The sequence below is a fragment of the Cryptomeria japonica genome, chromosome 5 (genome assembly GCF_030272615.1).
Source record: "Cryptomeria japonica chromosome 5, Sugi_1.0, whole genome shotgun sequence".
NCBI lineage: Eukaryota > Viridiplantae > Streptophyta > Pinopsida > Cupressales > Cupressaceae > Cryptomeria > Cryptomeria japonica.
This window is the reverse complement of record NC_081409.1, coordinates 918,606,179-918,678,267: the sequence shown is the minus strand read 5'-3', so window position 1 is coordinate 918,678,267 and position 72,089 is coordinate 918,606,179.

Genomic DNA, 72,089 nt, shown 5'->3' with positions numbered 1-72,089 from the left:
AGGGATTGCTGCTACAAAATTGAATGCTCACTCCTCAATCACAGTTCTATGGTTTTACAAGATTAAACTAGGATAATTAACCACCACATGTATATTTTTTGCAACATGAAATTAAAAAATAGGGCAATTTGAATCTACCTCCTATGTGGGATTGCCTTCGACATGGGTTTGATGTTCTTGGGGGTTGAAGTCACCATGGACACCTACGTGGGATTACAATTCACAAATGAATTCCCCACCTCTTTTTTTATTTTGTAATGGTTGTTGTCATTGGAATTACGACGAACTCAAGAACTTTTTTGTAAAAAAGAAAATTCTCATTGCTAATGCCTTCTTCATCGAAACCAAATGGGAAATTTCCATCGGAATTACAACGAATGCGGGCATTTTTTCAAAAAAAATCAAATTTGGCCACAATATACCTTCTCCATCGGAAACCTCAGTTGAAAATCTAGTCCAAATGTATTAGTGTGGACCTAATTTGGGTCCACCAAGCCAAAGTGATGTCTCCAATCAGTTGAGGCACGATCAAGGATCACTTTCTGCATCCTGAATTCCATTTAGAAACCACACCAACACCACTTATGCATCATGTCAAAGATTCTCAGTAAATGATTTGCCGATTAAACCTTAAACCCTTACTGGTAACACTAGTTCTTCTACTGGTAACCAAAACCTGTCTGTCGGTAACCAACCATAACAGCTAGAGTTGACATCAATGACAAAACATCAATGTAACACATAATCAATTCCTCCATATTGCCAACAACTAGAGAAGCATTAACTGTAAATTCATTCATTCTTGGAAGGATAAAATTTATTAGATTTATTTTCATGTTCAAACTCCTTAGACTAGATTTTATGTTTTTGGAAGAATAAAATTGATGTAGGAGCATCCCCGATTCACAACAATCTTGCATCAACCAAAACATTTTCCTTCATGTTTTATTTTCAGTTTGCAGTTTCATTTTTCCTTTCTGTGTGTCCCAATTTTGGATCACCGAATCCCATGGAGCTAGATTCTACTTGAAGAGTTTATAATCTATCTTTCTTTTAGATGAAATCTCAATTGGATCACTTACCGAAAAGATATCACTACCGGATTCCATGACAGTTTCTTGCTACCGGTTGTTCTTTTATTACCGGTTGCCTAAGACCTATTCTGGTGATCTAACAAAACCCATTCTGAAGCTTGTAGAGCCTTGAGCACTGATTTTGATGTTCCTTGGAGTGTGGCCAACCTTTTCCTATGATCTATGTTTCATCCTTTTTATTTTCCAGAGGAATCTCTTGGCGGAGGCCGACCTTGTTTATTTTGCTTGTAAGGTCTTGTTCTTTGGGTTTTGATCCCTTTTGGGCCAACTGGATCCTTTGGACCAATATAGATATTTGTAATCATGTTTTAAAATGCAATCAATTAGAATCAATCAAAGTATCAGATAGATAGTCTGTGCATAGAAGATAGATCTTTCAATTCAAGGTCTCGATTGTGACCTATTCTACCAAGCCCGTGTGTCAGTATGTTGTAACCTAGTTGTTACCGGTTGGATGTAATCAAATTTCATTCAATAAAACTATATGTTCTGCATTGCCTCCGTCATATCTATGTGTTTCTATTGTGTTTACTCTTGTTGACCTATCTATATTGATCTCCTTGAGGTCCCTCCTCACCGGTGACTACTTCAAGTGGTATCAGAGCGAAGTTTTGTTTTGGAGGTTGCCTGTCCTGGATTTGTTGTAGGGTGGCAGATTGTGGATCTAACCTATAATTGCAGAGGACTAGCATGAATTGATGGTGTGAAGAGAACTAGGAATGGTGGAGTGTGTGGGAATGGAGACCCTGTTGTGATGGAGATTTTGCAAGGAATAGCAATTTGGTTAGAAGTCGTGGAGACAACCCAAAGAAGAGGCTGACATATTGAAGATGTAAGTGAAGATGGAGAAAAAGCCCCAACAGAACAAGTAAACCTACCAACATTTGATCTGGATGAAGAAAGGTTTTTAAGGGTTGAGTAGGACGAACACTAAACCTCATTTTACCCCACTGGAATATGATGGGAAGTTAGATTTAGATGAATTGATGGATTGTATCTCGGAGGTGGAGAAGTATTTCAATTTTCAAAACACTACAAAAGAGAGGAAGGGGAAATATGCCTGTACCCAGTTGAAGGGTCATGCATCTCTTTGGTAGGAGCATTTGCAAGTTGATAGGCAAAGGAGAGGTAAAGAAAAGATTAAGACATGGGATAGGATAATTGCTAAGTTAAAATCAAAGTCTGTCCCAGCAAATTATCAAGTAGACTTGTTCCGAAAGTTGCAGAATTTGAGATAGAAGGAATCTAGTGTGAAGGAGTACATCAAAGCATTTTTCAAGTTGAACATCAGATCTGGACATGTTGATGATGAAGTTGAACAAATTGCAAGATATTTGAATGGATTACAGATGTCTATACAAGATGAACTCAGTATGATCAAATTGGAGAGTGTTGAAGAGGCTTACCAGTATACACTAAAGGCTGAAGAGAAATTGAACAAAAGACATGAGCAGACATAGAGAGATAGAGGTGGAAGGTTTACCGAAGACATATTTCAAGGAGGAAGAGGATATACCAGAGGAAGAGGAACTACTATAGATTAGAACAAGGACAAGGAAGTTAGAAAAGAAGGTAATTCATACCAGAAGAATGATAGAAATTTCTATCGGAGGAGAGAATCGGATGGTTACAAGAATGAGAACTTTGGAAGACAAGACAAGAGGACATTTAGAGGAACCTGCTTTAAGTGTGGAGTAGAAGGACACCATGCATTTGACAGTAAGAAGATAGAGGCTACCGGAAGAACAATAGTGATCGAAGAAAAACCCATAGGATCAGACAATAAACCGGAAGATGGAGAACTATTGATGATTAGGAGAGCTTTGTGTCATACCAGAGGAGATGAAGAGCCGTTGCAGAGGAAGAATTTGTTCAAGACCAGATTTAAGGTATCTGGTAAGTGTTGTAAAGTTGTTATTGATAGTGGTAGTTCAGATAATCTTGTTTTAGAAGAGATGGTGAATAAGTTGAAATTGGAGAGATTGAAACACCCTAAGCCTTATCAGATAGCATGGATTCGGGATGAACATAAGTTGTTAGTAAGTGAAAAATGTTTGGTGAAATTAAAAACTGGGAATTATCATGATGAAGTTTTGTGTGATATTATGCCTATGGATATTTGTCATCTTTTATTTGGAAGACCTTGGCAGTTTGATAGATAGGCAATACATGATGGAAGGAAGAATACATACACTATTGTGGCTAATGGGATGAAGAAAACCTTTTTACCTTTGGAGGAACCTTTAAAAAATCAAGTCTACATGAATGCTAGAATCTATTTAGTGGATGGAAGGAAATTCATGGATGGATTGAGACATGAGAGTGTGTGTTTTGCCTTAATTCCTAAGAAGACTAAGAGACCGGAACTAGAAGGAGAGCACCTGGAAGAGATAAGAGATTTGTTGATAGAATATGAGGACACAATTTCAGATAATGTACCTGATGGGTTGCCACATGTTAGAACTATTAGTCATTGCATGGACTTGGTTCCCGAAGCTAGTTTTCCTAACAAAGCTGCACACTGGTTGACACCGGTAGAGAATGAAGAACTGAATAAACAAGTGCAGTAGTTGTTGAAGAAAGGCTTGATCAGGGAGAGTCTAAGCCCTTGTGCAGTACTAGCAATATTAGCACCTAAGAAGAATGGAGAGTGGAGAATGTGTACCGATTCAAGAGCAATAAACAAGATCATAGTGAAATACTGGTTTCCTTTGCCTAGGATGGATGACATAATGGACTGTTTAAGTGGAGAAAAATACTTTACAAAGATAGATTTGAAGAGTGGATATCATCAGATTAGGATCAAAGAAGGTGATGAGTGGAAGACAACATTTTAGACAAACGAAGGACTATATGAATGGTTGGTGATACCTTTTGGATTGACTAATGCACTGAGTACTTTCTGTTGGTATTATGGATGACTTTGTCATGTGTTGCATTGGTTTTGTCATTGATATCAACACTTATCTTCTTGGAAATCTACATTATTTTGGCACTATGGTTATATTGATTTATTGTTGAACCAGCACATTGTGGTCCTGACATGGTTAGTGGTTTATGCACAGTCATCGGTATATGCTTCACCGGCAGGATATATTGTTCACCGACAGTGATGATAACTTGTTATTATCTGGAGATCATTTGGTTATGTCGAAGACATGGATTGGATGTTTAGATTTGGTGTTTTGCTTATTGGTCTAATCGGGTTGACAGATTTGCCTTTACCGATAGATAGGTCTAGGTTATGGATCGATACATGATATCTATTCCAGATTAGCATGCCACATTCTAGAAATGGTTTATTGATTGGATATTGTATTGAGCCAACATATTGTATCACATCAAGACTTATTTGTAATTAATTTAATTGTTATATCTTTAGTGAGCCAACCTCATGTATAGGTCTTAGGCTTTGTATAAATGATTGTAAGATCTTATTGAAGATTGGATATGGATATGGTATGAGTGTGTTCGAATATTGAAGACCAAAAATAAGCAGATCCTTGTGCGAATCACGTAGACATTATTTGAAGGTTGAAGGAAGGTTATGAAGGTGTTTGGCACTCATGTTCAGAGCTTAAACCGGTACTGAATCTAGCATTGCAGATGTTATTTTGAAGCAGCACATTGTTATTGGATTTAACCATCCAATTGTAGTCAGTATGACTCACATTTTGTGATTGAGAAGTGAGCTCTAGGCAGTTGGCCTTTTTGCATGTGCAAACCCCATTTGTATACACTTACTATTTGCAGTAGTATCATCTGATTGTGGGTAAGGTTTCCCACCATGGTTTTTCCCCTTATAGGGTTTCCATGTCAAAATCTCTATGTCATGTGTTGTAGATGTTGTTTCTCTTTTTGTTTCATGCATTAAATTATACCAATACTGCTATAAACAGTTAATCTCTTTTACCAGAATTTAAGTTCGGTTTACCGACACTAAGTTTAAGTTGGAATAATTTGCATTTAGATTATAATTTATATACAATTGGTCGATGACTGATTCACCCCCCCCCTCTCAGTTGTCCTTCCTGGTTCCTAACACTTTCATGAGGCTGATGAATGAGGTATTGAAGAAATTCTTGGGTAAGTTTGTTATTGTGTATTTGGATTACATTCTGATTTTTAGTAAAACGAGAGAGGAGCATTTGTTGCAATTAAGACAAGTTTTGCAGAGGTTGAGAGAAGAAAATTTGTTGATCAATATCAAGAAATGTACTTTCATGAAGGATTAGTTAGTGTATTTAGGATTTGTGATATCTGAGGATGGTTTGAAGATGGATCCTGAGAAAGTGAAAGTCATTGTTGAGTGGCATACACTAGAAAGCATTGGAGAGGTAAGATCATTTCATGGATTGGGTAGTTTTTATTGGAATTTTATAAGAAATTTCAGTTCACTTTGTAATGAGTGAGACCATGAGAGGAGATTGAAAGGAATTCAAGTGGACCACCGAAGCAAACAAAATTTTTGAATTGTTGAAGTAGAAAGTGACTAAGCAGCCTACATTAGCTTTACAATAGAAGCAGTTTTAAGTCAAGAAGGGAGAGCAGTAGCCAATTTCAATGAGAAATTAAATGATGCCCAAAAGAGATATTCAGTGTATGATCAAGAATTTTATGCCATAAACTTGAAGAATTCGAGACACTACTTGTTGCCTAAGGAGTTTGTGTTGTATACAGATCATTAAGATTTGTAGTATTTGAACAGTTAGAGTAAGTTGAATCAGAGACATATGAGATGGGTATAATTCTTGCAGAGTTACACCTTTGTGTTGAACAATAGAAGTGGGAAATATAACAAATTTGTTGATACATTGAGTAGGAGAAGGAATTTGTTGATAGAGATGAGAGTCACAGTATTAGGTTTTGAAGATTTGAAGACCTTGTACGATGAAGACCCAGATTTTGCATAACCTTGGAAAGCATTTAGAGAACCGGTTATGGTTGATAAGAGCAAATGGTTGGATTATTTCATTCAGGATGGGATGTTATTCAGAGGAGTTTAGTTGTGTATACCTAAGAGTTCCATGAGAGAGAACATGATAAAAGAGAAACATAGTGGAGGACTAGCTGGACATTTTGGCATTGACGAAACAGTTGCATTGGTGAGTGAGAAGTACTTTTGGCCCTAGATTCATAAGGATGTTAAGAGATATGTGCAAAGTTTTAGAGTTTGTCAAGGTTCAAAGGGTAGTAGTCAGAATGTGGGGTTATATAAACCTTTGACAGTACCGGTAAGACCTTGGGAGGATATAAGCATAGATTTTGTACCTGGATTTCCTAAGATAGTGAGAGGGAATGATTCTATATTTGTGGTAGTGGATAGATTTTCAAAAATGGTTCATTTCATACCTTGTAAGAAGACATTAGATGCATTGCATGTAGCAGAACTATTTTTCAAGGAAGTGGTGAGATTGCATGGATTACCTAAGAGCATAGTTTTAGACAAAGACACTTAATTTGTTGGCTATTTTTGGAGAACACTTTGGAAGAAGATGAAGATAGATTTGAAGTTCAATTTTACTTTTCATCCATAGACTGATGGACAAACAAAAGTTGTTAATCAGAGTTTGGAAAATTTGTTGAGATGTTTAGTGGGAGATAAAATCGGAAGTTGGGATTGATCCTTGCACAAGAAGAATTTGCCTACAACAATTTAGTGAATAGGAGTACCGGAAAAACACCTTTTGAGATTGTTACCGAAGTGCATCCTAGAGGAATATCATAATTGAGAGACATTAGTAGTGAAGACTGGAAGGGTTCAGAAGTAGGATATTTTGCAGATCACATGGCAGCATTGCACATTTAGGTTAAACAACATTTGGAAGACATGAACAACAAATATAAGGAGAAGGTAGATGAGAAGAGGAGACAAGTAATTTTAAGTTGGCGATGAAGTGATGGTATATCTAAGAAATGCATATTAAGTGGATCTATCAGATAGTCTAAGTATTTCACCTATATTCAACATTGCATATCTCTATGAGTACCATGAACCAGAATTCAATCAGGACAATGTTGTAGACCTTGACAAACAATTACCCTAGAAGGAACCGGATTAGATTGAAGAGATTTTGGATAGTAGGATTGTGCATAGTACCCAAAACAGTCAATATAAGGAATATCTTGTGGAGTGGAAGGGCAAACCAAATTGAAGATTCATCTTGGATTTCTCAGGTAGAGGTAGACCACCTTGGGTTCCCTTTGGCCCTAGAAAATTGAGGGGTTCACCTTTTCATTAACCTCAGATGTCTAATGCAGGAGCATCCCTGGTTCACAACAATCTTGCATCAACCAAAAACATTTTCATTTATGTTTTGTTTTTTGTTTTTTGTTTGCAGTTTTCCTTTTCGTGTGTCCTAGTTTTGGCTCACCGGATCCTATGGAGATATATTCTACTTCAAGACTTGATCATCTGTCTTTCTTTTAGACCACATCTCAATTGAATCACTTACCGGCAAGATATCGCTACCGGTTTCCATGACGGTTTCTTGCTACTGACTGTTCTTTTGTTATCGATTGCGAGAGACCCATTCTGAAGTTTGTGGAGCCTTCAACATTGATTTTGATGTTCCTTGGCATGTGGCTGACCTTCTCCCATGATCTACGTTTCATCCTTTGGATTTTCTGGAGGAATCTCTTAGCAGATGCCGAACTTGTTTATTTTGCATGTTAGGTCTTGTTCTTCGGGTTTTGATCCTTTTTGGGCTGACTAGATCCTTTGGATCAATATATATATATTTGTAATCATGCTTTAGAATACAATAGATTAGAATCAATCAAAGTATCAGATAGATAGACTATGCCTAGAAGATAGATCTTTCAATTCAAGGTCCGAGTTTTGACCTATTCTACCAAGCTTGTGTGTCAGTATGTTGTAACCCAGTTGTTACTGGTTGGATGTAATCAAATTTCATGTAATAAAACTATCCATTCTACATTGCCTCCATCATATCTATGTGTTTTTGTTGTGTTTATTCTTGTTGACCGGTCCAGATTGATCTCCTTGAGGTCCCTCCTCACTAGTGACTGCTTCAAAAATGATACTGGATCAGTCCCATTCAAGTTGACTACTTATCCAGATGTAGACACATGACCATTAATTGGTGTTTCCATAGCAGATGTCACCGAGCTAGTTGTAATTATTAATATAACCATGGCATCTAGGAATTATTGATCAGTGGTAAACTCTCTATGTTCTAAGATACAAAATTTTACATCTATTCTCTATTCAACATCATTTTCATCAGAACTACAATGAATACTTCCTACAATGTTTGAATATTTTAAATAGGTTAATCTTTTTTTGTGTTTTTTGGGATAAAAGATTAATACATTAAATCTAAGAATGAAAAAGAGGTTAATCTTTGATATTGTTGTTTATTTTCTGCCATGATGAATTTAGAGTTTTTTGGTGCATAGTGTTGGTACTTTCCGTTCTTTAGAAAATAGATATTTTGCTCTTTTCTAGTCATTTTGTTTAGAATTGCATTTGATTTTCCATTGAGCATGTATCATGGCATGCTATTGATATTAGGTTTCACATAATTGAGATTTATTCTCAAGGAACCAAACCAAAAGAGAGTGTTTGGATCTACCTGAATAATTTCTCTTTTTTAGGCAACACTTTAACAAGATCTTTTCTGGTGAAATTTATAGGTCTAATATCCTATTGCTTATCATATTTACCATCTTTGCCGTACTTTTTGATTTTTTTAATAATAGAAATATGGGTAATTAAAAAACACTTATATCTAAAATCACCAACACTAATGATGATTCCAATAAGTACATTGATGGTTGCACTGCCAATACCTTGCCTCATTATTTGTGAGCTAGACATGAATGATTTTATTCATTCACACACAAAGTAGTATTGTTAACATATTTCAAACTGATAATGTTATGGATTGATAATGCAAATTAAATGTATTCTAATGGTCTATCACCCAGAGAAATAACCAAAAATGATTGACCTTCTCTGTGTCATTTATCTTTACAAAATACTCTTTGTCTACATGAGTTTAGTTTGAACTTTATTAAATCTAAGTTAAAATACCCACGTGCACCAAGCTTGCCACAAAGGAGGCAAACCTAGTACAAGAAAATTTAATGAATTGTACAGTCATGTACTTCTGAACCTTAGTGTGCTTGAGAGTACCATGTTTTTTGTACATCATTCATCATCAATATTTGATTGAGTTTATACAAATAGATAGCTACATAAGAAAATTTTGGATATATTTCTTCAGAGGTATATGATATAACCATGCAGACTTTAATTTTTTTGTCTTTCTTTAATTTCTATTATAGAAAACTACCTCTATTAGAAGCTTCTTTGCATGGTAATAAACACCAGATAATACAACACCTGGTCCAAAGATGAATGACTTGGAAAGATAAATCCTTGGGAAGATCTATTATTCAAGTTCCAATATCTGATTCCTCCATATCTTGTCTCAAGAAATACCAAGGGCCACTTTTAGCACCCAGTTTGGAACAACATATTAATAGGTTACTTGATAAACTAACTGGAATTGTTCTTATAGTCAATTAATGAGAATAAATCAGGAAATTAATCAATTAATGAGAGTAAATCATGTTTCATGATATGAACACTATTGGAATCCAATAACACTGAGAGGGGGGGTTGAATCAATGTTATACTAGAAAGAACAATTTTAACCTTATTAAAACATGCATACACCAACCGATATACTAGTACATACAAAATTGAAAGAAGTAAAGAAACCAATAAGACAATCATATAAATGAGAACCATAACACACAAAATTATACATGGAAAACTTCAAAGAGGAAAACCACAGTGGGATTTGTGACCCACAATATCAATCCATTGGCCATATGAAGAGATATTACAAAATATAAGGGGCCTGCACTTGTAGGAAGGCTTACAGCCTAGAGCACACTACTCAATCACAAAAGGAGCCTCACTGAATACATATAAATCCAGACTACAATCTGAAGAAGTGTTGAACTGATAAGATAACACCTTCTATTCCAGAATACAGTTCTGGTTTAAGCTCCGTCTATTCCGGTTTGAAACCCTAAACCCTTTATCAGAATAACCCTTACAAAAATATCTTCACATACATAGTTTCTCTGATAGATTTTGCATTATATCACATCCACACTTACATCACCATATCTATATCAAAATGATCTAATCCAACTAACCTATATACCCTATACAACTTATCATGCCTTATGTTGGCTTACAAAGATTATTACAATATAAAATTACATGTCGGCTAGATAACATAAATGCATGAATATCAAAATCAATAGCCAATGTTGGATCCAAGAGATGTCGGCCTCCAATACTGATAACCATATTCTAAACCATGTCGGCCTGCATTAATAGTAACCAAAGAAATCCTTATATCCTGTCGGTGTCAGTGTCAGTGTAGTGTCTGTGAAGTGCCTATCAGTACACAACTGAACCAAAAAATGAAGCTGAAACAAAATATAATGTTGCCATCAATGACAACATAGTGAAACCAACTAATTGAGTATCAATTGCCAACAATCTCCCCCTTTGGAATTCATGGCAACACTCATGTGAAAAATGGTCAAGGTTTCATCTGCCGATTTCATCCTACCTGCTCCCCCTGAGCTGAATATTCATTAATGCAAAATACTCCATACTCTATGTCTCCCCCAAATGTATAGAAATCCTATTTTACTTTTCACATCTATATCACTCCCCCTTTGATATCAATGTCATCAAAAATTCTAAAAAAGAATGTCAAAGATCCAAAACTGTACAATGAGTATCCCAAAAATATCTTACCGAAGCTTAACAAATTTCAAAATTTCTGGATAAGCCTTCTCTAATAGCTCAAGATAAGTATCCCAACCAGATTTGAAAGTGTTCAAAATAGATACAATTCCATTCAATATATGTGCAAAGGACTCTTTCTCATTTGTCTCTGTCGGTGTGGGCTTTCCAACCATATCCATACATTCCTTCTTATGTACACTAAGTGAATCCAACCGGGGACTCACCAAACCTCTCTGACTTCTGGCTCTTCTTATGATTCTCTTTTTTCTTCTCAAGAACAAAAATTTGGGCTTACAAAATCAAAATTTGACCAGTAACTGTAAGTATATCTGTGTTACAACATACCCTATAAATATTTGTAAACTGCTTCAAGGAATTATCTATCAGTTTCAACTTTTAGCTTGTGTGAATCTCTCCAGTGCTTACTAGTTTCAAATATGCTGCAAGAATTAATGAGGTTTACAAGGAAAAAACCTCCTACACTTCAAGCTTTACAAAGCTTAGGTGAGTGAACCTAATTGTGACTACTTTCTCACAACCTAGTAGATGGTTTACAGAAAACTAGTGCGAGTTTCTGCAAACTTATTCAATTTAGTGCAACCAAACATGAATGAATTTTTTTTTTGATTGTATGGGACCACAAAGATGTCACAAATACTAGCAATTTAGACTAGTGCCTTATCCAGGCATTAGAGTCATCAAAAACTAGACTGAAATCTGACAACAGAATTCATATACATATCACTAATTTTGATCTATTAAATCTGTATATGCGTAACATATACAGACTTCTAATCTATACTAGACCTAGTCATCAAATTTATGTGAATATATTGATATCAATAAAGATTAATTAAAGTATATTTAATTTTCCTCCTTGAGAAAAAGACTTAAAACATTCCCATTAATTGCCTTGCAAATCATCTAATTAAACAATCCTTGATTATTTAATTAAAAATGAAAACCAACATGCAAACATAAAGACAACATAGATCTGTGCTCGAAATAATTTGACTATATATTATTATTCCCTCATCAAAGATTACAGAGATACAAGAATGATTCAAAATGCCAAAAATAAAGTCTGCATATATTTTGCCAGAGCTTCGATACCAAATTTTGTGATGATTTCTAGGTAGTCCTTGTATCCTTTTATAGAACTTTGGATGCAACAAGCTTTAGACTTCCCTAGAAGAATATTCCTATCTCAACAATCATTCCCTATAAAATTTATACTAATTTCAAGACTGCAATTGAGGGAGAAGCATAGCTGCTTTTGAAATGCATGCTTCTATAATTGGTTGGTCATCCAGCTAGAAAACAGCCAAAAGGAAAGGTTCCTAACATGTGGCACCTTTGTCTTAAGATATTTTGATTAGCAATCTATTAATTGTGATGGAGATACCAATGTGTTTTTCAAAGCAAATGTGCAACATCTTTTAGATAACTAACCCTCCATATATTCACAGATCAGGTGCTAGTTCTCAACTCTTCAAGGTTCCAATTACCCAAAATCTGTTACAAAAAACCAATTGCTTCAGGATGTCAGGGAACTATCACATGCTAGAGCATCAGTGGGACCTTCTTGTTCTCCCATCTCTTTCAAAATGTACTTGCTTTCCCATACTTTAAACATCACATCATTGGGCCAAGGAAATTTGATAATTTCAAGATTTTGTTTATTCAAACTTTTCCATTTCATCCTTAATTGTTTAACCTCCTTTTCTAAAAAGCCAAAATATGATTTTGCCTTTTCAATTTCCTCAATAGTTTGAATAAAAAAAAAGGTATTATCCATGTTTATAATATTATTTATCCTTTGAGACAACCTGTGATCTAGCTCCTCAATCCACACTCCCTTGTCTTTCATTTTGTTTGCACTTAAGAAACCTTCAAGAAACAATTTGAACTTTTCCTTGGCATATTCCTTTCAGAATAAATTTGCCCTTCTTTCAATGTTTATTCTTTCAGCTACAAACCTGGACAAGTATTTAACTAATTCATAAGTAGACTTAATTGTATCATCAACATCTACTTCTTCCTGAGATAATGAATATATTGATTGATGCAGAGGGATCTCCTGCTCTAGATTGGTGAATAATGATGAATAGTAAGTACTCAACAGATACTGAGAGGGGGGGGTGAATCAGTATAGACAAACACTTCCTTAAACCACTTTGACTGCAAAGAGTGCACTAACTGGTAAACAGGATCACTGATATAAAATAGGGCACTACCGGTAAAACACAATGAGACTGTGAAACACATAAACTGGTAACACTTAGATCTTCTCACAACCTAATCTCTCCTTTCCACTTCACCCATATGCATAAACAAGTAATACATCAGAAATATAAAAACCACTGGATCAGCATGCATTACCACTTAATAGAAAACACTAATCATCACATGAAAAAGCATCACACATGACACACTGATTTTTCACATGGAAACCCAATTGGGAAAAACCACAGTGGGAATGAATACCCACAAACTGTTCTTTGAACTCTTCTAAAGTCTGCTCTGTTAAGAGCCTAGTTCAATTAAGGACTTTGCAATAGGTTCTGCTAGGAACTAATCCTGCTAGGGATCACTCGGTTAAGGGATGGCTAAATACCTGGTTAAAGGTTAGAACCCTACTAGAGGTTACTTCACAAGAGGATTTGAAGAACACAATGAATTTGAGTCACCCCGTTAAAGGATTTATAGAAAGCCTGTTAAAGCTACCCGGTTAAGGGATTTTCCAACTGCTGAAATGGTTAGAAGTCAACAGGTAATACACTGATCTTATAAGATCACTCAATGCTAAGACAGGTCCATTTTATTTCCTTTACTTTTGCAATCACACTCTGCGGGTATCAAGACACTTCTCTAATCCGGCAAGAATCAAGTATCTCTTCACTTGGATACACACATAACATTTGCTAACAATCTCACAATGCAAATCATCATCGACCTTATAGGAAATAGATAGGTTGGTGGCATAAACCCTAAACATTTAGGTTATCAATACAGTTGGTCCAATTCTGACTATTTAATCACATTGCATAATGTAAAATGATCTTGAACAAATCTCAAGATGTTCTCCATCGTTCATTCTTTGCCACTTCTAGAAGCTGATAACCCATCACATGCTTTCCACCATTTACTAAGACTCCATACAATCCCAAGGTAGATAGGATCAATCTTCTTCATGCAAGTTCGGCAAAAAATCCTTCATGCGCACAAGGTTGACGTGGCAACACGATTTGATCTTCATTTCAATGCCAAACCATCACAGGATGTCGTCTGTCAAATCAAACAGACTTGGAATGCATCAACTAGAAACCCCGATACAAACTTTCCATATACTAGTTCACATACCAGTTCTCTTTCTGCATATACCAGTTCATTCTATCATACCGGTTCACACTTCATCATACCACTTCACTTGTACCATCTATTGGCAATTTAGCATTATAACAGACAATGGGAGATTGTTGGCATTTCAATAAGGATATTGAGAAGGTTGTTGATGATTATGGATATAACTGATTAAGGATGTCTACTATCTTAATATTATTATTTTTTCGTTGATGTCAAGAAATTGATTTTCTAATTCAGTATGATGTTGCCATATCTTGAGAAGTATGATTTGAAGAGTATAAAGATGTCGGTAAAAGACATAGAAAGATTATGATGAATAAGGTATTCAATGGGCAACTATTACCAAGTCAGATAATGATGAGATCATGATGTTTAGATTGTTTTGACATCATACATATGTTGTAAATTGTAATATTAATACTATACTATGTTACCAAGCAAAGAACCTAGTCGGTAAACCCTAAGCTTATTGCTATCGGTTAATGAAGGCGAAATGTCTACCGAGTGAAGTTTAGTATTTACCGAGTTATAACCGAGTTGTAATCGAGCTATAACAGAATGCATTAAATGTTTACATGCATTATTTAATGAAAGAAGCTGATGAGCTGGAACTGATTAAATGATTGGTATGTCGTGCATGAATTTTTTTAATGAATCTATGGCAAAGGAAAGTCGGCATGAAGATCTACAGTGCAGATTGAACAGCAATACCCTAGCACAAGTTCCAAGAAATGTATGAAAGTTCCAAGGTGGGGTAAAACATTTTTCAGATTAAAAGATACGTTGAACTTGGACAAGATTGAAGATCTGATGGCTATGATTGATCATGGGAAATGTGATCAAGGAGATTAAGTGGTTAGCTAATTGTTTATAAATAGGAAACTACTGATAAACAATGTATGCGGGCAAGTGTATGCACAGGGATGCTACATAGTGATTACCGAGCACAGAAGCTTGAAGACCTATTTGAATAACAAAGTATAGAAGCCCAGTAGATGGACAAGATTAGTTCTATGTCTAGATTGTATTGAGCAAATAAGAATCTTCTTGAGCATTTTAGATGTGAAGTTGTAGATAGATTTTTATTACTGTTATTTTGTGAAAGTGACAGAAAATCTCTTAATTTAGTGGACTTAACAGTCTTATTTGTAAAACCCTCTAGCAAGGTGACATTCTGATTGAGTGTTTGAAATCCTTTAATAAGGTCACTTCTAACAAGGTGAAGATCCTAACAGATCTGAGGGAAATCCCTTAACTGGGTCACATCTAGCAATGTGTTTGTAAACTTTAACAGGATTTGCTTTTAACTGAGCATACTCTAGAAGAGTATATTTCTTAGTGGGTCTGAAATCCCATAGTGGTTTTTCCCTATTTGGGTTTCCATGTTAAATCTGGTGTTATGAGGTTTATGATGTTTATATGCTTTTGAGTTTGCATGTTTAGTAGTTTTGGTTATATTACTGAAGTATATGTTACCAAGGTTGAATCTGATGTTTTTATGGAAGATTAAGTTTGTATGATTCAGCCCCCCTCTCATCTTGTTGGCTATTGGATCTGTACTTACATTAAGTATCAGAACTATCAATTGGAATCAGAGCTTTGGACTCCAAAAGAAAAGTTTAAAGGCACTTGAGTTAAAGATCCAATGATGTATAAGAGGGATGCACTGAAGCTAAACAAGTCAAGTTTCTCTACATGGCAGAAAAGAATGAAGCTGCATCTATCAGGAGTTGGAGAATATGTTGTATACTATCTTGAGAATGATTTTGTTACACCAAGCACCTATCCATTGATAATGGAAGAGATAAAGGCAAAGCAAGAACATTTCCAAGAAATGATTGAAATAACATCTATATTGACCGATTCAAAGTTTAATGATCTAGTAGGCTGTAATGATGCAAAGGCAATGTGGGATAAGCTCATATCTGTGTATGGAGGAGATGAACATGTTCAAAGTGAAAAAGTAGATAGTCTAAGAGGACAAATTGAATCTATGAGGATGAATGAAGGTGAGAACATAACTTAGTACAGTACAAGACTAAAGGAGATTGTCAATCAAATCAAAGGAGCAGGTGGAACTATTGAAGAAAAGGATATAATAAGTAAGTTGTTAAGAACCCTTCTATCAGCTTATGCAATCTGAGTCTCTGCAATCAATGAATTAAGGTCTATACCAAATATGCCAGTTTCTTTAGATGCTACTATTGGTAAGCTACATGCATTTGAGTTAAGTAACTTTGATAACAGTGGATCTTCTGTAAATAAAGTTGAATCTGCATTTATTTCTTTTCATCTTCATGAATCTAATGATTACAATGAAAGAAAGTATAAGTACTCTGAAGGAGATCACAATGGAACAAGTGAAAGATTTCGTAAGAACATGGAAGAAGTACACAAACTATATGAGGAAATCAGAAAGCAAGAAGAGTTTGAAGCACTATTAGCCAGAAGGTTACCGAGAGGCAAAGGTAAGTATAAAGGAAAACTACCTTTGAAATGTTTCAATTGTGATAAAATAGGACATATTGCCTCTAACTGCCTTGACAAAGATTCTACTGAAAAGAGAGATTAACGAGATGATAGATAGAAAGATAATCATTATAGAGGACACCGAAACTTCAGAAGAAGAGATAGAAAGGCATGCTTAATAGCCGATGAGGAATCCAATGATGATAAATCAGATGAAACTGATACAGAGGAAGTATTTTATGTGGCTATCAAAGATGGATCAGATGAAGAAAGGTCTGAAGAAAAAGCCCTAATATCTCACATAAACACTAATGATTCTTGGATCATAGATAGTGGATGCTCACATCATATGACAGGAGATAAACACAAGTTTGTTAAATTAGAAGATTATGATGGAGGCTATGTTAGATTTGGTAATGATGCACCATGTCCGGTGAAAGGTAAAGGATCTATAACACTTCTTGAAAATGCAAGATGCAATGATGTTTATTGGGTTGAAGGTTTGAAATATAATTTGTTGAGTGTAGCACAACTAAATAATACAGGTTACCAAATAGAATTTCAGAAAGGAATTGTCAAAGTTCATGACAAGAATGGAAAGTTAGCTGCTACAAGGACACAAACAAAAGGTAACACATTTCACCTTGACTCAACTTGGAACATGTGTTTGTATGCAAAGATTGATGATACCTGGTTATGGCATAAAAGGTTTTGTCATCTAAATTTTGATAATCTGATCAAACTAAGTAAGAAGCACCAAGTAAGATGTCTACCGAGTCTTGAAAAACCTGAGAAGGCTATGTCCTGAGGATGCCAGATGGGTAAGATGACAAGATCAAGCCTTACAAGTAAGTCTTACACTTCTAAGGGAATTTTAGATCTTGTGCACACTGATCTTTGTGGTCCTATGAAAGTTCAAAGTTATTATGGTGATAAATATTTCATATTATTTGTGGATGACTATTCAAGGATGATGTCAGTAATGTTTCTAAAAGAAAAATAAAAAGCTTTTCAAATGTTTAAATGGTACAAGGCAAGAGTTGAAAATGAAACAGGAAGACAACTGAAATGTCTTAGATCAGATAGAGGAGAAGAGTTCACATCTGACGAGTTCAACTTATTCTGCAATGATCATGGTATTAAAAGACAAGTCTTTGCACCGAGAACTCCACATCAGAATGGAATAGCTAAGAGAAGAAACATATCTATTGTGGATTGTGCTAGAACATTGATGATTAAAAAGAAAGTGCCACAAACATTTTGGAGAGAAGCAATAAGCACAACAGTTTACACCCTGAACTGAGTACAACTAAAGAAAGGTACTTTGAAGACACCATATGAAATCTGGTATGACAAGAAACCTAATGTAAGTTAATTTAAAATCTTTGGAAGTAGATGCTATGTACACAAAGATGATAGAAATGGCAAGTTTGATCAGAAAAGTGAAGAAGGAACATTTCTAGGTTATTCTTCTAGAAGCAAAGCATTTAAATGTCTGATCAAATCATCTAACAAAATAGTAGAAAGTGCAAATGTTAAGATTGATGAATTTGCAGAAAGAAATGATGAAGGAAATTCCAAGGAACTAGAAGACTATGATGAATTTGTCTATGTTCAACCGACAAGTCTTACCGAGAAAATTGTTGAAGAAAATGAAGAGAATATCCAGTTACCGAGTGATGAAGAAGATCACATAGAGCCTACCAAGCCTGTATTAGCCAAGTATGTCAGAAGACATCATGCACCAAGTTAGATTATAGGAGATAAGGATGATCCAGTGATGACAAGGAACAAACTGAGATAGAACACATGTCTGATATCTGAATTTGAATCGAGAATAGTGAAAGAGGCATTTAACAATGAAGATTGGATAAATGCTATGACAGAAGAGATTGATCAAATCAAGAAGAATGACACATGGACACTAATCCCAAGACCAAAGGACAAAAATGTAATCGGTACAAAGTGGATTTTCAGAAACAAGCTAAATGAAAAAGGAGAGGTCATTCAAAATAAAGCAAGACTAGTTTGCAAAGGTTATGCTCAAGAAGAAGGAATTGATTATGGTGAAACTTTTGCACCTGTTGCTAGACTTGAAGGAGTAAGAGCATTGTTGGCATATGCTGCTTTCAAAAACTTCAAGGTATATCAAATGGATGTCAAATCTGCATTTCTGAATGGAATATTAAAAGAAGTAGTTTTTATTCAACAACCAAAAGGATTTGTTGAAGACAATAATAAAGATCAGGTATGTAAATTGAATAGAGCATTATATGGCCTGAAACAAGCACCTAGAGCATGGTATGAAAGATTGCACTTTTATTTGATTAAGATTGGTTTTATAAGGATAAGTGAGAACAACAATATGTACATGAAGAATGATGATAATGGAATACTGATCTCAGCCATACTTGTTGATGATATTATATTTTATGGAAATGACTCTTTATGCAAGAACTTTGGAAATGAAATGAGCAAAGAATTTGAGATGTCATTAATTAGTGAGATAAAGTATTTTATAGGTTTACAGATACTACAAATGAAAAATGAGATTTTCATTACTCAATCCAAGTACATAAAGGAAATCTTGAAGAAATTTGGAATGGAGGATTCAAAACCAGTAAGTACTCCTATGACTACCAACTATAAATTATCAAAGAATGATGAATCTGCATCTATTGATGAGACACTTTATCGATCCATGATTGGAAAGCTACAATATATTGTTCATAGCAGACCAGACATAGCACATGCAGTAGGTATAGTTGCAAGATTCTTTGCAGATCCTAAGGAAACACACATGACAACAATCAAAAGAATTTTTAGATACTTGAAAGGCATTGAATATTATGGCTTAGTATATCAGAAAGGAAATGATTTTGATTTAAAAGTTTATACTGATGCTGATTGGGCAGGCAACATTGATGATAGAAAAAGCACAAGTGGAAGAGCTTTCTTTTTAGGAGAAAGACTAGTGAGTTGGCTTAGCAAGAAACAAGGATGTGTTTCACAGTCAATAGCAGAAGCTGAATATGTTGCTGCAACATTGAATTGTACCAACATTGCATGGATCAAACAACTCTTGGAAGGTATAAATGAGAAAGTTACCAAGTCAGTAACTATATTCTATGACAATACTAGTGCCATTAACATTTCAAAAAATCTCATTATGCACTCTAAGACAAAGCACATCCCTATCAAATATCATTATCTTAGAGAGGAAGCTCAAGAGAAGAAAGTGGTGTTGGAATATGTTAGCACAAAGGAACAAATAATAGATATCTTCACCAAACCACTACCAAGGGACACTTTTGAATATCTCAGAAGTAAGTTAGGGGTCCTACCCCTATCTTCTACTCATTGACTGAGTTCAGTGAAACCATCAATCTGATGACTCTATCGAATATCTTTTAGGAGTTGATGCTGATCTACACACTTTAGGATGTTTTCTAAAGGTGTACAAGAAATTATTCAGGAAACAATACAGGGAATAGGAATTGAAGACAAAATGCTCTAACCGAGACTGAATTGACACATTACAGCAAGAATTCACTTCACACAGGAAGAAATTATGTTTTAGTTCTTTAGTTTTTGACATTGTTGTCAAAGGGGGAGAAAACTGAGAAAGGGGAGAAGACTGAAGATTGGAAAGAAAACTGAAGAAAACAAGAGAAGTCTAATGTATGGGGGAGAAAATTTGTTGACAACAAGAGAGCATTTCAGCATTTCAGAATCACAGTAATCCGAATCTTTTCAAGGTCAAATCAATTGGTTTGCCATCAATGCCAAAGGGGGAGATTGTTGGCAATTTAGCATTATAACAGACAATGGGAGATTGTTGGCATTTCAATAAGGATATTGAGAAGGTTGTTGATGATTAAGGATATAACTGATTAAGGATGTCTACTATTTTAATATTATTATTTTGTCATTGATGTCAATAAATTGATTTTCTAATTCAGTATGATGTTGCCATATCTTAAGAAGTATGATTTGAAGAGTATATAGATGTCGGTAAAAGACAAAAAGATTATGATGAATAAAGTATTCAATGGGCAACTATTACCGAGTCAGACAATGATGAGATCATGATGTTTAGATTGTTTTGACATCATACATATGTTGTAAATTGTAAGGTTAATACTATACTATGTTACCAAGCAAAGAACCTAGTCGGTAACCCTAAGGTTATCGCTATCGGTTAATGAAGGCAGAATGTCTACTAGTGAAGTTTAGTATTTACTGAGTTATAACTGAGTTGTAACCGAGCTGTAACAGAATGCATTAAATGTTTACATGCATTATTTAATGAAAGAAGCTGATAAGCTAGAACTGATTAAATGACTGGTATGTCGTGCATGAAGTTTGTTAATGAATCTATGGCAAAGGAAAGTCAGCATGAAGATCTACGATGCAGATTGAACCGCAATACCCTAGCACAAGTTCCAAGAAATGTATGGAAGTTCCAAGGTGGGGTAAAACATTTTTTAGATCAAAGGATACATTGAACCTGGACAAGATTGAAGATCTGATGGCTATGATTGATCATGGGATATGTGATCAAGGAGATTAAGCAGTTAGCTAATTGTTTATAAATAGGAAACTGTTGATAAATAATGTATGCGGGCAAGTGTATGCATAGGGATGCTACATAGTGATTATTGAGCATAGAAGCTTGAAGACCTATTTGAATAACAAAGTATAGAAGCTCAGCAGATGGACAAGATTAGTTCTATGTCTAGATTGTATTGAGCAAATAAGAATTTTCTTTAGCATTTTAGATATGAAGTTGCAGATAGATTTTTATTACTGTTATTTTGTGAAAGTGACAGAAAATCTCTTAACTGAGTGGACTTAATAGTCTTATTTGTAAAACCCTCTAACAAGGTGACATTCTGATTGAGTGTTTGAAATCCTTTAACAAGGTCACTTCTAACAAGGTGAAGATCCTAACAGATCTGAGGGAAATCCCTTAACCAGGTCACATCTAGCAATGTGTTTGTAATCTTTAATAGGATTTTCTTTTAACCGAGCATACTCTAGAAGAGTATATTTCTTAGTGGGTCTGAAATCCCACAATGGTTTTTCCCTATTTGGGTTTCCATGCTGAATCTGGTGTTATGAGGTTTATGATGTTTATATGCTTTTGAGTTTGCATGTTTAGCAGTTTTGGTTATATTACTGAAGTATATGTCACCCCCCCCCCCTCTCATCTTGTTGGCTATTATATCTATACTTACATTAAGTATCAAAACTATCACCATCATACCTGTTTACTTGTATCATCATACTGGTTCACTTGCCAGGTTGCTTACTTCAATATACCAGTTCATACTTCAGCATATTGACATCAATGACAACATACAATATCATCATGTCGTCACACTTCTGCACATATACTAAGAATCTCCCCCTTTGGCATTGACGGAAATATACAAAGATATCTCTCTGCTTCACATCTTCTCCCTAATACTGCAGATATCTTCTCCGCTTCACATATTCTCCCCCTTTGATAACAATGCCAAAGTGGAGGCACAGACATCTATGTTCCACTATGTTGCTCCCCTTGAGTAGTAGCATCCTTCAACACACTAATCCTGAAAGGATTTGACAATGCAATACCTGACTGATGTGGAGCACATACCTTTAGTTCACCTCTTGAAGGGGCGGCACCACTAATTCACCTCTTAAATAGGTAAATGTAGCCTTTGGTAGAGGCTTGGTGAATATGTCTGCTAACTGCTCCTTACTGGAAACATGTTCCAATACAACCTCTTTTTCTAAACTTTCTCCCTCAAGAAATGATACTTGAGCTCGAAATGCTTGGTTCTAGCATGCAATACCAAATTCTTGGAAATATTAATTGCACTTGTGTTATCACAAAATATGCTCACTGGTTCAGATACAGGGACTTTGAAACCACTTAGTACATGCTTCATCCAAATTGTCTAAGTGTAGTTCATAAATGCCGCTACATATTCTGCTTATGCTATAGACTGAGAGATACAACTCTGCTTCTTACTCATCCATGAGACTAGTCTACCACCGAGAAAGAATGCACCATCAGTTGTGCTCTTCTGGTTGTCCACATTACTAGCCCAATCAGCATCAGCAAACACTTTGAGGTTGAAATCATTATTGTATGGATACCATAATCGATAGTCTACAGTTCCCTTAAGATATCTAAGAATCCGCTTGACTGCTACCAAGTGGGATTCTCTTGGAATTTTTTGGAAACATACAGCAATGCCCAATGCATGTGCAATGTCCGGTCTATTGTGTACTACATAGTACAAATTACCAATAATTGATCAGTATTCCTTCTCATTCACCAACACTGAGTCATCTTCTTTTGACAATTTACAACCGGTCACCATCGGTGTACCAACCGGTTTGCTATCTTCCATGTCAAAGGTCTTCAACATCTCTTTGACATACTTGGATGAAGTGATAAAGATACCGTATTTCATTTGTTGTATCTATAGTCCAATGAAGAACTTAATCTCTCCGATTAGTGACATCTCAAATTCTTTCTTCATCTCATTTGCAAAATCATGACTCATCTTGTCATCTCCACCAAAAATTATGTCATCAACAAATACTTACAGATCAAAATCTGATCTCCTTCTAACTTCAGATAGATGTTTCTATCTTCACTTTTTCTTTCAAATCTAATTTTCACAAGATGGGAGTGTAAACATTCATACCATGCTCTAGGTGCCTGCTTCAATCCATACAAGGCTTTATGTAGCCTATACACCATATCACTATCTTCTGATAAGGCAAACCCATCTGGTTTCTCTATATACACTTCCTCTTCAAGTATTGTATTCAATAATGTATATTTTACATCCATCTAATACACTTTGAATCCCTTTAAGGTTGCATAGGCAAGAAGAATTCAAACTCCTTCCAATCTAGCTACTAGAGCAAAGGTTTCTCCATAGTCATCTCCTTCTTCTTGAGCATATCCCTTACATTCCAATCTGGCTTTGTTTCTTACCACTGTGCCATCTTCATTTAGCTTGTTTCTAAAAACCCATTTGGTGCTAATAACATTTTTGTGCTCAGGTCTAGGTACCATAGACCATGTACCATTCTTTTCTATCTAGTCAAGTTCCTCTTCCATAGCCTTTATCTAGTCTTCATCTTTATGTGCCTGTTTAAATGTTTTAGGCTCAAATTCAAAGATCATGCAAGAATTTTCTCTGACCTTTCTTCTTGTAATAATTCCTGCATCCTTATCTCCTATGATCTGCTTTGGATCATGATTCAACTTTATATACCTAGGAATTATTTTAGTTGTTTCCTCTTGCTTTTCCTCTTCATCCTCATCTTCATCAGCATCAGCATTAGCATCTACCAGTGTAGGAGCACTGTTACTGGTTCTAGGCTATTTTGCAACCGGTTCCCAAAAGGTTACAACTGGTTCATCTACCACTTGCTCATTGTCGGTTTCCTCGGGTTTCATAGAGGTTTCATCAACTCTAACATTGATACTTTCAACAATTCTCTGAGTCCTATTGTTAAAATACTTGAGAGCTTTGCTCTTGCTAGAATACCTTAGGAATATTCCCTCATCACATTTTGCATCAAACTTGCTCTGGAGTTCACTCCTCTTGATATAACACTTGCTACCAAACACTCTAAAGTAGCTTACTACAGGAGTCTTACCGGTCTAATACTCATAAGGTGTTTTATCCTTACCTTTCTTGATGAGTACCCAGTTCATAGTGTAGACTGCAGTGCTCACTGCTTCTCTCCAAAAAGTGTGAGCAACCTTCCCTTGAATCAACATCATTCTGGCTGCTTCAACTATAGTCTGGTTGTTCCTTTCTGCTAGGCCATTCTACTATGGATTCTGGGGGCAGATAGTTGCCTCTTGATGCCACTCTCTTCATAGTATTTATTGAATTCTCTAGAGGTGAACTCACCTCCTTGATTGGTTCTAAGGCATTTGATCCTCTTACCACTTTCCTTTTCAACTAGTGCTCTGAAGGCTTTGAAATTTTCAAAAGCTTCAGACTTGTCTTTCAAGAATGTGACCCACATCATTCTTGAGCAATCATTAGTAAGAATCATAAAGTACCTATCTCCTTGAACACTCCTAGTTTTCATAGGACCACACAAATCAGTATGCACAAGATCAAGTAAATTATCTGTTGTGAAAGATTTACCTTTGAAGGTTGAGGAAGACATTTTCCCCAGTTGATATTCTCTGCACAAAGGATTCTCTAGTTTGTTTAGCACAGGCAATCCCCTAACTACCTTGATTTTACTGGCCTTCACAATGTTATCAAAATTTACATGGCAGAGTCTCCTATGCCATATCCAACTGTCATCATACTTAGCCATTAGACATTGACTGATATTTGCATTTAACTTAAATAAGTTACCTTTTCTCTGCATACCGGTGGCCATCAGTTCACCACTCTTTCCTTTTATTTTGCACACTCCATCTTTGAATTCTAAAGTGAGTCCATTATCATTCAGCTGAGCAACACTCAAAAGGTTATTCCTGAGAACTTCTACCCAATACACATTATCAGCACTGCTTTTTCCATTTAGAGAAATGGACCCTTTTCCTTTTACCATACAAGGTGCATCATTACCAAATCAGATTACACCTCCATCATACTCTTCTAGAGACAAAAACTTTCTCACTAGTCATGTGGTGAGAACAACCATTGTCAATAATCCACTCATTGGAATTATCAAAGTGAGAGACAAGAGCCTTCCTATCTAACACATCTTCCTTAACAGCTACAAATACCATGTCTTCACTTTCTTCATCTTCTGATTCATCATCAGTGACACCTTCATCAACTGCAACAAGACAGTTTCTCCTATTTCCTCCTTTGAACCTTTTGAACCTCTCTGATGTATCCTTATTATCACCATTAGGATAGTTTACAACAATGTGTCCAATCCTATTGCAAGAAAAGCATTTCAAAGGGAGCTTACCTTTGTATTTTTTAGTTCCCTTCGGAAGTCTCTTGGCCAAAAGAGCTTTAAATTCCATCAAGATCTCCTCATCATCCATATCTCTTCTTTTTCTAGGTTCATAGCTGGTACTAGCTTCTTTACCCTTTCTGGATAGTGCAGAAGATGCTTTAAAGGCTAAATAAGTCATCTGAACACTATCATCATAATTGTTTAGCTCATATATGGTCAACTTAGCAATGATAGAATCAAGGGACACCTTTGTCTTGTCAATAGATCTCAACTCCTGAATAGCAGCAACCCTTATTGCATGGACTAGTAATAAGGTTCTCAAAACTTTGCTAGCAATGGTAGAATCATCCATTGTACCTCCTGCACTCTTGATGTCTCCAACAATAGTTTTAATCCTTATCCCATATTGTTGAATGGTCTCTCCTTCAACCATCTGCATGTCTTCAAAATTTCCTCTAAGGCTTTCTTCCTTAGCTTGCTTCACATACTCATTACTGCCATAGAAAGACTCCAGAGTATCCCATACATCTTTGGGATTGTCTTTTTCCTGAACATCTATAAACTCAACATTAGATAGACTGTTGTTAAGAGCTTCCATTACTTTCCCATTCTCCTTAATTTCTCTTCTTTGATCATTGGTGAGATTACCGGTATGGACAACATAAGTATTCTCAACATAGCTCTTGTGTTGAGCACCCATGCTTTTAATGTATATCTTCATTCTATCCTTCCATATCTTAAAGTTATCTCTATTAAACTTAGGACCTTCCCTCTTCATCATTAGAATAGGATCTTTTCCTCAAGCGGTTAAGCTTACAACACAGAGGACCTGGAGGATGCTCTGATACCAATTGATGAATAATGATGAATAGTAAGTACTCAACAGATACTGAGAGGGGGGTGGTGAATCAGTATAGACAAAAACTTCCTTCAACCACTTTGACTACAAAGACTACACTAACCGGTAAACAAGATCACCGATCTAAAACAGGGCACTACCGGTAAAACATAGTGAGACTGTGAAACACATAAACTAGTAACACTTAGATCTTCTCACAACCTAATCTCTCCTTTCCACTTCACCCATATGCATAAACAAGTAATACATCAAAAATATAAAGACCATTGGATCAACATGCATTACCACTTAACAGAAAACACTAATCATCACATGAAAAAGAATCACACATGACACACTGATTTTTCACGTGGAAACCCAACTGGGAAAAACCATGGTGGGGATGAATACCCACAAGCTATTCTTTGAACTCTTTTGAAGTTCGCTCTGTTAAGAGCCTAGTCCAGTTAAGGACTTTACAATAGGTTCTGCTGGGAATCGATCCTGCTAGGGATCACCCAGTTAAGGGATGGCTAAATACCCGGTTAAAGGTTATAACCCTGCTAAAGGTTACCTCGCAAGAGGATTTGAAGAGCTCAATGAATTTGAGTCACCCTATTAAAGGATTTACAGAAAGCCTATTAAAACTACCTGGTTAAGGGATTTTCCAATTGCTGAAATGGTTAAAAGTCAATAGGTAATACATTGATCTAATAACAACACTCAATGCGAAGACAAATCCATTTTAGTTCCTTTACTTCTGCAATCATACTCTGCAGGTATCAACACACTTCTCTGGTCTGGCAAGAATCAAGTATCTCTTCACTTGGATACACACATAACATTTGATAACAATCTCACAATGCAAATCATCATCAACCTTATAGGAAATAGATAGGTCAGTGGCATAAACCCTAAACCCTAAACATTTAGGTTATCAATATAGTTGGTCCAATCCTGACCGTTTAATCACATTGCATAATGTAAAATGATCTTGAATAAATTTCAAGACGTTCTTCATCATTCATTATTTGTCGCTTTTGGAAGCTGATAACCCATCACACACTCTCCACCATTTACTAAGACTTTGCACATTCCCAAGGTAGATAGGATCAATCTTCTTCATGCAAGATCCTCAAAAAAATCCTTCACACGCACAAAGCTGATGTGGTAACATGACTTGATCTTCATTTCAATGCTAACCCATCACAAGATGTCGTCGGTCGAATCACACAGACTTGGAATGCATCAACCAGAAACCCCGATACAAAATTTCCATATACCGGTTCATATACCAGTTCATTCCATCATACCGGTTCACACTTCATCATACTGCTTCACTTGTACCATCATACCGGTTTACTTGTATCATCATACTGGTTCACTTGCCAGGTTGCTTACTTCAATATATCGGGTCATACTTCAGCATATTGACATCAATGACAATATACAATATCATCATGTCATCACACTTATGCACATATGCCAACATAGACTTCTCAAAGGTTCAATCACTCAAGGTGACACTCCAGAAGAGCCTTCTACATGCTAGGTGAAACCAGCTCCCCATCCTAACTTCTATTGATCATGACTGATCATTTCATCAATTGCCTAAGGCTGCATTCTTAAGGTTTTGATAACCTACTCACTCCTTTGGACCCTAATAAAGGATCAACCCTTGACTCTTAAGCCTCTCCATACCCTAACTCTAAGGTAGACTCTTCCCACATTTCATTTGAAGGTATTACAATCCACTAAACTCCAAACTAGATTCACAAGACAAAAGACTTACCACTATTCTATCACTAGTTACTTGACAGTCAACAATACCTCTCAAGATGAACACTCAAACAATGATATACACCACTCCCAACACTCAACATTTGAAAAAAAACATCTAAGGTCTATCCACAACCCACAGCATCCTCAAAACCAACTGGACTTGGCAAATACTCCTACTTGTCTCATACTGTCCTTATTATGATAGTCTGATGCTATCTCTGAAAAACCCACTAGTTTAAGCCCTTCCTTGGAAAATCCACTTGCTCCAACACCTTAGGAAGGTTTTCAAAACACCAACCAACTCTCCCCTAATCCTTCCTGGCTATCATACACTTTTTCCTATCAAACAAAGCCTTCTTCACTTGACTTTGACAGTCAAACTGCACCTGTGACTGTCCTAGCAGTCTGAAACCATCATGTAGCACATGCCAAACTATTACATGACACCCTAAACACACCATGTACAATTATTATACATCCTTTCCCTCATCCTTTCCCAAAATGAGGTTTTGTTAATCAACAAAACAAAAGATATCACATTTATAAGGTCACGGGTTACCCTAGTTCAAGGTTTTGGCAGATTTTAGTAAAATGCAAAGAACTCTTGCTAAACACAATAAAAATGAATGCCACCACTTCCATAGAAAGGTTAAATCATTCCTCTATCATTCCAAAACAATAATCTTTCAAAATATGAACATCAAATGCATCAAAATTAACAAAAGATCTAACTGTCCACGTTGAAAACTTAGAAAATACACATAAAATGGTTTTTATTGCTCCAATTGATTTTTTTCAACCATACATCAACTCTCTCTCCTAAAATGGATTGAAATACATTATTTTATAGTTCTCCAAGAATTCTAAGGCCAAAACCAACCTTCAACAACCTATAACTACCTTATTTTGCAAAATAGCAACAAAAGTTGCTCAAAAAGTTGTCAAGATTGACAATTTCATTTGTCAACTTGACAATTTGAAAACTAACCATCCCAACCAACTCAAATTGTCATTAAATGACATTTTAAACACTATTACATGCTTTTATTCATTATATTACCTATTCTACCCTTTAAACCCAAAATTAGCCTATGTTAGGCCTAATTGCCAATTTTGACAATTTTACAACTTTTGATCTTTTCATTACATTTTATATCATTTATTGGCTTTAATGGCCACATTACATTGATTTAAGACCTTAAAGGTCTTGTTTGACTCCTTTTATCATTGAATCCTCAATAGGGCCTATCAATGACCCTAGTGTACCTTGTCTTCATAGGTCTTCATAGGTGCTCCTGCACCATACTCCTGAGGACAAAAGATTTCAAGGTCCCCTTGAATGGCTGCCTCCTCTTTCTGGTCTTCCAATTCATAGGTACTTTTTGTTTGTACCCTACAATAAAATTTCCATGCTTTGGTGGCTCATTGCAACTCCTCCCAAGAAAATGGTACTCAATATAAGCACCTGCAACATTGTCATCCAAGTAAATGCTCTGTAAACCTACATAAAAAAGATTAGGAAATAAAAATATAGTGTCATCATTATTTATAATATCAACTTTTTCCATCAAAGGAATATTTTGTTCCATCATCTCAAGTGAGTCAACCCCACCATGGCTTCTCCATTCTTCCTCTATTGTTGTATACAATACCCATAGATCAGGTTCTTCTCCTCCACCAAATTCATTCTCATTCTCATGCCATTCACCTTGGTATCTCAATTCATCATTCATCTTCAAGGCTTCCTCATTAGCCTTCTTTGCTTCTATTAGCCTCTTCACAGGCCAAACTACCCTCTTTTGCACCCTCAAGTGCCAACTCTTCACTTTCCTCTCTAGGTTTTCCAACCTCAACTTCATTTGTGCTTCCCAATGTTCATTTTCCCTTCTCAATTGCTCCCTTTCTTCTGCAAGTCTTCTTAACTTCTCATCAATCTCACCAAGTTCTTTCTTCAATCTACTCAACTCTTCTTCATCTATCCTCTTCTTCCTTCTCTCATCTTCTTTTCCTTTTTGCTTCCTTCCACCATCCAAGTATTTTGTGAAAGCATTACACAACTCTCTTTCTGACCTTGTCAGATACATCTTCTCACTTATCTAGAATTCCTACACACATATCCTAGTTATCTAGGATTCTTTCAGCTACAAACTTGGACAAGTCTTTAACTAATTCATAAGTAGACTTAATTGTATCATCAACATCTACTTCTTCCTGAGATAATGAATATATTGACTCTAAGTCCACCTCTCTTGCAATCCACTTGTCTAAGACTGGCACCAAAGTAGCCTTTTCCTCCTTCAAAGAATCCAAGAGATTCATTATTCTTTTCATGTCCAAATATACAAATGCTACCTCAACAATATTGACAGATTTCAAAATAGTGTCTCTGACTTTTTATTCATACTTATTTGCCAATATTGACTGAGCCTAATTTAACTTTTCAGTTTCATCTTGAACACTCTCTATTAACTGAAAGCTAGAAGTCATGGGGGAAGGAGGAAATTCAATGACAGGACTGGAAGAAGGGGTCTTGGCAAGAGAAGAGGTAATCATTAATTGAGAGGACCCACCATTTTGTTGTTGTCCTTCCAATATACCTTTTAATTCAGCAATTGTATTGTCCTTATAAGTGATTTCAAGCTTTGCATCATTGTAAGCCTTAAGAATTATTTCTAATTTTACCTGAAGATCCGCCTTCTCCTTTGCCTCCTTCTCGGCCACTGCCAATCCAAACTTAGCAGATTCTAAAGTCATGCTAGCAGCTTCTCTTGCACCTATATCTTTGACCCTCTTCACTATCATCCCCCCTGAGTAATCAGACCTTGAGGATTCACCCCTTCTTTTGTTCTCTTCTATTTTTAATGACCACATTACAAGAGTTTCATGGTCATTACTATAGGTTATCCCCTCCAGGGGCTTAGTTTCTTTTCTTATTGCATCAAAAACCACAACATCTGCTATATCCCACTATGGGAGAATTAGTACTCCAACACTTTCAATTAATTTTCTCCCCTCCTCTAGGGTAATCATCTCAAATTCTTTTAGCATTTCGTGTTTAATTTCTACTTCAATAGAAGATGGATCTTTATTTGGGTGTTCAACTTGTATTTTTCACATCTCTCCTTAAACTGATCCATATGATTTCTCCAAACAAATTACAAAAAGGCTCTTGACCTCACAGAATTGTCATCAGCCAAAAAATAATCATAGGCCTATTTTAAAATAGCATCCAATTCTCTCGTAGCAAATTTCTCAATAGTTAAATCCATTTTGGTACCTGTTGGCTCCTTTGGCACTCCCTCCTGCAATTCTCCAGAAGTAAAAGAAATTTTTCCCAAGCTTCCTAATTGTAGTAGTTGCTTAGCTATGACTTGCTCATCACCTATAAGTAATGGGAATTGGGAAGGTGAATACATAGCTTCACTTGGTTGTGCATCTTCCTCCAATCTTTGCCTCTTTGGGGAAGTCTAGAACTCAAGATCATGCTCCATTGGCCTTTTTCCCTTTGATGTAGAAGGCTCATCCCTCCTAGGCATCACCACATTATAGCTCAATTTCTTATACATTACATATTCACCAGGAGGAATGATCTTATCAAATATAGGTTTAGTCAAGATGAGTTTGCCCTTTTCAGGATCTACCTTTATTACTGCATCTTTTTTTCTCATTTAGGGTTTGCATGGTGTCCTCAAAATATTCTATTAGAAACTTTACATTTTCCCCAAATGGATGAAAGCTCTTCAGTGGATCACAACTTTTATCAAAATATCGGACAAAGTCAAAAGTTTTCTTATATACCAACCATTTTTCTTTCTTCACCTCTTGCTCCACCAAATTAAACTTATTTCTTATTAAATCCTCAGGGAAGTGCAATTGATGAACTTTAGCACCACACTTGACCTTATTTTTGAACATGCCATTGAAAAAATCCTCTAGGTCAACAAATCTTGCAACTATTGTTGCCAATCTATAGGGCTTGAAGAACTTGTCAAAATGTAGCCAACCCCCTTTAGTAATCACAAATTGGTGTGCAATGGTAACAGTTGGAAAAATTGTTCCTCTCCCCTTACCTATCAATTTTGCTTCCTGCAGACCCCCAATCTACCTTATGATCTCAATAATACCTATTTTCAAGGGGACTTGATAAGGGAGAAAAAATGGAGTTCCCCTAAAGCCATACACTCTAAAAACACTAGAGCCAAGATACACAATTATATCACCCCAATTATGCACAATTTTGATATCTTCTGCAAATTCCTTGGGTTTGATAAATTCAAGAAGAACTTTTGGGATCCTGGGGTTCTCTTGACACAAGAGAATTCTTAACCTTGATGCAAAACATATGTCAAACTTTAAATAGTTGGCATCTTCTCTATCCCAGGATAGATCTGGACTCCATAATTGCACTAGCATGTTTTCACCATCTTTTACTCTCAGTAAGTCCATACCCTTTGCAAAATAGTCTACACCCTTGAACAAGAACATGTGCATTAACAAAGAATACTAACCAAAAAGTCTATCCACCTTGGCAATAATAATCCCAATCAAACCCTCATGGATCACATTTGCTAGATAAGGTTCAAATTCATAAGCTACTACTATAGATGGATTGAGAATTTGTGCCATCATGAGCATATAATGAGTTGGCATAGCATTTTCTATATCCTCTCCAAAAATCTAACACAAAGACCAATATACTCCTTTAGCCCTCAAAGTGAAAAAATTCATAGGGAAAGGTTCAACTATATCCGGCCCTACCAATGTTAGCCCTCCTATTTTTGTTAAGAACTCCTTCATTGGTCCACCTCTAAGATGATCTTTTTCAGTATCATAGACCTTCTTTAACATTTCAAAATCAACCAGCTCTAGATAATTTGAAGATCCATTTAGCCGGAAAACCCTTCTAATCTCATCAGCTATAACTTCAATCAAAGGACTTCCACTTACATTCCTTACAATTCTGGTAACATAGTCATAATTCTTTGCAATTTGGGTCAACATCCATTAAAACTTCAGGGACCACCAATTTCCTGACATCTAATTGCCATAGGTTGTTTGCAGGAGCATATGCATTTCGCTGACTAAACCCTACCCTGAACACACTTAAACCAGACATGCCTATCTGGGGATCTCTTAACCAATGTCCTTTGTCGAATAAACCATCACCAATTTGCAAGTGAGAAGATTTGGGTACAAGTTCTTTTTGTTTGGCAGAACTATTCGTAGACTGAACCAACTATTCTAAAAAATCATCAAAGATGGCCCTTTCCTGATAATCTATTTTCCCTTTGAATTCTCATCATGGTGCCATTTTGATAATTTAGGGTTTATCTTCTTTTAAATTTTTGATTTAAACAACCCTTCAAATTTTCCAGAACCAGACAATGCCAACACACAAGAGTAGAAATTGCAAATATAGCAATCGTAGAACAACTTACTTGTCACCAGAAAACTCACAGAAGCTACAAATTTTGTCTCCGCTAACCCTTCGTGAAAACCTTTTACAATCAAAATCTCAAAAAATAAGATTTTATGAAGCAACCTTAGCGGCAAATCAGTATTAATTCTCGTCAACCAAGCCACACACTCTGTAATTAATTCATTTGAATTTCAAACTTTCCGCTCCAACGGACCAAAAGGATTTCTTTAGTGCACTTTTTCCTTCAGTCGCTGATCCGCGAAGAGTAAAGAACTTGCAACTCTCATTCATGGCTCAGTGACAACCATTAGATCACTCAGATCTAACATGCCCTTTAATCACTTAAGTCTTGCGAAGAGGGCCCGCCATTCTATATCTATCTAGCTTTGGTCGTGATGGGTAAAAGGCTTTCATCTTCCCATCGCGGTCTCATGAATATTGTTGGATCTATTAGATCTAACAACAGTTTAAAGAACTTTAACATCTCACACTTTCCAGACCCACCCTTTAGTCGCTGATCTGTGAAGTGTAAAGTTCCTGCTACTTTCCATCGCGGTCTTACGACCACTGTAGGATCAAATCCCTATCACTTGAACTTTAAGACACCTTTGCCGCTTGACCACCACCGCTCCATTGCTAGATCTCCACCTGATCCCGCCACTGGCGGCTTGTTGTTGAGTCGCGAAGACTATTCAATGCGCAAATTCCCTTCATGGTATCACGACTGCCGTTGGATTATTTAGATCGTCCCAACTTTTAAGAACTTGATACATGCGTTAAAGATCTTATTTATGACTTAGGGAATATTAAAGCGTTCCAACTTTAATAAAAATGAAACCTGCCTAAGCTTAAGACTTAAATGACCCCTTTCAACGACATAATGAACCTTCGGGTTATGTGGTGAAAAAGGTAATGACTAAACACATTTTCCTTAAGGACAACAAGACATGAAGGTTTTTTCCATCAAAGGTCTCAAAATTATTAAACCCCAAACCCTTGGAAGCCATTGACTTGTAGACTAGGAAGATTCTGAAAAATTGCAGAAAATTTAGGGATATCAGGAATATTACAACACCATCCAAACTACTGATAATGATGACTCTGACTGGGGATGGTTGGATGTGAGATCAATGCAAGAACCTACCAAAACTTTGGGATGCAGACCAAAAAAAAACCCTAACCAAAGCAAACCTAATAGATACAATTTTTACAACTACTGTGCATGGATAAAATGAGTTATGAGAAGTAGTGCTTCAAGAATTGTCCATGCACTGGCAATTCCTGTAGCTCACCATTCATTTTTTGCAAGAAATATGAGTCTTTTCCATTGACATTGAAAATAATCAAAGGGCCTATCCACAATGATTCAAACTTCTTGTGTTTGCCCTTATCTTGTTCTCTAGCATTCCACTAAAGAACCATGTCACCAATCTGAAACTTTTTGGTTGTGGCTCTTTTGTCAAAAAGATATTTTGATTGCAACTGAGTTTTTAGATTCTTCTTATGAGCCATAATTCTCATCTCTTCTATTGGTAAATGCACACTCCAATGAGATATTGTAGGTGATTGAAGGTATTTTCATTGATGGCAACCTTACAAGCATGTGATACCGACAGGCAGACACTAGCACCGACACCGGCAGACTCTACACTGGCATACTGAACACCGACACCGAAAAGGAAGAATACCGGCACCTTGGCTGACAACAATTTTGTATAAATGTATTTTTTTATTAATTGTAAAATCTTTTGTAAGCCAACATGGCGGATTGTAATATGACTCATATATGTATGAGATCATTGTAGATCATTTTAAATATGTAAAAGGTGAAGTATGGGACAATAATAGTAGACCTAAAATGCGAATTTTGGGATAAGGGTTTATGTATGTAACAAAGCTTAAACCGGTACTGAATTTGGCATACCAGATGCTAATCTGAAGTAGTACAAGACATTTGATTTGTATAATCCATTTTTGTAAGTCAGTGTGACTTCATTTTGTATTTGAGCAGTGAGCTCTAAGCACTTGGCCTTCCTGCATGTGCAGGCCCCTATTGTAGCAGTAATATTCTCTTATTGGCCAGTAAGTGAATATTGTGGGTCACAAATCCCACCGAGATTTTTCCCACACCGGGTTTCCTCATTAAAATATTGTGTTATGGTGTGCTTTTCATGTTGTGGTTCTTGTTCTTATTTGCTGCATTATTTCTACTTTACCGGTACACAGTTTTAATATGTTTTTCATGTTATAAGATAAGAAAATTAAATACCGGTCAGATACTAATTCACCCCCCCCCCCTCTCACTATCTTTGGGAATCCTAACAATTGGTGTCAGAGCGTGGTCCTCTATTTTCAAAAGCCTAACAGCTTGAGGAAGATCTTGACACCAGTAGAGATGGAAAACTTGACAAAGTAGTTGGAAACAACTCTTTCAGACTATGATGCAGAATAGGTGAAGAATATCAAACTTTAAGATGATCTGAAGGTTGCTCAAGATATCATTCAAGCACTTCAAGAGAATTTTACTATTGCAAGCAATAAAAGAAGAGAACTTTGTGAGAAGATGCAGAATGAGGAAGATGAAAATGAAACTATTAATGATCTAGTGAACCAACTGAGACAAGATAACTATACAATGAAGAATGAGATGCAAGATATGACTATGAGGTTTTGTAAAGAAATTGAAGATAGAAAGAAGAATGAAGATGACTTGACTAGAAGACTAAATGATGCTGGAAATGAAAACACAACACTCAGTCATGAAAATGATATGTTGAAGATAGATCTGATGCATACACAAAATGATAGAACTGAACTCATGAGACAGTAAGGAATCTTGGAAAATGAACTGACTACTGCAAATCAACACAAAGAGAAATTCAAGAAAAGTTCAGAAGAACTTGTTGACATGCTAATGAATCAAAAACCTAATGGTGATACAAATGGCCTTGGCTTTGAAATTGGTGAAAGCTCTGGTACTGCAAACAATCATGATCATAGCAAATCAGTAAAACAACCTAATTCTTATAAATTCAATGGGAAATGCTTTAACTGTAACAAGTATGGTCATAGAGAAAATCAATGTAGATCTAGACATTATTAGAACACTAATACACCCACTGGTCAATGTTCTAAATGCAACAAAGTTGGTCATAACTCAGAAAATTGCAGAATGAATGTAATATGTTATGTTTGTGGAAGATTTGGACACTTATCTAATCAATGCAAAACACATACTGGCATAGGATATGGGAAAGCTATTTAGAAAAACAATGTGACCTATTATGCTTGTAACGAAATTGGACTTATTGCAAAATTTTGTAGAAGTAAGGCATCAACGGTAAATAACAAAGGTCCTAGCTTGAAAGGTAAAGAAAAGGTTGAAGAGGTAAAGAAAAAATTCTCCAAGCAATGGATCAGAAAGTCAAATCAAAATGTTGATAGGAAGACTCCTCCATCGACAGAATAGAGTAACACTCCACCGGCAGGAGACTCTTCATCTAACTAAGGAAAAATCCCTTGGGGGTTTAGCAACAAAATGAAAAACATGCTATTATTCCCTCAATTGATGGTGAGAAGATGAAATTACTTTTATACCAGCAGATAAGTTAAGTTGTGACTTAACCGGCAAGCATTAAATGTGGTAGTTGGAGAAAATAGCTTTATAAAGCAAGTGTTTTGGCTCCTTTTGCATTCACCGAGCATTCAAATCTTTGAGAGTGCGAAAATTCCCAAGTGAAGGCATCCTTAGCAAAGAAGTGAAGAAATTCATCCTTAAGGAAGATTGAGGTATTTATAACTATGGCTTCTTCATCCACTCCTAAATTTATTGCAAAAGTGCCCTAGACCCATATTCAAACTGGTTCCCAAAATTGCGAAGAAAGATGATAGCATAGGTGCATTTTCCCAAATTCCTAAGGGAGTAGTATATGTTGAAGACCCTAGGATGTATATACATTGTCATATAGGGGAATTAGGTGATGATGAGATCAAGAAAATGTATAGCACTATGATTTGTGATGTAGATGGTAATGTCAAGCCAGAACACAAGATAGTAGAAACCCTAGGTTTTGTGGATATTCTTAGCATTCCTCATTTTCCTGAGGATATTATAAGAATTGTGCTAAGAAGAGTTCATGGTGAATTCTTTTGGTTGGATTCAATCCATAAAATCACCAAGGAAGTCGTTAAGGCAGTAATAGGGTTACCTTCCACCGGTAGCAGACCTGACAAAACCAAAATAGTCTCAAATGACACAGTGATGAATTTTAACCAGTGCAACTTTTGACAAAAGGTCTCTAAGGGTAAATGATGTAAAGCACATCAATGTCAGATTTGTTAGTATGATTTTAGGCGACAAAGCTACAAATGCAAATAGGTTGAACTCAGTTTCTAGCCTATGTATTAAAAGTGCATATGACATGGTAAATGATAATGCTAGAATAAATGTGTGTGAATGGCTCAAAGATGAATTAATAGACAATCTAAAGAATATAAAGGGAGATAAGAAAGGAGCCTTTAGATTTGGAAATTTACTAGTATGTTTAATGTTGTACATTACAAAACAAGTACCTGGTATTGGTGCAAGATATTTTGGCTTTGACATACTGGTAGGAAAGCAACTATTGGATGTATTAAACAACATGGGAGATAACAGGGAGAAAAACCTAAATGAACATTTTCAAGCACTAAAAGCTTGCATGAAGACAAGGATAAGACTATCACAGGATATTGTGGACAAATATCATAAAGAAATTTGTTTTGTAATCAAGAAAGATGAAATCTGGATGGAGGCAGTTGTCCTTAGAACTATCTGGGTAACTGAAATGGGCTATGAGACAGATGATAACATTATTGAAACTTATGCAAAAGCCCTCCTTGAAGCACCAAAGAAACCCACTGAGAAAGTCTTTGGAAATGCTAAAACAATAGAAAGTGGAATTCAGTCTAGGAAAAGGGTTAAGAAAGTTGAAGAAATAGTAAAAAAAGGAACCCGATAGGCAAAGGCAATTAAGGAAGATGTTTTGAAACAAACTGGTATAAAAGAAAGTGAGTTGGAAGGACTCCAACCAAAAGCTCATCTTTCACTGGTTGGAACCTCATCTGAGAGTGATATGCTAGTAGTATTTAAAAGGGTAGAAAGGAAAAGAAAACCCTCACCGGTACCCTCATCCACACCCAAGAAAAACAAGGCAAAAGCAATAGGCAGTAAGGCCTTCAGTGAAGAAGTTGACTCCTAAGAAGAAGAAGAATGTAAAACAAGATATTGCTCCACTAGATAAACTCTTAAGTGAAATAACAGAGGATGGTAAGTTGAAAAACATCGGCAAAATATATAACACACTATCTGTTGACGACAAGGAAAGCATAGAGAACAGTGTAATTATACAGTTGGATATATAAAAGGAATTTTTGATGGAAATTGTTGATGGGATACCAAATGATTTGTATTGGAGACTAGAAGCTAGAAGGTTAGCCATTGTTGAGCTAGATAAGAAAGTTAAAATTGAAAAATTACTTGCAGTACATCCAGTTAACTCAACTAATGAAATAGATAAACTAATCAGTGAAGCAAACCGGACAGTATTTTCCACTGCTCATTGGCATGTAGCACTAATGGCAAGTAGAGTAAATGAAGTCTCTGAGGAAACAACAAATGCATGGGACATATTCTTTGTAGAAAAAGAGAAACAGGAAGAGTTACTAAGACCCAAGATTATCAGGGTATACCAAAAGGATAGGGATAAGGGAAAAGGTAAGTTAGGTGGACCTCCAAGCCTTAAAATAACTGATAATGTGCTCCCACCTCTTACTGATACTCCACCGGCACATACTATTGACAGTACACTGACCACTGAGAGTATGGAGACCCCACTAGAGGATACAAATCCCGAATCTGAAATTTTGAACACTGTAAATGTAGATACTCATGAAGTAAATGTTGTGGTTGACAAAGAAACCACTGAGGAAAAGAAGGAAGAAGTGACTACAGAGTCACCAGCTACAGATGTTGAGGTTAAGGTTAATGATACAGTAAAAATAAGCATAGAAAAACCTACTTAGATAGAGAAACTAATAGAGGATACCATTGGTAAACCATTAGAGAAACCGGTAGATAAAATTGAAAAACAATCAGGAGAATTGGCAATGGACAATGCAGAGGTACAAACAGAGAAACTGGAAGTGCATACAGAGGCCACATCTGAGAAAGTGCATGTTGAGAGGTCAGAGAAACCTCTTGAGATACAGATTGAAAAACCAGAACGGAAGCAAGTTGAGACACAAGTTCAAACAGAAGTAGTGCCACCGGCCAAAACTGAAAAGCCCAAACCTTTGTTTGTAGAAATGCAAACACAGAATGACCTACCAGAGGTCAAATCAAGAAATGTGATTACTACAATTGATAGTATGGATATTGTGAGAATAGTTGGACAAATATCTCGTACTTCCACAACAAAATTCTGACCTATAAATGTAATAGAGGTCTTATTGGATTCTATAAATAAGATCATAGAATGTAATGCACAACCCTATAAGGCTATTGATGACACCATTCCTATTCTTAAATTGATAGCACCAAAGTGCATTGTGATAATAAGGATTCTTTATGTCAACTAGACACATTGTCTAAGTTCATCACCGACAACATTTTGATGGTTGATCAAATAAATGAGAACACATTTAAGAAGAAAATGATTAAGGAAAAAGAGAAATTCTTTGAGGAAATTGTAAAGAAGAACAAGAAGAAAATGGACACATTATTACTGGAACTTGGAGAGACAATTTTTTATTTCAAGAAACTATATAGAGACTCTTGTAAAACAAATATTATAATAGAAGATCTAGACAAGGAAATCAGCAAAGCACAAGATAAGATTAACAATATTGGTGACAATCTGATAGGTACATCGGATTCATTTTTGGAGATAGAAAAGAAAATGACAGAGCTAGAAGAGAAAATTGAGAAATTAGAGAAGGACAAAGAGAGAATAAAGGATAAAGCAAGAGCTTAAAATGTGGACTTGGTCCCTAACTAGATTACCTCATTTCTTTAAGAAAAGAAATATCTAAGGCTCTGGTTCCCAGACTTAAGACACCGGAAGAGAAAATGTACATACTCACCGGTACAGTGTAGAGAACACAAGAGGCATTAAAATATAGCAAAAGATTCAGTGATGGTTTAAATTTGGTTTTGACAGATATTTTTTCAGATTGTAACCCACCGGTTACAAGAATCTAGGCAGGACTCCACTGATAGCGAATGACAACCTTTGTCATTGATGTCAAAGGGGGAGTAGTAGAGATGAGAAAAATCCAAAAGTAGAGATCATCTGCTCAAGGGGAGCACACATCTGGTACAATTTTTGGTACATTTTTTGGCAAGATTTTTGGACTTTGATTTTTGGATACATTCTTGAATTTTTCTCATGAGTGTTGCCATCAATGCCAAAGGGGGAGATTGTTGGAAAATGCACACTCCAATGAGATATTGTAGGTGATTGAAGGTATTTTCATTGATGGAAACCTTACAATCATGTGATACCAGCAGGTAGACACAGGCACCGACACCGACAGACTCTACACCAACACCAAAAAGGAAGAATACCGACACCTTGGCCGACAACAATTTTTTATAAATATATTTTGTAATTAATTGTAAAATATTTTGTAGGCTGACATGGTGGATTGTAATATGAATCATATATGTATGAGATCATTGTAGATCATTTTAAATATGTAAAAGGTGAAGTATGGGAAGATAATAGCAGACCTAAAATATGAATTTTAGGATAAGGGTTTATGTATGTAGCAGAGCTTAAACCGGTATTGAATCTGGCATAGCAGATGCTAATCTCAAGCAGTTGTCTTTGTTGAGTAGTGACCTCCACATACTCCATTATGCATCTTTGTCAGAACCTTTTAAGCATGGGAATCATCTAGAAAAATCAATAACACCCCATCTTTGTTTCTCTAGTACAAGTCTCCTTGAACGAGAACATATTTATGTGATTTCAGCTTTATTGTTCTCTTCTGGTTGTGGGTCATTCCCTTTAGACATGTTGCATTTTTCAAGAAATACACAACCTTTGAATACCATGGTTGCATTTCAATGCTAGTGACAATAACCTCTTTAGTTTCAATATTGTTGATGTCAATGTTCGCAAGATTTGACTCTGTCATCAGTTTGGCTAGGCCCAGTCCTCCTACCAAATTTGTAATCTTGATCTCAAGATCAAACTCCAGTATCCTATTTATCGACTTGCACCTTTTACCAGTAACTTTAGACTAGGATAAAATGTCTCTGACAACTGCATGTGGGACATAGGAAACAACTCTTGCATTCACAAGATAAGGCTTGCATTCTTTAATAGCCTTGACCAAAGCATATGCCTATTTTTCCATAATCTCATATTTTAACTCAACAACCTACAAGGATTTACTATAAAAATCAATTGGATGCTCATAACCTTCATTATCCCTCTGAAGCAAGGCTGCTGCTATTGTATGGTAAGAAGCAAAAGAAAACAATGAAAAAGGCTTACTATAATGAGGAGATTTTACCACTGGGGCTTCCTGAATAGCCTTTTTAATCTTGTCGAAGGCTTGTGTTTCTTCCTCATCCCAAGAAAATTTAGCATCCTTTTTCAGCAGCTTAACAATGGGCTTGACAATCTCACCAAAGTTGGCTATAAACCTTCTGACAAAATTCACTTTACCCAGGAAGGACTGAATTCCTTTAACATTCTTAGGTTGAGGCACCTTCTTAATAGCCTCAATTCTCTCAGGGTCAATCTTGACTCCTTCCTTGGAAACAATGTGTCCTAATAGCTTTCCTTTAGCTATAGCAAATTGACATTTTTTGGGGATTTAGAGACACCGAATTCCAAGGCCCTACAGAATATTTTTCATAGATGACCATAGTGGTCATCTGCCTTCTTTGAAAAGCATGTAAGATCATCTTGGTAGACAACCATTATAATGTTAATAAATTATTTGAAGGCTACATGCATAGCCCTATGAAAATTTGCCCCAACATTCTTTATACCAAATGGCATCCTCACATAAACATATGTTCCCGAAGGAGTAGTAAAAGAAGTCTTGAACTACTCAGACTCTTTTATCAATACCTGATTGTACCCAAAGAAACCGTCCATCATTGATAGTAGGTCACACCCAGTTACCCTCTGAAGCATGGCTTCCATATTTGGAGATGAGTAGTTGTCCTTAAGAGAAGTGACATTCAAATTCCTGAAATCTACACAAAGCCTTATGTCCCCATTCTTCTTCCTAACATGAACAAGATTGGATACCCATGATGAATGCCTTATGGGATTTATAATTCCCCCTTCTCTCAGCTTGGTCAGTTCTTGCTGCATTTTGGGTTCCAAGAGGGGGTTGACAGGTCTTTTCTTTTGTCTGAAAGGCTTAGCAACAGGATGCAGAGGTATTTTACGCTGAAATAAATCTTGTCTATACACCTTTAGATCATCATAAGACAAAGCAAAAACATGTTTATACTTTTTTAGTAGATTAATGAGGTTGGCCTTAATATGGGAAGACAAATGTTTCCCAATATACACTAACTTAGGGGATGACTCTGTCCCTAAGTTTACCTCTTCCAGTTCTTCCAACTTAGTAGATGACTCCTAGTGTAAATGACAGTCACTATAGCTAAACATACCCTCTAGTTCCACTATTCCTCTAGGTACCTCATTAGTTTCTAGTTGAACTATGTCATTTCCAAAAACTGTTTCTTTCCCATATACTATTTCTACCAATGCATCACAGTCAATTTTCTGACCTTTATAGTCATCAATGCATAGTACAAACCTGAGTATAACATCATCAGTTTTTAAAACCTACCAGTTATACACATTGTGTGGAATAGAAGGTCTAGCCTTGATCTCAACTATTGATACTCTAGTTAATGTTACATCATCATTTTTTCGTGCAACATTAGCTAAGAAGTTAGACATAATATTTTTTGACCTTTCAATCTAGTCAATTAAAAATGCATCAAAGTAATCAATCACATCCCAAACAACATGTTTATACTTTTTTAACCTATCATTCTTAGATGCATATTTTGATCTTATCTGAGACACCACAAGTTCTGAATCTCTAAAAAATCTTAACAACTGAATCCCATGTTTCTTAGCAATTTCCAAGCCCAATAATAAGGCCTCATACTCAGCTATATTGCTTGTGCACTAAAAATCCAATATAAAGGAGCATTTAAAAGTAGTACCTGATGGGGAAACCAAAAGTACTCCTACTCTAGATCCCTCTTTGGAACAAGCTCCATCAAAGTACATCTTTCACGGGCCTTCCTCTTGAGATTCTTGTTCATTAATAATAGGGTATGTATTTTTTAGCTGAGGCTGAATTGGTTCAATTCTAAAGTTGTCAAGGTCCACATCAATCATGCAATTAAGCATGTTAGGATCTATTTTGTCAATGACCACTAGGGCATGTGGTTCTCTATATAATTTCACATGATTCCCATTCACTAGGATGGTTAAATATGAGAGATCTAGTTGGACATTTCCTCCAACTGTTGCAACCCACTGTCTAGATAAAAGCATTCCATAATGGGGCTTGGTGTCAGTTACTATGACATCCATCTTATAGGTTGCCTCAAGGAATGCTGCTATTTTCACCTCTACATCTTTCATTGTACCCACAACAAGTACTTCTCTATTATCCATAGAATAGCACTTCCCATACAAGGTATTGACAATCCTAGCTCCTTCATGACCCCATATGGCATCACGTTTGCAGCAGCCCTAGAATCTATCATACAATTTTTTATTAGTCTATTGTTGACTAATAATGTCACATAAAAAGGATCAACTTGGGAAGGTTCCTGAGAAATTGTGGTTCCCACATAAATTTCTATGAATTTTGTTCTTGAACCTTTCTCTCCTTTTTAGTACCTTTTGGTGAAGATGCATCTGTATCTGATATACTAGAAATCAAAGAAAATGCAGCTTCTCCGTGTTCTTTTATTTTTAACAGCTCTATCAATGGTACTGTAACTTTTATTTGGGTTAAACCTTGAGTCATATCAAATGTAAAATTAATATTAGACTTAGAATGGGCTTTAACCTTATCTTCTTTTTGGTGACTTGTCTTCTTATCAGCAGTGGTCTCTAATAAACTACCAATTGCACTAGCTTTCTCCAATTTCCTTGAAGTGTTAGACTGATCCTTTTTAGCATGACCATCTATGGTAAGAGTTTTACCATCAGTCACCTTTTTTCTGAGAAATTTCTTTAATAAACATGGAACCAAGATTACCTTGATTCTCATCATTCTTGCTACTTCTCAAGTTATAGTTGTGTTTGGCCTTAGCTATTGCAGCTTTGGTGAGGTTCTTGTTGGTATTTTGGTTATGTTGATATGGTTTTGTCATTGATGTCAACACCTATTAACACTGTAGACACCTAAAAATGGTCAAACGCTTGCAAAGCCATACTTTAACAATTGCGCATTGCCTCATTTTAGGTTTTTGCGTCGCATTAATATTTCTCCTATGATTCGCACTTGGTCTTTATCATTTGCGAACATCGAGTCATTCTTCTACATTCTTCAATCATCTCGTCCTCAAATTTGGTCTTGTCGACAACATTATCCAATCATGATTTTGATCGAACTTATCTTGTTGCATCAATGTGCGTGCTAATTTGTCATCATTTTGGACATCGTCAATCTTAATTAGGGTTTTGTCCTCCTGTCAATCTTGCGATCGATTTGTCATCAATCGTTGCTCTCTTATCAATCTTATCATCAATCTTATCATTTTGGACATTGTCAGTCCTAATTAGGGTTTTGTCCTCTTTTCAATCTTATCATCTGGCGATCGGTTTATCAATCTTGTCGTTTCACGATCGATTTGTCATCGATCGTTGTCATGTTCGATCTTGTCATTTGCGATCGATTTATCATCGATCGTGGTCATTTTCAATCCTGTCATTTTGCAATATATTCTGTCATCGATCGTTGTCTGTCTCAATTATGTCAATTTGGATCAATTTGTCATTGTTCCTCGTCAATTGGCGCATTTTCTTAATCAAATCATTTTGTCACACTGGTCATTTATCAATTCAAAATCATGACATTAATTATCTTCAATCAAGACCTAATTGTCATTTTCGCATTTCTAATTCGTCTTCTAAGGTTTTATGATTTATTCATTTAACCTAATTTGTCATTTCTTCTTCTAGGGTTACTAAATTATTTATTAATCCTAAGTTACAATTAAATCTTTATTTAATTGGCTAATTATTCTTCCTCTTGTAAATTAATTAATAAATGACAAATTATTAATTAATTTACCTAATTTCTTCTAGTTCCTAATTTCCTATTTTTCCATCAATTTCTAATTCCTAATTGTCATCAATTTCAATTTTCTAATTTTCTTAATTTCTAATTTCTTTTCCCTCCTATTTCATCTCCTAATTCTATGGGAATGACATTTCAATTTGTCATAATTTGTCATAATTGACAATCAATCAATTTTGACATAGAATGTGTCATAATTTGTCATCAATTATCAATCAATCAAATTGTGCATGGAAAGTGCATAATTTGTCATAATTTGTCATATTGATTTGCAATTTCCATTTGAATTGCATCATGCTAATCTTGTCATTTATCCAATTCTTCTATAAATTGGATGATTTTCAATCAAAGCTAATCCCGAATCTTGAATCTTAATAACCTTGAATCCGAATTCCTAATCAAACTAATGAACTTATGCTTCTAGTACTCTTGAGCTTATCATCAATCTTGCTTTCAATTGTATGTGCACTTGTAGGTGAGATCCACAAATCCATTGAAGAGGAAAGAACAACAATGGAGCCGCATGGAAGGAGCATTCAATTCTGCATTTGGTTTGCATAATCTTTCACTTTGAATGCTTTGTTTTCATATCTCTATTGAGTGTGCTTAGGATTAGGTTCATTTGCAATGAGTGATCTTATGATTGAGTTATCATGTCTAGTGTTTTGATCTACTTGTTTTGATGATTCCTAATTTCTACACTACGTTAACTGGTGAACCCGACGTGAATACTAACCTTCTAACCCTTTTACTGTGTTTTGGAGTGCTTCTAAGTTGATTTGCAGGTCAAAAACCCAAAAATAGGGTCGTGCAGTGCATTCTGGACACTTCTGTGCTTGTGTGAAGCATTCTGCGCCTGTGTTGAGCATCTTGCGCCTGTGTATGCAACATTCTGCACTTGTGTCAGACATCTTGCACCTGTGTCATGAGTTCTGCGCTTGTGTAAAGTCCAGAACAGAGGTAAAAAATGCAGTGTTTACTTGAAGTTTTTGATGTTTTTGCATTCTGTTTTCTGTGTTTTGGATTTTGGTACTAATTATTTGTGCAGAATCTTGGCATACGCATGGCAAAGACTAAAAATCAAACTACTAACATGTTTTGTGCAGATTCGATGGTCAAAGACAACAATTCAAACCTCTAACTTGGGTTTTGCAGGTTGCCTTGGAAAAACAACCAAATTGTGTGCTTGAGATTTTTAATTAGGCACTTAGTGATTTATAAATAGGTGGGAATGAACGTTTGCTTGCTTTGATTGTTAAGTGTGACATTGGAGTAGGAGAGTATGCTCTCATCCTTCTTAGGGTGATCAGAAATCCAGATCTTCGATACCATGCTTGTGTTGTTGATTGAGTGTCTCCATTAGAGGGCCTGCCTTCCCGACCACTTTGCTTTTGCAAGCAAGTGATAATCATGAGAAGGGAATGACCCAAAGTGAGTACAGCTAGAATTCCTTGGCATTCTAACTCACTATAAAAAAATACCCGATGAGAGAAAGCTTTGAAGGAAGTGTTACGTGGGAATTGTAGTTACTTGGGAAGTGATGCCCCTTGAAACTCTTTCTCATATCAACATCTAAGTAGGGCCTCTTGGTCTAAATCGTGCTTGTGTGACTACATTTGTTTGGTATCTTGATGGGCTTAATGTCTCAATCATGCTTGCATGACATCAAGGAGTAATGCTTAACAGAAATCCTTACTAAACACCTTGTTTTTAGAGGCCAAAAACCCTTCTAGTTGCTTGAGAAGGACAAATTCGGATACTTGGAAGAGATACTAAGTTCGCCATGGGGAGATTCCATGGGGACTGATGCTTGGCTGCCTTGAGAAGTGAGTGTCGTGCAAGGGAGCCCATTGGGTCAAGAATCTATGTATTCTCCTTGAATCCCATAATGAGTCTACCTCTCAAGTACCTAATGTCTTTGCCTACCATAAGAAATGTGGAAATGAGCATGAGTGTCTTGAGTCTAAGTTGCAATATCTTGTATTCTTTGATTGTCAAAAGTTGAATTGCATCCCATTTCAAAAAGAAAAACAAATTGATTCAAAACAAGGTTAAACATAAGAGACATTCATCCAACAAAAATTCAAGAAGATTCAAAGATCATCTTCTTCAAACATGGTTATCCAACATTGTTCAAAAACTTGTCTCAACATTTATGTCACTTACATTTAGGTTCATCCTAGATTGCATTTTGCAAAGTCATTGTCAAATATCAAGGTTAGGTTTCACCTAAGTCATGCTCCTTTTGCATATCAATAAGAGTCATCCACTTGCATGCGTCCTCTTGCATTAAAGTCATATCATTGTCATATATTTATATTTGCATACCCTAAGTCTCTTCACTAAGCTTAGGTCATTATCATATCATATTAGGGTCATTTGCATAGTAATTGTTCCTTAGCATATAGTGTCAAAATTAGGTCTTGTCATACTTGAGTAATCCAAATCTTTGATAAACCCTAAGTCATTGTTAAGAAGTTTAGACCTTATCAAATCTTTTGTCCTTTTGTCATCAATATCATTTCGTCAAACCTAGCTTAGTATCCAAGCATATAGGGGAGACATTGTCGTTTTGTCCTTTTGTCACTTGGTCCTTTTGTCCTTTGAGGTCTAGACATCATTTCAATTTCCTAAGGGTCTCTTTTTAGATTTGCATTTCAAAAGTTTGTCAAAATCTTCAAAAACAACCAAAAACATAGGTTGCATTTGCATCTATTTAGTTTGCATTTAGTTGCATATCATATACTGTCTTTGAAAAATTTCAAAAAAAACAAAAACATTTGCATAAGTGACATGCCTGTTGAGACAAGATCAAGATCTAAGAAGATGGGAGAACCAATGTATCAACCCATGGACAACATAGCAACTTCGCAGTTTCAAACAAGTGAAACAGTGCAAGTTGAAGGTTCATCAAACACATCTCTACCACCATATGGAACGGTTCAACTCGGACCACCACCATTATATGAACCATTGTTTGTACCTATGAAAATAGGACAGGGGAGTGTCCCACCTACTCCAAGAGGAAGTCCACCTTTCGATTGGAATCAACCAAACTTGCAACATGACATTCAAACTCAAACGTTATATGAAGAACAAACTTTTTCACAAGGATTTGGTTCAGATCAAGGCATCCAACAAGAAGCGAATCCAAATGTCCAACCAGATTCTTCATCTGATTCTGACGCTTCTGATGATGTTGATGTGTTCTTTCAAGATCCAAAAATGACAAAAAAGATGGATAAGTTCTTGAACAAGGTCTTTAAGATGTTTCCACAAAAGTATCTTAACATGATGAGTAATGTGACCTCTTCAAGTGAACAAATCAATGTGCAAGAACAACAAGGCGCTGAGTTGTTAAGTTTCTCTCCCCATCCAAATGAAGAAAATGCACAACAAGAAACTCAATCTACCTTGATGAGCAAACGTGCTTCAAAGGCATTGATAGTGACTATTCCTCAAAAGTCACCATTTGAGACGATAAATAATCCATTATTCAATACAACGCCTGTAATACAAGATCAAATGAAGACCATGCAAATATCGACAATGGTTCCTCAACAAGAAGTGGTTCCTCACATGCATAAAATTGGATCAACATCTAAGATACAAGAAAGTTTCACAACTGGAATGCCTAATGTCAATAATGTCCAAAGCAATTCCATGATGCAACAAAGTCCTTATGTCCCATTGAGTTCAATATCTGTGCCAAACACTATTGCGACAAACCCTTCGATAATGGCGACACAAAGAGCTATGGATAATGGTTTGCACCAACAACAATTGTTGCAACAATTGAATAATATACAAAAAGTGCAATCGAAGGTACAAACAAGCAATGTACCACAACAACAAGTTCGCATTCGACAACAAATTGCAGCGCCTTCGGCACCATTACAAGTTAATGCAAACTTGCAACCATCACAATGGATTGGACAAACAACACAGCAAGTTAATGCAAGTGCTATACCCCATCCTAAGGAGAAGCAACGAAAACCATCTAAACAAAGTTTTTTACAAATGATGGGATATACACCGCGACAACAATTGGCACAAAGTCAACAAATTCCAATTCGTCAGCACCAACAACATGTGCCAAGGCAAACAAGTTATCCTACTTCACAACCGCAATTGGCGCCTATGCAATATCAACAGCCTACTCAATTGCAATATCAACCTAGGCTCCAAGAAGCACAACAACAAGGTCAATATCAAGGCATAGCACAACCGCAACAACAAGAGATGAACCAAAAACTTTATATGTAGGAGACGCCAAAAACGACCATTGCAGAGTATCAACAACCGATCGGAAATGCGATATATCAACAAAGAATACCAACTGGGATTAATGATGGACCTCTAAAATCTAATACAATTGCGCAACAACTTGAGAAGTTACAACGAAAAGTTGACGCATTAGAAACTAAAGGAACAAAGAAGTTGTATACAGATCAAGATTTATGTCCTAATCCATTTGACAAGAGTGTATACATGCCTCCATTCCCTAAGCATTTTGAGGCACCCAACTTTGAGAAATATAGAGGGAATGGCAATCCAAAAGATCATATTCGAGCATTTTACGTGGCATGCATGGAAGTAAGCTATGAGGAGACATATTTAATGCGATTATTTGCACGAAGTCTCACTGGACAAGCTATGGATTGGTATTCACATCTGCCAGGAAATATAAAGACTTGGTCAGAACTGGTGCAAAAGTTTATATCTCATTTTGCGTTCAACATCGACAGTGATGTGACTATGTCGGATTTATGCAATACCAAACAAAAGAAAGGTGAACCATTAGTGACCTTTTTGCAACAATGGCGAAGCTTGTATAGTCGTTCTTCTCTCGATATACCTGAAGAACAACAAGTGAATCTGTTTATCCAGAATCTGGTCCCAGAAATGATGTATGAGCTAAAATTGAAAAGTCCTAGTACTATAGAAAAACTCATTAAGAAAGGAATGAGTATTGAAACAGCTCTTGTAGCTAAAGGAATTATCAAGCTCAATAAAGAAAATGATAACACAAATTATTCAGGGGAGAGAAACAGATTTTGGTATAAGAACAAGAACGTCACTAATGATGGTGTTGTTGATGCGAGAGCGGTGCATGCAAATCAACCCCCATTCACAATTAAGAAATTGAGTGTTCCTAACATGTCAACTATGGAACAAAATCAAGCACCAAGGAGTAATGTTACTCAATAGCCGCAATATCAACAGCATGCTCAACAACCGCAATATCAGCAAAATGCTCAACAACAGCATGCGCAACAATATAATCAACAACAAGGCCAACAACAAAATCAACAACGCAAACCCTTTCGATCGCGGGATGGGCCTCCTCGATAGTTTACGCCATTGGGAGAGCCTATTGAATCAGTAATGAAGCAATTAATACAAGCGAAATTTATCAAGCTACCAGATATTAAAGTAGAACTAGCGGTAAATCCGCATTGGTGGAATGATAATGCGTACTGTGAGTATCATCGGTCCAAAGGACATAAAACTGCTTCATGTTTTCAACTAAAACATATGATTCAAGATTTATTGGAGCAAGGAGTAATTGAGATAGATCCACCCCACCCGACCTCTAACACTGATCATACTATTTTCAAAACTCCTTTGCTTGATCATGACAAGGGAAAAGCGTCTTCTTCCAACTCTGCTCAAACGGCCAATTATGCAAATACTGGTTATTACAATGTTATTAATTGTTTTAATGCGTCAAATGAGTATGTTTCCACCTTGAGAATAAAAGGACAAGATCCTTCTTGCGTGGTTACCACTCGTCGATCCAAAATAGTCTTGAAAGGAGCTCCTGCAGCTCCTCCCAAACCAACTCCTGCAAGTCAGTATAATCTTTTGGATCATCTAGGAAAAACACCTGCACAAATATCCATTCTACAGTTGTTGAAAATGTCTCCCATGCATCGTGCAGTCCTAGATAAAGCTTTGATTGAGTCCACTGTCCCAACGAATATTGATGTTGACCAATTTCAAGCGCGGATTGGACATTTAGCCATTTCCCAAAGTGTCGCATTTTCTGATAGTGATATCTCACCTGATAAGCTTCCCCATAATGACCCTTTGCACCTAGAAGTCTTTGTCCATAATTGCAAAATCTGGCGAGTCTTGATAGATGGCAGAGCAGGTCTTAATATCTGCACCTTGAGAGTGGTCATTGGCCTCGGATATACAAAAAATGATATTGATGCTTCCAAAAGAATAACAATCAAAGCCTATGATGACGCTGAGCGCCCATCCAAAGGGATAATTACACTGCCTATCAGAGTTGGTCCCATGACGGAGAACACTTTCCTACAAGTCCTAGACCTTGACCTCCCTTATAATATGATCCTTGGCCATCCATGGATCCATGCCATGAAAGCGGTTCCATCCACTTATCATCAATGTCTAAAATATCCTTACAATGGAACTGAGATAACAATTCCAGGAGATCCTAATCCGTTCCAGTTCTGTGCTACCCTAAAGGATACTCCTCGGCAGCAAGTCCCAGTCAATAGAGAGGCCAAATCAGACAGTTATGTGGATCCCAATGCATTGTTAGATGCTGTCAAAGGAAAACTGAAGATACAGGATCAAGGGTGTGGAGAATATTCAATGGACCAAACATTCCTCATTGGGAATTTGCCAATATCTCCAAAATCATATGGAAAACCGCATTTATTGCAAAAGGAACCCAAGGTCATTATTCAATATCAGCCTCCTACTACATTTGCAAGATGGGGAGAACTTGACAAAGAAACTGTAGATGATGATGTCATAGATTGGCTCTATAAAGATCCAACTGAAGCCCCACCTGTCAAGCTGCCAGTAGAATTATATGGCAAAGGATTTACTATGCTGCAAAAGAAAGGATACGATGGCTGCAGTGGCTTAGGCCTGAACAACAATGGAAGGCTAGAACTTGTCATACCTACAAGGCGACCCCCAACTTTAGGGTTAGGTTTTGTACCGTTACGAATTGGATCCACATCTACCAAAAGGTCCACGTGTCGAAAAGAGTGTGATTCGGACGATGAAATAACACCTGAGGATACCCGACCCGAGACTGATTCTAATGAATAGGAGTGGAGTTCTTTTTCATCCAGCTCCTATGCCCTTGACAATATCTTCATTGACTCTGATAACTTGCCTATGGAGGATAAACATGAAATAACTCATCTTCCTAAAACATGTCCTCATGCTTGGATAGAATCATTTTGGGATCCAAGCTCCGAATCCGACACATGCAGTTCGGATAGTGACACCACAGACATTCATATTTTTACCATATCAGCCCTCTCTATCCTTACAATCGATGATGACATGCCCCTCATATATCCCCAACTTATCCAATATGACCAACAAGAACTGCTCACGTTGGACTGTTTTCAAAATGACGAAGCAATTGCAGAGTTCCTGGGACTATGGGAAGGCATACCGCAGAGCGATCATAAGGCAGGATTTTCTATTGACCTGGATTCAACGACATATTTTGGGGAGTCAACTCCCTCTTCTAGTCATGAAAAAGAAAAAGAAAAAGAAACAAATCAAAAGAATAGATCTTTGAGTGAAAACCGTAAGGTGCTCTCTGATCATACAAAAGTAAAAATAAAAGACGTACCTACGGGTGAAAACCTTTCTGAGGCGCCCAAAGGTGGAAGAGTAGACGTACCCCTATCAATTCAGGACAAATCCACATTGTTGGTAGAGATGACCGAGGAAATCAATTTGGGTACACCTGATAACCCTAAGGTCATTCACTTTGCTGCCTCCTTGTCAAAACAAGAGAAGATTGATTTTATTAATTTCTTTCTAGAGAAGAAGATCAACTTTGCGTGGTCCTATGCAGACATGCCTGGCCTCGATCCCGAGTTAGTCCTTCATCATTTGCCATTGAAAGCAGATGCTAAGCCCATCAAACAAAAGCTTAGAAAGATGCATCCTCAGGTGGCTCTTTTGGTCAAAGTGGAATTGAAAAAATTACTAGATGTGGGCTTCATCAGACCTATTGATTATGCAGACTGGATTTCAAATCTAGTACCAGTTAGCAAAGTAACTGGGGGCATCAGAATCTACACAGATTTTAGGGACCTCAATAAAGCATGCCCTAAGGATGATTTTCCATTGCCAAACATAGACATCATAGTGGACATGACGGCTGGATATGAGATGCTTTCACTAATGGATGGTTTCTCCAGTTACAACCAAATCCGCATTGCACCTGAAGATCAACATAAGACCGCATTCACATGTGCTTGGGGCACCTATTGCTGGAATGTGATGCCCTTTGGTCTCAAAAATGCCGGTGCAACATATCAAAGAGCAATGATGACAATCTTTCATGATTTCATGCATACTTTGATGGAGGATTATGTGGATGACTTGTTATGCAAATCTGTTACCAGAGATAGTCATCTAGCCATCTTGGGCCCAATCTTTGACAGAATGGAGACCTACAAACTTAGGCTCAATCCAAAAAAGTGTGTCTTTGGTGTTATAGCTAGCAAATTACTCGGATACATTGTTTCTCACCGAGGCATCGAGGTCGATCCCACCAAGGTCAAAGCAATCATGGATATGCCTCCACCTTCCAACCTCTAGCAATTAAGAAGTCTGCAAGGAAAGCTCCAATCAATTCGCCGCTTCATAGCTCAGTTGGCCGACAAATGTCATCCATTCCAGCATCTATTGCACAAAGGTGTCACTTTTAAATGGACTGAGCAATGCCAATCAGCCTTTCAAGCTCTCAAAGATTATTTGCTATCACCACCTATTCTAATGCCTCCTATCGATGGCAAACCATTTTTATTGTATATCTCTGCAACTGAAACAGCATTAGGAGTTCTCTTGGCTCAACAAGATGAGAGCGGCAAAGAAAGAGCTATTTATTATATCAGCCGGACACTGGTAGGTTATGAGCTAAATTACTCAACTATTGAAAGGGCATGCTTAGCAGTGGTATTTGCAACACAAAAGCTCCGACATTATATGCTAAGCCACCAAACATTGTTGATTGCCAAAATTGATCCTTTAAAATATTTGCTCAGCCGAGCAGCTTTGACAGGTCGCCTAGCAAAATGGGTCATGATTCTCAGTGAATTTGACATTGAGTATATGGAGTGAAAGGCGATAAAAGGACAAGTCATAGCAGATCAACTGGCAGATGCTCCTATTTCGGACGATCATCCCATGTTGACCGATTTTCCAGATGAATCAGTTTTTGCTCTCACACCATCTAATGAATGGAAGTTATACTTTGATGGATCCCATACCAAGTTCGGGTCTGGAGTTGGTATTCTGTTTGTCACCCCTCAAGGTGACGCTATTCCAAAGTCCTACAGAATAACTTTCCATTGTACCAATAACATTGTAGAGTATGAAGCACTGGTCACAGGACTCCGAGTAGCAGTCCACTAGAACATCAAGCATTTGCAAGTCTATGGAGATTCTCAATTAGTCATCCGACAAGTCAACGATGACTATGAAACAAAAGATGAAAAGCTTATTCCTTATAAGCACATGGTAGATTTCTTCAAGACAAAATTCACAGCTATCCATTTCAGTCAAGTGCCAAGAATGCAAAACAAGTCGGCAGATGCGATGGCTACAATCGCTTCCATGTTGAATATGCCTCATAATATGGACAAGTGTCAATTCTTGGTCGAACAATTGCTGGTTCCCTCTTTTGACATTCCGACAGCTGATGTGATGTGCGTTCTTGTTGGTCCCAACTCCCCGTGGTACAATGACGTATATCAGTACTTGAAATCCCAAACCTTACCACCTAACCTTTCCGCGAACCAACGCCGAGCCTTTATCCGACAGACAGCCAAGTATGTCATCATCGCCGACACCCTTTACCGTCGTTCCTTTGACCATACCCTCCTCAGGTGTTTGGATTCTGACGAAGCACAAATGACTTTACACGAGGTTCACGATGGTATATGTGGGGGCCAATTCAATGGTCTTAGCTTAGCCAAAAAGTTGATTCGTGCTGGGTATTATTGGCCCACTTTGGAAAAGGATGTTCATGATTTTGTTAAAAAGTGCTACAAGTGCCAGATCCATGGAAATTATATTCATGCACCAGCTCAAGAGCTTCATTCTGTTATATCTCCATGGCCCTTTTCTCAGTGGGGTTTGGATCTTATCGGCAAGATTCAGCCAACATCTGCAAATGGACACAAGTTCATTATTACAGCTACAGAATATTTTACAAAATGGATTGAAGCCATCCCCATGACCTATATCACTGGTGTCCAAATTTCAAAATTCTTGCTAAATTATATCATATGCAGATATGGGGTTCCCCTTGCCATAGTCATAGATAATGGTCGACCCTTCAAGAATAAAGATGTTAAAGAGCTTTGTGAAAAATTTCATATTCAACACCATTTTTCTAGCCCATACTATCCACAGGGTAACGGTCAAGCTGAAGCGTCAAATAAAACCATTATCAAGATCCTAATGAAAGTTGTCAATGACGCTGGTCGAGATTGGCACGTACAGTTAAATCCAGCACTATGGGCCTATCGTACTTCTGTCCACACACCTACTGGCGGAACACCTTATTCTTTGGTGTATGGTGCGGAAGCCATTTTGCCCTTGGAAGTGGAGATTCCTTCCTTGCGAGTTTCTTTGCAACACCTGATTGATGATGAGACACACAGAGTCTCTCGGCTGCATCAGCTTGAGATGTTAGATGAGAAGCGTCAGATAGCTCTGACACATTTGCAAGCATACCAAAACCGTCTCCATCGCTCTTATAATAAGAAGGTCAAAGGGCAACACTTCAAAGTGGGAGACCTGGTTTTAAAGGCAAATCCCAAGAATGCACAATCTACTGACGTCATCAAGGGCAAGTTTGAACCTAATTGGGTTGGGCATTTCATAGTAACTGCAGCCTATGGCTCGGGGGCATATCAGCTTGCGACTCCAGAAGGTGAACCTTTGTCTGATCCTATTAATAGCATGCATCTTCGCAAGTACTGGGCATAGTTTTCTGTCAGATATTTCTTCCAATATGATTCTGAAAAAATACAAAAAAATGAAAAAAGCAAAAAATACAAAAAAATGAAAAAAGCAAAAAATACAAAAAAAAAATGAAAAAAAGCAAAAAAGAGAAAAAAGCAAAGAAAAAAAAAAGCAAAGAGTAAAAAAAATGATTCGCCCTCTAGTGAAAACCTGGCAAACAGGCGCTTTGGGCAAGTACCATGGTGAAAACCTGGCAATCAGGCGCCATGAGTAATGAGATTATTGCTTTGTCATCTATCATGACTTCTAGATAAGCTTTCTCTCGGTCGGTTTATCATGCCTATCTTGGTCTCGACCCAATGTTCTATTTAAGGCCTGTTATTGGTCAACATCACTGTCTTGCTTACTCCAGTGTCTTGTACATATGTTTTGGTCCTGGTTTATGTGTCTTTCAAGTGCGCATTGGGTGCTTTTCCCTCGTCATGATCAATCACTGGAGTGTTTAAATCCAAATAATGTCCTGAAAAAATTCATAAAAATCAAATAATGTCCTGAAAAAATTCATAAAAATCAAATAATGTCCTGAAAAAATTCATAAAAATCAAATAATGTCCTGAAAAAATTCATAAAAATTGAAAAATCTCCTGAACAAAAGTCTTAAAAAATTGAAAAATGTCTTGAAAAAAAGTCTTAAAAATTGAAAAATTGTTCTGAAATAAGATAATAAAAATTCAACTAATGTCCTGAAATAATCCAAAAAAAAAAAATCACATAAAGTCCTGAAAAAAATGAACAACAAAAAAATTGTAAAACTCCAAATCCAAAAAAACAAACATTTTGCAATAACATTATTCCTTTTGTGCATAAGACAGATCACCGAGCATACATCCAACGACAATCAATTCAACGCTGTGCTTTAATGAAATCATGCTTTAACCAGATGAACTTTTTTAATCCAAATCAAACATTCAACCTGATCAAAATTGTCTTATCAATCAAATATCTCCATCAAAATCATTTGTCCTTGTTCCTACTATCACGGGTCTTATACAGGGTGTGGTATACTCGAAACCAGACTGTGTCCTGTCTTAGACAGAATACCGCATTTCCTGAAACCAGACAGCATGATCGTCCTATCAGCACTTTCCACTTTTGACAATGAAGATCAAGATGTTTGTTTGATTTGCTTGAATTTGTGTGTCTTATCTTTTTATTGATTTATCTTTGGCTTCGATCATGTTCCTATGTTGCTCGATGATGTCACTGAGTGATTTAGAGTGACCGGGATGGCTCATGGTCCCTTTTTTTTTTTTGATTGTGATTGTCGTTTGTCTGTGATGTGTCTGTCTTTTGCAAAAAGGGTTGCATTTCAGCTCTGGCCTTCAATGCCATGATGCTACGCATCCATTTTGCTAAATAAAAATAAAGGTTCTCACCTACAAAGTGCATTACTGAAAGCAAGTTTTTCTTCAACTGTCCTTTGTCTCATTCATTTCTTCTTACTAACACTTCTTCCGTCTGGTCGGATAGTCAGTTCGGTCCAGTGCTCTAATCTCCAAACATATATGCTGCATCCTGCATTCATTGGTTAGTACATTTGCATTCCATCACATATTACATCAAGCATTTTATCCATTTCATTTCATAAATACATCAAAAATACATAAAAATACATCCATACATGTTCATAAACAAGTACATAAGTCATCCATACATAGCAAAATAACTACAAATCATAACACATTGCATCCCATCATATCGATGCATTTCATATCACATATCATAATAATATCAGAGTACAAAATCGGACTATCTGTCCTAAGTATGGCCCGCAGGCTGACTATATAATGTCAAACTACATAATGTCCACTGTCTGTCATAAGGAGCACGTGCCTTTGTCACTGGGTGCTCCCTCTGTCCTCCTCATCCCTACCATGTCTCGCAGATGATGTCCCTCCTGGTCCTGGCTATGGTGGTCTCATAGGTCCACTCACCCCCATACTACTCAATGACGTCCGAGAGCGTGACCTGCTCTCTGTCCTCGATCATGCCCGATATGAAGGCGCTCTCTGCTCTGGTGGAACAACACCCTCATATAGTGTCCTCCAATACAGTCTCTCCTCTCCAGTCTCTACCAGCATCTGTGCCATCTCCCGTGCACTGGCATCCCTAATCGACCCAATGAACTTAGTGACTCTCTGTCCCTCTCGCTGTGCCTGAGCTATGGCTGTATCTTGAGCTGTTGTGAGTTTGGCTATCTCCACTCTAAACTGCTCATGCTCCCACTCCAATGTCGCAATATAGTCCTGCTGGCTCGCTATGGTAGCCCTGTACATCTCCACCTCCTCTATCCTAGCTGTCTCCGGCTCTAGAGGAATGTCCTGCAATGTCTCCTGATCCACTGAGTCTGGCTCCTCCTCTTCCTCCCCTCCACCATCTTCATCATCTCCCCCGTCCTCGTCATCTTCATCAACATCCTCTCCCCCGTCTCCGTCATCCTCATCCTCCTCGTCCTCATCATCTCCCTCCTCTCCTGTGAGTGGGAAGTCCTCCTGTCTCCTCGGTACTGGAATATCAGGATCAGTCAAAGGCACTGGCCGTCGCTGTGCGAACCATATCTCATACTCCTCTGTCATCCCAGCATCTCCCACATCTGACCTCCACTCCCACTGTCTCGGCTGTAGCTGTGCAAAGTCGGCATAGGCTATGTGTGGCTGAATCATACTCCCCCACTGACTCGTCTCTCTGTGAGATCGGGCAAAGCATGCAGTCCTCCTAGGTACATCCTGTCGCTCTCCAAACTGTCGCCTGACTCTCTCTGGCAGGTACAACTCAATCACTCTCTGGCGGTTCACTGGTCGCCCAATCAGGTACCTCTCCTGTCTGCAATATGGTAACTCCTCATGATCATCTGACCATCTGGGGCAATCTCGATATGGCCTCCATATGAACTCTGTCAGTCTATCTAGCTCATGTCGCCAGTATAATATGTATCCAAATGGACCCTATCTCAGTGCTCCACCATAGCTATACACATATGGTCGGTGTTTTTCATCTGCATTGGCCTATCTCACCCTTGTCCCCCCTTTTTCAAGTCATTTGCATGCAATTTTGAGTTAAAATTGGGTCATTTATGCACACTTGCACCTGTGTCTTCTAACCTGCGCCTGTGTCAGGTGACCTACGCTTGTGTCTTCCTACACAAGCGCAAAACTCCCTACACAAGCGCAGAACTAGATGACACAAGCGCAGGAGTCCATTTTTGCATCCCCTGTGGGCCCCGCAATGTCCCGTAAGCCATCAAAATTCATGAAATTCAAAACATGGGTTTTCGAGATACATACCGCTGCTCCTGCATCGTCCGATCGTCTGAATGTGTGTACATGTTCTCCAAGGTGATCCACCATGGGAATGTTCGCCATCTCTCTGCAAGTGTCCTTGTCGAGAGCAACAAATCCTCCTCTTTAGCTAGTAACAATGAGCAATTTTCACCCTCTTGGTCTCATTTATAGCTTTTTGTCATTGCATAGATGGACGTGCATCCTCTCCATCTTGTGTTGGTTGCGGTCTTTTGTGTCGTCAATTGATTGTCCTTCATGCATCCGATCTCCGATTGTCAGTTCGTTCGATCCTATCATTTTTATCGATCAATTGGCCTCTTTTCCGCCTGTTTCCGGCCAATTCCTCGAGGGGGCATGCATATGTCATTGTCAGTTGTCTGGAGCATTTTAGTTATTGTTCTTTGAAACAACACTCAAAATCGCATTGTCTCAAAGAGGGGCAAAATGTAGACACCTAAAAATGGTCAAACGCTTGCAAAGCCATACTTTAACAATTGCGCATTGCCTCATTTTAGGTTTTTGCGTCGCATTAACATTTCTCCTATGATTCGCACTTGGTCTTTATCATTTGCGAACATCGAGTCATTCTTCTACATTCTTCAATCATCTCGTCCTCAAATTTGGTCTTGTCGACAACATTATCCAATCATGATTTTGATCGAACTTATCTTGTTGCATCAATGTGCGTGCTAATTTGTCATCATTTTGGACATCGTCAATCTTAATTAGGGTTTTGTCCTCCTGTCAATCTTGCGATCGATTTGTCATCAATCGTTGCTCTCTTATCAATCTTATCATCAATCTTATCATTTTGGACATTGTCAGTCCTAATTAGGGTTTTGTCCTCTTTTCAATCTTATCATCTGGCGATCGGTTTATCAATCTTGTCGTTTCACGATCGATTTGTCATCGATCGTTGTCATGTTCGATCTTGTCATTTGCGATCGATTTATCATCGATCGTGGTCATTTTCAATCCTGTCATTTTGCAATATATTCTGTCATCGATCGTTGTCTGTCTCAATTATGTCAATTTGGATCAATTTGTCATTGTTCCTCGTCAATTGGCGCATTTTCTTAATCAAATCATTTTGTCACACTGGTCATTTATCAATTCAAAATCATGACATTAATTATCTTCAATCAAGACCTAATTGTCATTTTCGCATTTCTAATTCGTCTTCTAAGGTTTTATGATTTATTCATTTAACCTAATTTGTCATTTCTTCTTCTAGGGTTACTAAATTATTTATTAATCCTAAGTTACAATTAAATCTTTATTTAATTGGCTAATTATTCTTCCTCTTGTAAATTAATTAATAAATGACAAATTATTAATTAATTTACCTAATTTCTTCTAGTTCCTAATTTCCTATTTTTCCATCAATTTCTAATTCCTAATTGTCATCAATTTCAATTTTCTAATTTTCTTAATTTCTAATTTCTTTTCCCTCCTATTTCATCTCCTAATTCTATGGGAATGACATTTCAATTTGTCATAATTTGTCATAATTGACAATCAATCAATTTTGACATAGAATGTGTCATAATTTGTCATCAATTATCAATCAATCAAATTGTGCATGGAAAGTGCATAATTTGTCATAATTTGTCATATTGATTTGCAATTTCCATTTGAATTGCATCATGCTAATCTTGTCATTTATCCAATTCTTCTATAAATTGGATGATTTTCAATCAAAGCTAATCCCGAATCTTGAATCTTAATAACCTTGAATCCGAATTCCTAATCAAACTAATGAACTTATGCTTCTAGTACTCTTGAGCTTATCATCAATCTTGCTTTCAATTGTATGTGCACTTGTAGGTGAGATCCACAAATCCATTGAAGAGGAAAGAACAACAATGGAGCCGCATGGAAGGAGCATTCAATTCTGCATTTGGTTTGCATAATCTTTCACTTTGAATGCTTTGTTTTCATATCTCTATTGAGTGTGCTTAGGATTAGGTTCATTTGCAATGAGTGATCTTATGATTGAGTTATCATGTCTAGTGTTTTGATCTACTTGTTTTGATGATTCCTAATTTCTATGCTACAAACACTTATCAGCTTTGGCACTTTGGAGAATTGGTAATGTTCACTGGCAAGCAAGTGAATTATGCACAGTCACTGGTATCTCATACACCGGTAGGATATATTGTTCACCGGCACTTGGAATGACATGGAAAACATCTGGTTATGTCGAAGACATCGTTTGGACACTTTGTCTTGGAGATTTTTTCATTGGTATATTTGTATTTGCATATTTGCTGTTACCGGCAAATAGGTCCAGAATAAGCACAGGGGCTTATCTATTCCAGATCAGCACATCACGCTTTGGAAATGATTTTGTTGTTATTGTAAATGCATTAAGCCGACATGTTGAATCGGATATTGCATCAGTTATTGATTTACTTGTAATTGTTTTATTGTAATATCTTTTAGAGCCGACCTACAAAAATTGGTCTTAGGTTATGGTATATATGTAAGATCGACAAGTGATTGGGAAAAGAAATTGTAAGAAGGTATATGCGAGATTAAGCACAACTATATACGCAGACATGATTTGAAGGTGAAACAAGGTTTTTGTAAAGACAATCAAAACTACACCGGTACTGAATCTAGCATATGAAGATGCTATTTTGAGTAGTACATATTTATTGGATTTAACCATCCAATTGTAGTTAGTGTGACTCCTATTTGTGTTTGAGCAGTGAGCTCTAGGTGCTTGGCCTTTCTGCATTTGAAGACCCCATTTGTATACACATACACTCTATAGTAGTATCTGTATATGGTGAAAATGGATAACAATAATAACAATATTGAAAGGCTATAATGAATTCAACCACCAAACCCTAGCCTAGCAATGAACAAAGATCGACCATAACATATGAAGATTACCTAAGACAATGCAAATAACTCAAAATCACAAAGATTATACCATCACATGTCCAATAGGGTTTTGATCTCCATTCTTCCTATCTCCATTGATCTTGCTTGATATATTTGCTCTCAGATTTTTATATGCACAAGAGCTCAACAAAGAACGGAATGTGGTTGCAAGTAGGATCGTAGTGTAGCCAAGTACTCCAAAATCAGTCATTAGGGTTCGACAATGAAGAAAGCATCTCCTTAAATAGAAGACACAATAAGAAATGGAGGGTTAAGATTGAGAGGTGTAAAAAGAGAGGTCGGCTAGGATTAGAGGGTAGGTAAAAGAAATACCAAAATAATGAAAGAGGTAGGTAGTGTATGAATTAAGAGATGAATGGCATGTGTCATGTGTAGAAAAAGATAATGAATTAATTAAATAAATAAAGATTTATTTAATTAACAGAAGAAGTAGGACAATTAAATAAATAAAATATTTATTTAATTTAGGAAAAGGATAATTTAAATAAATAAATGTATTTATTTAAATGAGAAATAAGACTAGAAGAGGATAAATGAATTAATTAAATAAATAAAGATTTATTTAATTAATAGAAGAATTAGGCTTAGATAATTAAATAAATAAAATATTTATTTAATTAGACATGACAATTTTGAGTGTCTACATTTTGCCCCTCTTTGAGACAATGCGGCTTGTCGCGTTGTTTCAAAGAAGATAAGATGAACTGATACAGAGTTGCCCCAGAATGGGAATGATATGCCCCCTTGAGAGATTGGATGAAAATGTCTGAAAATATTGCAGACAATCTCTCGATAAGAAAGAAAGGCTAGAATGGACTGATCGGATAAAGTGACAAAGTCACGGGATGAAGAATACTGACTCGGGAAATGAAGACGAGGGCTAGGGTAGGCTATAAGATAGACCACGGGCAAAAGACATCCTCATTGTCATCCACACCCTTAGAAGATCACAGTGCAGAGCGAAAAAAAGAGCAGCAGCAGTCAGCAGCGATGGCTTTCATTCATAGATTCGACCGTGTTTGCCGATTCCAGTGACCAGCAGATGCAGGAGAGCCGGTAAGTACCCGAAAACCTCCTTGTACTTTCACGCATTTCAAGTTTTGTCATAAATGCTCAGTAGGTAGCAATAAATGCGCTAGGAATAGGGTAGTTTAAAAAATGCAAAAATGCGCAACCGCGTCTGTGTTAGTGCCAGGCGCGTCTGTGTCGGACAGGCGCGTCTGTGTCGGTTCCAGGAGCGTCTGCGCCTGGGACCGCGTTTGTGCTAAATACGGACGCGTTTGTGAAATGTAGAAGCGTCTGTGCTCTGTAGGGGCGTTTATGTCATGTAGGGACGTCTGTGTTCCCTAGTCGCGTTTGTGCATGGCATAGGCACGTTTGTGTTCAGGAAACGTGTCTGTGTTGCAGAAGCACGTTTATGCAGTCTATAAGCGCGTTTAGGAGTTTAAAGCGCGTTTGTGTGTCAAAATGCATGGTTTTAGTCTTCTAGGTCAAATCGGCAGTTCTGTGATGAACATACGCTGTCGATTGGATAAGCTGCTGATAGGATACACTCAAGCAGGTCCTCTAGGAAGATTAGGATAGATCAAGGCACTTTGTGATGAACAGGGAGCACCAAGATAGGCAGCACTTTGTGATGAACAGGGAGTGCGAATGTGAGTGACACTTTGTGATGAACAGGGAATGTCACACACGTAGTACTTTGTGATGAACAGGGAGCACTACTAGGATAGATAGCAACACTTTGTGTTGAACAGTGAGTGTCACTAGAATAGGTAACCAAATGCATTTAGATAGCAAGTAGCATTTTGTGATAAACAGTGAATGCCACGATAACTGACAAGATTGATTGTGTGACTGCAGGAGTACTTGCCGATGTTGGTGTCACGGGAGAGATTCCCATCGAATCAGAGGTTGCGACCAGAGTTGTCGATCCAGGATAGGATTTCCATTGAGGAGATGGTTCTTACACATGTGCTATTTGTGCCTGAGTTTCGGGCAAACATGGGTTTGCTGACTGCGCTGGCTAAGAGATGGCACTCTGAGACGTGCACGTTTCATCTGCCGATGGGTGAGATGACAATGACACTGGAGGATGTTTATAGGATTTTGCATATTCCGATCGATGGAGAGTTGATTCCATACGATCGAGATGGTGACAGGGAGGCACTGAGATGGGTATTCCAGGATCCCGGGTTGGAGATGCGAGTAGGTCACGTAGCCTGGGATACCATGACCGCCACAGGTTTAGCTTTGCCAGCGGTTATTGGAGGAGCCATTAGTGGTTACTTGTGTCCGGACAGAGCCACACGGGGATTGACAGTTGGCTGGGGAGGGGCATTGGAGACACTGATGATAGAGCACACCAGATATGCATGGGGGCCATGTGTCTTGGCACATTTATACTATGAGCTGCATCAGTTTGTGTATCACGGATCAGTGGGCTTGGGCTGCGGAGTGACTCTCCTTCAGGTGTGGGCATATGAGCACCTTCCCATCACATGGCCTATTCACTTCAGGGGCAGAGGGCATGGACGGAGTTTCGTGCATTTGTATGATATGATTACATCACAGCCTCGGATTGGTCGACTGGAGCATTGGAGACGCGTCATAGATGACATTGACATGGTTATCTGGAGGCCGTACCTGGGGTGCGAGGAGTGGGATGATGACGCATTGGAGCTACCCTATACATTCAGGAGCAGGTATCTGATTGGGCGGACGCCCTATATTCTGGAGAGGCAACTTGTTGACAGGGTATGCAGGCAGTTTGGCCATATTCAGCGGATGCCACGAGGCTCGGGCATGTATGCCCGTACAGTCAGAGATCAAGTACAGTTCGGGCCGCTTCTATCATATGATCAGGCCGTGACACAGCTGGTGGAGATGATGCCCTTACCATGGGACACGTGGCTGGAGGTAGAGGATGCAGGGATGAACGCAGAGTACTCTGCGTATTGGGCAGAGCATCCGTTTCCTAGATTGACAGATCCGTGAGAGCTGTTGGAGGGAGAGGCCGGGGGGGATGATGATGATGATGGTGGAGGAGATGGAGGCAGGGGCAGACGGAGGCGGAGAGGAGCAGTGGGGGAGAGGAGGGTGGCACCTCGGAGGGAGGGGGGACAAGAGGGACCAGCACAGGTGGTGAGGGGTCGCGGTGGAGTGCCCCTGCAGGTACCAGCAGCACAGGGTCCTAGACAGGGACCTAGACAGGTGCAGGGACAGGGACAGATACAGGCATAGGTACCTATTCAGGCACCTAGATAGGTGCAGGCAGAGGCACAGGGACAGGCACCTGTAGAGGAGGAGCCACAGGCAGAGGCTGAGGGCGGAGATCCTGAGGAGGATGAGCTGTTGGAGCTGCGAGAGATCTGCCAGGGCCAGGCAGATGAGATTGAGGATTTGGTGCGGGAGAGGGATCATCTCAGGATCAGGCTCAGGGACACAAAGCGGGAGAGGGACCAGGCCATCCAGAGATATACTGAGGCCGAGATAGCTCTGAGGGCAGGGAGGCGGGCAGCAGAGGATGCAGGGGCAGGCTACGCATATGTGCTGCGAGCCGAAGAGGAGATCGCCTATTGGAGGGATCTGTACTATGGTGTCGTGCCAGCAGATCAGCGGGCGAGGAGCTTCCATAGATCGTCGCGCACAGCGACGGCTACGGGAGGGAGTCGTAGGAGGCAGGCATCCAGCGGTGGGGTCATGGGTCCTCCACCACCACCAGACAGGCAGGGGGATCCTGGAGTGGGACCATCTAGAGCTCAGACTCCGTCGAGGCCAGGCGGCTCCGAGGGAGGGAGTTCATCATAGCCATAGAGGGCTCCCCTTTGTATCAGTATATGTACCATTTTTGTATTGTAGACACCTGCGGGTGATTTTGTAGCCATATGATTCTTTTGACATCATTGTATCATGACACATTTTGATTATATATGAGAGATGGTCCATTTTTGCGGCAGCTATATGCATGTGTAACTTATATGATGAGATGTTCTTATGTGATTCATGTTTTATGATATGGATGTTTATATGATGCAATGTAATATATTTTTGTTCTTTTATGTTGTATATGTGATGCATGATGTAAATGTGAATGTATGTAATGCAAATGAATATGATAATGCAAATGATTATTTACATAATGAGAATGTGGGATGTGCTAACATGTGTTGTATGCAGGATGTGATGCAATTGTGATATCTATATGTATGTATGAAATGCTTATATGTGATAATGCAGGTGTAACTATATGAAAATGCAAATGTTTTTGGTGTGTCATTATACTCAGTCATGTGATAGCGGGCTACGCGGACTCGAGAAGGACAATGGAAGTCAATCAAGAAAGGGGGATGGAAGACAGAAGATATGAAAGTGAAAGAGCTTCTTGTGCGTTATCATCATTGAGCTTATTATGGAAAAATAGGTTATGACAATCGAGGCATTTGTTCGGCCCAGAAAGTCATTGTACCTGTTTACATGGAGATAAGACAGTCACAAACAAGGAATGCCCCAGTTCATACTAGACTCACAGTGTCCTCATATCCTTGGACAAGTCATAGCATTACTAAAAGACAATCCACAGATAGCAAACAAAAATAGGTGACGATACCCCATCCTCGCCTTTCTAATCGAAGACATCCTGGAGATAGAATCTCTAGTCAAAGACATCCTGGAAAAGCTAAAAGACATGTCACCAAAAGATAAAATCAAAAGAAAACCAAGACTCGACACCAACATCCACTGTAGTCCTCAAGTTTAGTGTCTCTTGTCACCTGTATAAGTCATGTTTGATTGTGGTCACAATGTTCACTTTCACAAAAAGGATAGATAGCACTGAACCATATGTTGTCTGAGTCTGTTGAAATATTTGATTTTGTTGAGGCTCATTGCTGCCGCTATCTCATCTGAAACTAACTGAATCCATGAAACTGATACTTTATTGCGGAGAAGATGAAACTTTATTGCGGATCTGTGATGCGAATGTTGCTTTATTGTGGACTGTGCGCGGATAGACTAAAGAAAGCTGGAAGAAACTGTACTCCTCAAAACATGTGATGTTCTCAGTTCCACACCCATCACTAGACATAGGATTTTGCCTTAGCCACAGATAGGATCTGATTTATTATGGATGGAAAGGGAGTGAAAAGGGAGGTTTATGGATGGCTAACCAATCTTAGGTAGATCAATAACAAGCCATGATGAGAATGGGTAAGTTTATTGTGCGTGAATAGGTTGTGAGTGTGTGTGAAGTGAAAGGATGAAAGAGAATCCTGAAGGAGGGAGGAGAAAAGTCTCTACGCATGGCGCTGGTGACCCAGTTTTCATCATGGTACTTGCCCAGGGCGACACCGAAGTGATTTTCACCGTTGGACGAAATTATTTCTCTTTACTTTTTTTTTTTTTTGATTTTTCAATGTTTTAGGATACTTCGACGAGCTATGTGTAGAACCTGTGAAGGTGCATGCTGTTGATAGGATCCTCCAAAGATTCCCCTTCTGTAGTTGAGAGCTGATATGCCCCAGATCCATATACCGCTGTGATGATGTAAGGACCAAGCCAGTTTGGTTCGAACTTGCCCTTCTTATCTCTGTCTTGCTGATTCTTGGGGTTCTCTCTGAGTACTAAGTCACCTACCTCAAATGTGCGAGGCTTAACTTTGTGATTGTAGCTGTGACTCATTCTTTGTTGGTAAGCCTTGAGATGATTAAAAGCAGTATGCCTTCGCTCCTCCAGCAGTTCTAGTTCTTGTAAGCGAGAGACCCTGTAGTCTTCATCGTTGATTATGTTTCTCAAGGAGACCCGTAAAGAAGGTAGCTCGACCTCAATAGGCAAGATGGCTTCAGAGCCGTAGACAAGTGAGTAGGGTGTAGCTCTTGTAGGTGTGCGGACACTTGTGCGATAGGCCCAAAGTGCAGGATTGAGTTGGATATGCCAGTTATGGCTAGCGTCGTCGACTGTCTTTTTAAGGATTTTGAGAATTGTTTTATTAGACGCCTCAGCTTGGCCATTACCTTGGGGGTAATATGGTGTGGAGAAATGATGAGAGATATGGAAGCGGTCACAGAGTTCATGAACATCCTGATTTTTGAAGGGATGCCTGTTATCAGTAATAATGGAAGTAGGAATCCCGTATCGGCAAATGATGTAGTTCAGGATGAAAGTAGCGATTTGTTTCCCAGTAACTTGTGTGAGAGGCACGGTTTCAATCCACTTTGTAAAATACTCTGTGGCTGTGATAATGAATTTATGTCCATTGGAAGAAGGAGGGTGAATCTTGCCTATGAGATCGAGTCCCCACTGACAAAAGGGCCAAGGAGATGCAAGTGGTTGTAGTTCCTGTGCTGGTGCATGTATGAGGTCTCCATGAATTTGACACTGCTTACACTTCTTGACAAACTAATATGCATCTTTTTCCATAGTAGGCCAGTAGTATCTAGTCCTGATAAGTTTCTTGGCTAAGGTAGGACCACTAGTATGCGGACCACATATCCCTTCATGCACTTCTCGTAACGCAATCTGAGCTTCGTCATTCTCTAAACATCTAAGAAGGGTGCCATCTAGACCTCGTCGGTATAGGATATCAGCTAAAATGATGTATCGAGAGGATTGGCGAATGAAAGTGCGGCGTTGATTGTTTGATAGATCGATAGGTAAGGTATTGTCGTGAAGGTATGTGAATATGGGACCATATAACTAGGATTCAGGACCAACAACACATATCATTTCCGTAGGAGTGATCTCATATGACGGAATCAGCAGATTGTCTACCAGAAATTCATAGCAGGTCTCATTTTGCGGTAGATCAATGAGCGAAGCGATTGTAGCCATGGCATCAGCAGCGCGATTCTGTTCTCTTTGTATCTGCTCAAACTCTATCTTTGCAAAGTGCTGTTTCAGATCATCTACCAGTTGTTTGTAAGGCATTAGCTTTTCATCTTTTGTTTGATAATCATCAGTTGCTTGACGGATGACAAGTTGAGAATCCCCAAAAACACGAAGTTCTTGGATCTTCCATTGAACTGCAATTCTTAACCCAGTTGTTAATGCCTCGTATTCCGCTATATTGTTAGTGCAAGGAAATGATAAGCGGTATGACTTTGGTATAGAATCACCTTGGGGAGTTATAAAGAGTATACCTGCTCCTGCCCCGTGCTGTGTGTACGAGCCGTCAAAATGTAATTGCCATGGCTTTGCAGGTGATATTGTTAGAATGGACTCATCTGGAAATTCTAACTGTAGAGGAGCATCATCTATCATGGGAGCATCTGCCAATTGGTCTGCAATTGCTTGTCCTTTTATAGCTTTTCTGTCCATGTATTCAATGTCGAATTCACTCAAAATCATTACCCACTTGGCCAGCCGCCCAGTAAGTGTAGCTTTGTTGAGAAGATATTTTAGTGGATCAATTCTGGCAATCAACTTAGTCTTGTGAGTGAGCATATAATGTCATAACTTTTGTGAAGAAAAGACCACAGCGAGACATGCACGCTCGATTGGTGTGTAGTTTAGCTCATATCCCACCAATGTGCGACTGATATAGTAGACTGCTTTTTCCTTGCCATCAGGTATTTGCTGTGCTAGGAGTGCCCCCAGTGTTGTTGGAGTAGCTGATATGTAAAGTAGCAATGGTTGATTTGGAATTGGTGGCATCAAAACTGGTGGGTTCAAAAGATAGTCTTTGAGTGCCTAAAAAGCCTGTTGACAGTTTTCATCCCATTTGAACTTGATGTTTTTGTGTAGCAGGTGCTGGAAAGGGTTACACTTATCTGCAAGTTGTGCTATGAATCTTCGTATGGACTGGAGTCTCCCTTGTAAAGATCGAAGTTGACTGATATTCTTGGGTGGCGGCATGTCCAAGATAGCCTTGACCTTTGCTGGATCAGCTTCTATTCCTCTTTTAGACACAATGAATCCTAGGAGCTTCCCTGAGGTTACTCCAAAGAAACATTTCTTTGGGTTCAATCTTACCTTGTATTTTTCCAGCCTATCAAAGACAACTGAAAGTATGTCCAAGTGTGTGTCTCTGTCTATTGATTTTCCCAAAAGATCGTCAACATAATCTTCCACGGTTATGTGCATGAGATCATGAAAGATAGTCGTCATCGCTCGTTGATAAGTGGGGCCTGCATTTTTCAGCCCAAAGGGCATGACATTCCAACAGAAGGTTCCCCATGGACAAGTGAATGATGTTTTATGTTGATCTTCAGGTGCAATCCTGATCTGATTATATCCAGAAAATCCGTCCATTAAAGATAACATTCCATGGCCTGCTGTGAGATCAACGATCAAGTCAATGTTTGGTAATGGGAAATCGTCCTTTGGACAAGCCTTGTTGATATCTCTGAAGTCTGTACATAATCGAATGCTGCGATTCGGTTTACTGACAGGTACCAAATTGGAGATCCATTCGGGGTAATCAATTGGGCGTATGAATCCAACATCAAGTAACTTTTCCAGTTCTGCCTTAACTAGTAATGCCACTTGCGGGTGCATTTTCCTCAATTTCTGTTTTACTGGTTTTGCCCCCGGTTTGACTGTTAAATGATGCATCACTAAATCCGGGTCTAGCCCAGGCATATCCGCGTAAGACCATGCGAAGTTGATTTGTCATCCCTTAAAGAAGCTTATGAATTTTGCTCTCTCGGCCTCTGTCAATGATTGAGCCAAAAATATGTTGTGTGGAACCTCTGCTGTACCAATGTTTGTCTTTATAGTCTCCTCTACCAACATGGATGATTTTTCCTCATATGATGTTGGGAGAATGTCGAGCCTTCCA